Here is a 72,089-nt window from a genome sequence, read left to right on the forward strand (position 1 = left end):
CCTATGTTCAGTAATTTGTGTTAAATTTTTTTTTCTTCCTTGCTTCTATTTCTATTATGAATCCTCTACCCCTATTCCCTTCTATGTGCCGAGTTAAGTTCTTGGCCTGACAGTATCCTAATTACTGTCCAGGCCTTGGCTTGATCCACAATGGATCCTAACTCTCAATGCTTGACCAGCAGGCTGGTTAGGGGTGTGCCAGCATCCCGATTGTTGGGCATGACCACTAGCTTGCCCTGTCTCTCTTTGATTCCTTGCCACCTTGTGCACTTACACCTATTCCTAGAATCTTAAGTTTTGCCCCTCTCTCTTGAGCCTTGCTTTGGGACCTTGAGTTCCCTCTGAACTTGGACATCTGAGAGCTGGCATTTCCACACTGCACTATAATCTAAATCTGCAATATATTTGGGGTGTAAGCACTGCTTGGAGTTCCTGAAACTCCTTGGATCTCTGAAACACCCCAGATATGAGAAGGCTTTGGAAATCTGGATTTCGGAAGTGGTTCAATATCATATTATTAGACACTAAGTCTGAATTAGGCTGCTCGGATGTAGCTGATGATTTCTGATGTACTTTTAATTTCTGTCTTATTTTTCATTGGCCTATAATAATTTGTATAATTTCATGGGGATTTAGTGAAAAGGGGAGGGGACTTACTTTTATGCACAAAGGGTAGAGATCATGCCTATATGATTTAATTTTTTTGATCTATGCGATCTCACAAGTAGAAACCATGCTTATAGGATCTAACTTTCTGATTTCTGCAACTATGCGTATAGATACCATGCCTGTAGGGATTTGCATTTCTGCATTTATAATGACATTAGGCAAACCATTAGGTTTAACGATAAGCCAGCATATAGATATCATGTTTGTAAGGCTGTTAACATTTGAATGGTATTAAAATCAGTAACTTGTAGAGATCATGCCTATAGGAACTTCAAATCTGAATTGTTTCACTCGTCTAAAACAGTACTGGCCCATTTGCTAAAACAAGCGACTTTCTGCATGTTTTCTGAACCCTTAAAACTTTTCTTGCAACCAAACCAGTGCATCTTTTTCCTTCTTAATAAATATTCTCAAAATCAGTGCATATTTTCTGGAAACTTACTGCTTTCCTGATAATTTGACAAACATTTTTCAAATCAATCTGAATTCACTTCTTTATACTTATCTGATAAACCTTTTGAATCAGTCTGCAATTCAGTTCTTTTGTTAAAACTTGTCAATTCTTTTTCTTAAACAAGTATGTTTTTTGAAACTCGTTTTAAACCATTTTCTTTGTATTAAGTCTGCAATCTTTTCTGAAACTTATCTTATTCTGCAACTCCTTTACAATCAGTAGTTCTGTCGCACATTTAAGGTAAAGTTGACTAATTAAAGTGGTTCAGTCTTTGATGATTGCATTAAAGTAAGCCTCATGCGGACTTCCTGTGTAAAAATATGAGTTAAATCAGTTCGTTTATTGCTTTAATTTTAAAGACCAAACTAGTACATGTGAGACATGCTAAACTTTGTGGCTTATCTGATTTAAGGAGGTTTACTTGAGCCTTACTTGCTTATCTGCCTCCACTTTTATTTGTATTATGCGTTTTGATTAACGCCTTAGTATTTTGTCCTTTGAAACTCTCAAAAGGCCCTAAATCCCTTTCCCTTTAGGATTAGTAGTCCTAAATGACTCCGGGACTGATAGGAGTGGGACGGGTACTAGCATGCAATAAGTAACAAAACTTTCCGCGCTTTAATACCTTAACGGGGTGGGAAGGGTAGAATATGGATATGATGATCGGTGCGCCAATATCATGTGCGACCCCTCTTCTGAGGAGTGATTACCGGATATTGCATTGATGTGATCCATATTAATTGTAAACCTAGGACCCCCCTCCCTTTATTTGCTTTCATCTTTTCTTGTAAAACTATTCAAATCTCTTTTTTAAAAATTTTTCTGCCCTCTCTACTTACCTTCGAAAGTTTTCAACCTGATTGCAATGTTATATGCGAATCCTTATTTGAGCCTTGATTGTTTACTTGTAAAGTCACAATTGTAACATGGTCGGGAACCAGACTAGTGGATCTTGAGGGGTGCCTAACACCTTCCCCTCGAGATAATTTCTAGCCCTTACCCGAACTCTGGTTTTCCAACTCAAACTTTTCTAAAAAAAGTGTCATAATGCACTATAATCATTAGGTGACGACTCTTCAAATTCCGAAACCCAAATCTCGAAAGGGAATAGAGTTGTCCTTCCCAATGTCGTATACCCGATTTCTGACCCCACAGTTAGAGAAAAATGGGGCATCGACAGCATCCCCAATATACTTCCTTAGCATAGAAACATGAAATATCGGATGCACACTCGACAAGCTGGGTGGCAATGCAAGCTCATAAGCCACCTCCCCAATCCTCCAAAGCACCTCAAAGGCCTAATGAACCGAGGACTCAATTTACCTTTCTTTCCAAATCTCATAACACCCTTCATGGGCGAAACATTCAATTGAACCTTCTCGCCAACCATGTAGGACACATCTTGAAACTTCCTGTCAGCATAACTCTTTTTCCTCGACTGCGCTGTACGAAGCCTCTCCTGAATCACCTTCACCTTTTCTAAAGCATCCTGCACCAAGTTTGTCCTCAATAGCCTAGCCTCACCTGGCTCAAACCAACCAACTGGAGATCTACACCACCTCCCGTACAAGGCCTTATATGGAGCCATCTAAGTACTCGACTGGTAGTTGTTGTTATAAGTAAACTCTGCAAGCGATAGAAACTGATACCATGACCCTCTGAAGTCAATGACACAAGCACACAATATGTCCTCTAATATCTGAATAGTGCGCTCGGGCTGCCCGTCCGTCTGAGGGTGAAAAGTTGTGCTCAACCCAACCTGAATACCCAACTCTCGCTGCACAGACCTCTAAAACTGTGAAGTAAACTGAGTGCCCCTGTCTGAAATGATGGAAACTGGGACACCATGCAAACAAACAATCTCCCGGGTATAGATCTCTGTCAACCACTCTGAAGAATAGGTAGTACACATAGGAATGAAATGCGCGGACTTGGTCAGTCGATCCACAATCACCCAAATAGCATCAAACTTATTCAAAGTCCGTGGAAGTCCAACAACAAAGTCCATAGTGATCCTCTCCCACTTCCACTCTGGAATATCCATCCGCTGAAGCAAGCTCAGTCTCTGATGCTCATATTTCACCTGCTGACAATTGAGACACCGAGCTACAAATCCCACAATGTATTTCTTCATTCTTCTCCACCAATAGTGCTGCCTCAAATCCTGATACATCTTCGCGGCACCCGGATGAATGGAATACCGCGAGCTATGGGCCTCCTCCAGAATCAACTCCCGAAGCCCATCCACATTAGGCACACAAATCCGGCCCTGCATCCTCAACACCCCATTAGCACCAATGGTCACATCTCTGGCATCATCGTGCTGAACTATGTCCTTAAGGACAAGCAAATGCGGATCATCATATTGGCGCTCTCTGAGCGATCATATAAGGAAGACTGAGAAACCACACAAGCCAATACCAGACTGGGCTCCGAAATATCTAACCTTATGAACCTATTGGCCAAGGCCTGAACATCAACTGCAAGAGGTCTCTCCCCAACTGGAATATATGCCAAACTCCCATACTCACTGCCTTTCGGCTCAAGGCATCGACTACCACATTAGCCTTTTCTGGATGGTACAACAGTGATATCATAATTCTTAAGCAGCTCTAACCACCTCCGCTGCCTCAAATTAAGATCATTCTACTTGAACAAGTCCTGGAGGCTACGATGATCAATGAACACCTCACAAGACACACCGTACAAGTAGTGTCTCCAAATCTTCAACGCATGAACTATGGCAGCCAACTCCAAATCATGAACGGGGTAGTTCTTCTCATGGGGCTTCAACTGACGAGAAGCATAAGCAATAACTCTACCCTCCTGCATCAATACACAACCAATACCAACTCTCGAAGCATCACAATACATGGTATATGAACTTGAAGCTGATGACAAAACTAACACTAGGGATGTGGTCAAAGCTGTCTTGAACTTCTGAAAGCTCTCATCACACTCGTCCGACCATACAAATGAAGCACCCTTCTGAGTCAACTTGGTCAAGGGCGTTGCGATATATGAGAATCCCTGAACAAAACCACGATAATAACTTGCCAAACCAAGAAAGCTGCGAATCTCTGTGGCTGAGGACGGTCTGGGCCAACTCTCAACCGCCTCTATCTTCTTCGGATCAACTTGAATACCCTCATTGGACACCACGTGCCCCAAGAAAGCTACTGAACTAAGTCAAAACACACACTTGGAGAATTTTGCATAAAGCTTCTCCTCCCTCAATCTCTGCAACACAACTCTTAAATGCTCCGCATGCTCCTCCTGGCTACGCGAGTATACCAGAATATCATCAATAAAAACTATGACAAACGAGTCGAGATAAGGTCGGAACACGCTGTTTATCAAATGCATGAATGCTGCTGGGGCATTGGTCAGCCCAAAAGACATTACCAAGAACTCATAATGACCATATCGGGTCCTGAAAGCTGTCTTAAGAATATCCGAGTTCCTGATCTTCAACTGGTGATAACCTGAACGGAGATAAATCTTGGAGAATACTGTCGCTCCCTGAAGTTGGTCGAATAAATCATCAATGCGAGGCAAATGATACTTGTTCTTAATTGTTACCTTGTTCAATTGTCTATAATCAATGCACATCCTCATAGTGTCATCCTTTTTCTTCACAAATAGAACCAGCGCACCCTAAGGTGACACACTAGGCCGAATGAACCTTTTATCAAGGATTTCCTGAAGCTACTCCTTTAATTCCTTCAACTCCGTTTGTGCCATACAATATGGCGGAATAGAAATGGGCTGAGTGCCCGGCACCAGGTCAATACCAAAATCAATATCCCTGTCCGGTGGTATGCCCGACAGGTCTGCGGGAAACATATTGGGAAAATCCCTCACAACTAGAACATAATCAATACTGGGAGTCTCAGCACCAACCTCCCTCACAAAGGCTAGATACGAAAGACAACCCTTCCCAACCATACACTGGGCTTTCAAGAATGATATCACTCTACTAAGGATATAATCAGTCACACCTTGCCACTCAATCTGTGGCACACCCGGTATAGCCAATGTGATTGTCTTAACGTGATAGTACAGAATAGCACGACACGGAGATAGCCAATCCATGCCCAAAATGACATCGAAATCCACCATAAACAATAATAAAAGATTCACACAGGACTCTACACCCCTAATAGTCACCACACACGACTGGTACACACGGTCTACAATAACAGTATCGTCCACTAAGGTAGATACATGAACAGGTAAAGCAAAAAACTCACGAGGCGCACCCAAATAACGAGCAAAGTAGGATGAAACATAAGAAAAAGTGGAACCAGGATCAAATAATACAGAGGCATCTCTGTGGCAGACTGAAACAATACCTGTAATAATAGCATATGAAGAAATAACATCGGGTCTGCTTGGAAGTGCATAGAAACAGGCCTGACCACTACTTGATCGACCTCCCCCTCTAGGGCAACCCCTAGTTGATTGACCTCCACCCCAAGCTGGCTGGGTGAGCGGCGGTGAAGTAACTGGCGCTGAAGCCGATGACTGACCCCTCTACTGAGATGAACTCACAAAACGACGAGGGCACTACCTCCATATATGACCCATCTCACCACACTCATAATAACTCCCAGGTGCTGGAGAAGGGGACTTAAGGGAATCCCTCGCACCAGAGTAACTAGAAGATGCACTTGCCATAGAAGAGCCCTGAACTAATGGAGCACGGGACGAGCTCTGAGCTAGAAGGGAACTAAGTGATGACTGGCCCTAATGAGAACTGTGAGAACCATGACCCGATGACACCCCACGATAACTTGGGCGAGCTGGCTGAGCATGCTTGAATGGACGGCCTCTGCCATGCGGAAACTGACCTCTCAAAGGAGTACTACTATAGCTACCAGATCCTCGAGGTCTCTTGGACTCCCTCTCCTTGCGCTCCTAGCGACAAACAGACTCAATCTCCTGAGCAATGTCTACAACCTCCTCAAAGGTAGCAGCAATCACCCTCTCCCTATTCATGAGAATACGAAGCTGATAAGTGAGGCCATCAACAAACCTCCTAATCCTCTCTCTATCTGTCAGAAACAACCAAATATCATGACGAGCTAACTCGGAAAATCTAATCTCATACTGCATCATAATCATCTCTCCTTGACGCAACACTCAAACTCCTTACGCATCTCCTCTCTACGGGACTGCAGCACATACTTCTCTAGAAAGAGAACGGAGAACTGCTGCCAGGTAAGGGGTGTTGCACCAACAAGCCTATGCCTTTCAAAAGCCTCCCACCAAGTGAAGGCAGCTCCAGAAAATTGATAAGTAGTGAAAGCGACTCCGTTGGTCTCCAAAATACCCGTTGTACGAAGCATCCTCTGACACTTATCCAAGAAGCCTGAGCATCCTCGCCTTCTGCACCACTGAAGGTCGGAGGCTGAAGCCTACCAAACCTCTCCAATCTACGATACTCATCCTCTGGCATGGCAGGAACTACATAGTCCTGAGCAGCTGCAACTGGCTGGGCTGGATGTGCCCCCGGGTTCTGAAGTCCCTGCATGACCTGCTCAGGTGTGCAAGCGGGGGGAGTCTGATTGCCTCCCCTGGCCTGAGAAGTAGCTACGGCTGTAGTGGCTGAAACCACCTGAGCTAGGCCAGTGCAAATTGATAGAATCTAAGCCAAGGGCTCCTAAAGACTCGAAATCACAATGGGCACAACTGGTGCTGGAGTTGGTGTTGTTGGAGCATCCATAACTGGGACTTGATCCTAAATTGGGGCAACTGGTGGATCTGCAGGTGTTGCCCTAGCTGCTGTGCGGGCCACACCTCTGCCCCTACCGCGACCGCGACCACGTCCTCGACCTTTAGTGGCCACAGCTGGTGGTACTAGTGGTTGTCCATCCTGACCGATAGCGCGTGTCCTCACCATCTGTGAGAGAATAGAATAACAGAAGTTTAGTACTCAGATCAACAAATTCGCACGACAAGAATTTCAAGAATATGAAGTTTTTCCTAAAGGTTTTGTAGCCTCTCGAGGATAAATACAGACGTCTCTATACCGATTTATGAGACTGTACTAAACCTACTCATGACTCATGAGACCTATGTAACCTAGGCTCTGATACCAACTTGTCACGACCCTAAATCCGTACACGGTCATGATGGCGTCTCTCGTGAAGAAAAGGCCAACCGACACTTCCCATTTCAGTATTTAACAATTTAACAGTAAGAAACAGTCTAAAGCATAATAATATAGTCCAAGGTTTAAGCAGATGATAGTATAATATGCAGAATACAACCCAATACAGCCTGATACTGGGGTGTCACTAGTCATGAGCATCTAAACAATCCAGAATACTCAGAGGAACTACAAGGTTTAATACAGAACTAAGAACATGAAGAAATAAGATAGGGAAGAGCTCTGGGCTGCGAACGCCAACAGCTACCTAGAGACTCCTCGGATCTGCCTGAGCTGGAACTGATCATTACTTGGGAGCGGGACCAGATGCGCCTGAATCTACACACGGGGTGTAGGAAGTAAAGTGAGTACTCCAACTCAGTGAGTAATAATCATAAATAAAGACTGAAAGCAAGAAATCACGTAAAGCACATTTGCAGACTATAATGAAGCAGTAAAACCAATGAAAGGTATGTGAAAGTCATTTAACTCAAATTAAACTTCACGAAAACCTTTTTCAACAATTTAGGCAGGTAAATGACAGGCAATTAAGGAAAATAAACACATAAAGGTTTGCCCCTCGGGCACAGTATCAACAAATTTGCCCCTTGGGCAATATCTCAAACAATACCAGCCCTCGGGCTATATCTCACATCACAATAGGTACTCGCGCTCACTGGGGGTGTACAGACTCCTGGAGGGGCCCCTTACGGCCCAAGCGCAATATCAAGCCATTTCGTGGCATCATCACTAGGCCCTCGGCCTCATATCAACAAGCCACCTTGTGGTATACATATCTCAGGCCCTCGACCTTATAATCAATATCAATTGTTTTCTCACAACATAGGCCCTCGGCCTTACTTAGTCAAAATCCTCACAAGCCACTTGGGCAATAATAAAACATGATTCTCAACCCAAAATTTCATTTAAAAGATCACTTAAGTGTTAAAATAGAGTAAACATGGCTGAGCACAAAAAAAATAAAATATAACATGACTGAGTTCAAGTATAAAGTTAGAACAGTGAGGAAATATCAATAAAAGTCCCTTAAGGGTTCAAATAGTTGGCACGAATCCCAAATATGACATTCAACCCAAATAATGATGATAGCAAATAGATTTCAGTCAAATACGTGGCAAAATAGTCATTCGAGACGGACTAAGTCACAATCCCCAACAGTGCACGACCCCAAGCTCGTCATCAAGCATATGCGTCACCTCAATATAGCACAACGATGTACAAGTTCGGGGTTTCATACCCTCAGAATATTATTTACAATCATTACTCACCTCAATCCGATCAAATCTCTAGCTCGCGACGCCTTTGCCCCTCGAATCGACCTCCACTCGCGTCGAATCTATCAAAAATCAGAATGAGGACGTCAAAATATGCTAAAGGAACGAAGCCCAAGCAAAAATAATCAATTTATAACACAAATCCCGAAATTACCAAAACCCGACCCCCGGTTCCACGTCTCGAAATTCAATAAAAATCACATTAATGGAATCCTTATCCTCCCACGAGTTCATACATACCAGGAACACTGAAATTGGAGTCCAAAATGGCCCCTCAAATTCTCATTTTAAAGTCTCTTAATCTCAAGCCCTAATTCCTCAATTTTTGGCATAGATTCCATGATTTATTAGATAGATTTCCCAATAGAATCGAGTTTTAAGTCCAAGAATCTTACCTCCAAGTTATTCCCCTTGAATCCTTTTCAAAAAGCTCCAAAAAAGATCAACAATGGAAGAAATAAACCCCAAAATCGCGGACAAGACGAGTATTTAAACATTCTGTCCAGGTCTAAAATCCTTCTTCGCGAACGCGGTCAAACCCTGACGTTCGCGAAGCACAAAAATTCCATTGACCAAAAAACTCTTCTTCGCAAACGCGATGCCTCAGCTTCACCAACCTACACGAACGCGATGCCTACCATTTCGGCCCTTCGCGAATGCGGGACTCCCCATCGCGAATGCGAAGGCCAAACCTGATGCCTCCCTTCCTGACCCTTCGCGAATGCGAAGAGCAAAATACTTGCAATAGCTAAAGCCAAAATATGTAACTTTTCTTTAACTTAAAATGATCTGTTCAACCCTCCGAAACTCACCCAGGCCCCTGGGACCTCAACCAAAGGCACCAACATATCCTAAAACCTTATTCAAACTTGTACCAATCTTCAAAATACCTCAAACAACACAAAATCAACCAAAACACATCGGATTCAAACCTAAGTTTCCAAAATCTTTTGAATTCCGGTTTTGATCAAAAACCCAAACAAACCACGTCCGAATGAGCTGAAATTTTGCACATACATCCCAAATGACACAACGGAACTACTGCAACTCTCGGAATCCCATTCTGACCCCTATATTAAAATCTCACCTACCAATCGAAAATCGCCAAAAATTCACTTTCGCCAATTCGAGCCTAAATCTACTCCAGACCTCCAAAACTCATTACGATCATGCTCCTAAGTCCCAAATCACCTCCCGAAGCTAACCGAACCATCATAACTCCTATCCGAGCCCTCTAACACATAAGTCAACATCTAGTTGTCTTTTCCAACGTATGTCACGACCCAAACCGATGGGCCCCGACTAGCACCCAGTGCCTCTCCTATCATTGCGCACTAACTTGAAACTACGGGACTCTGAACATATGATGTCATACTTTAGCTATGGGCCACATTGCAAGATAACTGCGAGTGCTGACTAAATGTCAATATACAACTGGGTCGACAAGGCCGTCATAACTATTACAGCTGACAAACCAACCAAATATACATACAAGGAATGAAAGCCCAACATACTGCACTAACTGACAAGATATGTCTACAAGCCTCTACTGATAGATATACTATGATCGGAACGGCTCTCTGACCTACTCATGACATATATATACGTATATATACAAGATATACATAGGGCTCTATACCCGGAAACACCGAAAGGCGTGAAGCTTACCAATCAAGCTGAACTCGAGCAACACTTATTGAAGAGGCCTACTCGTCTGTCTGTCTGACCTGCACGCATGAAATGCAGCACCCCCAGAAAAAGGACGTCAGTATGAAATAATGTACTGAGTATGTAAGGAAATATACTGAAAGTTGAAACTGAACTAATAATATAATAACTGCAAGTAGCTGGAAGTCAAAGATAATCTAAAGATTGCTTACTTGCTGATACTGACTCAATTCTCTCAATATAGTAAGTAAAATAGCTATCCGTCCCTATAAGGCTCGGTATTTATATATATAACTGCTCTGCCATAGTAGGCTCGCTCATAAGCATTCGGCCATACTAGGCTCTGTATCTCGGCCAACTAGGCACGCTCATAAGCGCTCGACCACAATAGGCTCAGTATATATATAGCTGCTCTACCGTAGTAGGCTCGCTCATAAGCGCTCGGCCATACTAGGCTCTGTATCTCAACCAACTGGGCTCGCTCATACGCGCTCCGCCACAGTAGGCTCGGTATATAACTTACCATTTGATTAGAGGTTGCCCAATAGGGGCCCGCCCATTGATTATAGCTCGATGGTAATGAAAATACTTTTAATACTGTATTTATACAAATTCTCTGCTCTCTTGACTGGAAGAAGAAAATACTAACTGAATATGCAGTCCCGATAAGGAGAATATTATAACTTACAACACTAGAAAAATATACGCAATTTGCGAGACTAGCAAAATATACGTAAATTCCGGGATATGAATATAATGACGAGATCATGCCAAATGAAAGAAGAGCTTAGCCTTAACATACCTGGAGTAGAAAAAATTCCATATACTATTCTTGACGAGGATTGCACCGTACTCTTCCAGAACCGCAAAATTCCACGTTACTAGTATTCCAACAAATTCCTTTTTTTTTGAACGAAAACTACCTCTGTGTGTAACGTTTTCTTGAATCTTTAAGGAGGAAATGTTTCCAATCTTTCTCATGTATTTGAACTTAAGAATGAATGAAGATAAGAAAGTATTTAACATTTTCGTGAATCATTTTAAGAAGGAAATGTTTCTGATCTCATTTGGAGCTAAGAATGAAATGAAGATAAGAGTGCATTTAACGTTTTCTTCAATCCTTTTAAGAAGGAAACATTTATGATCTTATTTGGACTCAGAAATGAAATAAAGACAAGACTTTTTCAAGTCTTATTGTTACGTAGATTTTAATTTGACTCACATACGTTGCCACATGGCATATATGACTTATGAGTCATTCTTGCCTTGTGGTATTTGTGCCACGTTTTTTTTGGAGTTACTTAATTAAGTTTTGTCCGCTTATTAGTTAATCGGGTAATATCCTGTTACTCGGTAATTAATCAATTACTCGCAAAATCGAGAATTATTCCCACTTACTTAAAATATTACTCACTTTTAACATACTTTGTATACCTTACTATCATGACCATGTAGTACCTTGTATGGCACTAGTCTATAAATACCAGGTATTTTAGCTCGGGCCATATTTTATCCTAAAATGTTAAACTTTGACAAAATTTATTTTCTTAGACTTGCTCCCCCTTTCACCTTCATGAATTTACTAATCACTTGTGAAATTGCAAAATCCTTATAATCCCCAAATAATCTTTTCCTTGGACCGATGTCAATTACCTTACGACAAATTTAATGTAAAATACTGCAGGTTCAACACTGTCGTAATTTATTACTGCGAAGCATAATATCTCCGTAATGTAATAATTCTAGGTAGAACACTGTCGTAACTTAATATTGCAGGATCTAATATTGACGTAATATTGTGGGGTGTAACATCATTCCCCCCTTTGGAATATTCGTCCTCGAATGTTGATTGATGCTCTTATCATTTTTATAACTTATAGCTCTTATGAATACATTAATACTCTACTTGTCATTCAAGCAGTTGCTCTGTGAATAAATTCAAAGTCTAGGGTATTCCCCCCTTTAGTCTTTTTGCTCATATCATGACCTGTGGTCGAAATCTTCCTAATCATGCAACTTTTGTTACCTCTTGTCATGCGGCCTGTATGACCCTGACTTTGTAGGTGCACTTATGCGATTCATCTTTCCTTTTTCTTTTTACCTTTTAGTCAATCTGTAGGCCTTGCTTTGTATATACAAGGCTTAATAGGATGCCTCTCTGGGCCTCTATAGGTATATTGAATTCCTTTGCTCGATACTTTGTTGGATTTACGAATATTGCTATATCTCATCGCATAGGTCCGTTTAACCATCCGTATGAATTTACTATCATAACTCTTACATTAATTTATCGCTGCTGAGGTCTGTTACCAAGTCCCAACTCACTCTCATTGCTCATTCCATATGTATAAATTTATGTCCTTTAATGCTTCCTCATTACTATTCATCTTTAGAATGACGGCCTAATCTTATCTCATACTTTGTAACTTTTGTCCATCCATTGTTGATTCACCTCAATATTGATCTACAATATGCCACTGATAACTTAAACTTTTATGTAATATTGCTGCTAGGATTCACGTTTTATCGGGGAACGTCTGAAATGATTAGATTGATCCACCTGGGGCGATACCCTGCTTTCATAACCGTACCTCATAACATCCCAATGTGATTCACCTTGCGTGGACACTTTAATTCTATCCAATTCATAAGATCCATTTCTTTTCTTCGTTGAATCATTACTCAATCAAAGTCCCAAACATCATTTTTTTTCTATCACAATTACACCCTCATTCTATTACTAGGGTGGATCTAAATGCTATTAGTCTTAGACTCCTTTGAGTACATTCAGGCTATAGTGAGCTTTGTATAATTTAGAGAAACCATCTACTCTTCTTGTTTTCATGGGCTTAATCCTGAGGACTTATCCATTTTCGTTACCTTCTCACTCGCCCTTTCTTATCCTTAATCTTGTCTTCTAGAACCTTGTCGCTTCACCATATAGTGGCTTGCGACCTACACAACTCTATTTATATTACTTGCAACCTTTCAACTTGCTTGCATCATAGATTTCCTTGTGTCATTCTGGGACACTAAGTGAGATATCACATCGTCTCTAACTCTTCTTTACTGTCTTAATTAGCCTCCTCGATACCTAGAAACCATAGGCTATGAGATATGCCACTGATTATGCCGCTATCATTCCTGGATATTGAATCCCAGCACTTCTAGCCTTCTATCCGGAGTATGGACTATTCACAAATTCTGCCTTTGAGTATCTCGTACGTTGTTCACTTTTACCTTACTTACCTTAAAATCTCGTATTGTATCTTCTATCTCTTTCATAACCTCCCTTCTACATAGGTATAATTCACGTCTATAACTTGAAGCTCTATTATAATACTCACACCTCTGTACATATACAATCCGGTGGGAGTTTCATACTGACTTTTTATGAGACTGGTTCCCTTCTAACTAGCTTTATCATAGAGTCGTTATAGAACATAGTCGTTATGCTATCTCTCTTGCACCTTTAATATTAAGAGTGATTCTGAGGTCTATAATTCTCTTGCTCCCTCCTGTTTCGCTTACTCGATGTAACTATTTAGTCTCATTTTCTTTCTGATCAGCCTCTATGTAAGCTTAAGCTATCTTCCGACCTGCAGCTCTCGGTATTAGTTATTACTTTAGCCTTTCATAGGCGCTGAGGGATATTTATGATAAAATCCTTTAACAATTCAATCCTTCGTCTATGACCTGGGCTTAATTTTTTCTTTTAACGTATACCAGAATCTTCTACGGCTGTATATGATGCAGGTATAGAACTCCAAACTCTTAGGTGTGTTAATAACGTGACCCACTCGGGATCATTGATCAAATAATTCTTTTGTTCCATCTTGGCTTTTTTCAACGTACGCTATTACTTTTCCTGGTCTTTCTGTCCCCTCGTTGCGTCCATACTTAGCTCATCTTAGTGACTATACATGTCAGAGTTTTTTTTCTTTTTTTGCAACTCATATGATCTTGAATATTCATTTTGATTTTTACTTCCCGTTTATTAGCCATGGTAGGTGTCACTTTCTTTTTGGAGTGCTTAGGTTGAAGCCTTCTGCCTTATTTCCTCGGCTAGTTTTTCGTTGTAGTACTTAGGGAGAACTCTTGACTCTTGTAAGGCTGTGAGCTTATTACGGACCTTTTGATGTCCTTCCTTGCCTATAATTATCAGTAGTTGCTTACTTCCATGGCTTTGTGCTTATATGATTGCTTCTGGACTGATATTTTTACTGCCTTCCCAGTGGCACTTCTTTTATCCACGTAACACTAATACAGTACATTTAACTACCCCGACTCTTGTTTTAATATATCTCAAGTATTATAATGATATTCTCCGAGGCTGAATTCTCCATGTTGGGTACTACTATGTTTATCTTAAATGATCTGGTGACTCGTCTGTAACCTCCTGTTTAGCCAAAACTGAGATCTTTCTGACCAATTACTAACTACTCGTTGGCTCATTCTCATATCAATATTCCTCGTAATCTTTCTTAGGTTATTTACTTTGTTTTAACTTATGTCTCGTACTGGATCCTTATTTATTAATAACAGTTCGGGCAGGAACCTTTACTTCCTCTCCTTGACATCATGCTTGCACAATATTCTTGAATCGTAGCGTATCTATAAGATTTGGATAAGTGCCATCTCATTCCTATTTTATTTATCACATTCTTCCTTTACCATTCCATAGTCACTAGAACCACTTAATTCTGACTTAATGCCACATTACTCCATATTCCCCCTTTTAGGGGTGTACTAAAAGCTGAAGCCACGAGGATCTACCTATAGATATTTTACCTCTTCATCTTTGGCATCATTTCTCAACATCAATGATCCTAACTCGCCTTGCGGCAATTCTTTTTGTACCAAGGTTAAGAAATTTCCTTACTCATGAGGGAAAACACCTAGTGTAACTGGCATATCCAGTCCCTTAAGATGAACTTTGCTCACATTGCTTGCTGTAGGGAAGCGTCCTCCTGAATGATCATCCTCTGAATTTCTCATGAATCTTCTTTTGTCGTCCATTCTATTATTAGCAGAACAAAATCTGAAGTTCTTATGGTGGCGACTATCACCAGTCCCTCAGTCCCTAATTCATGTTTAGTTTATCTTATTTACCAGCCCATACTGATCTCTATTACTCTGGGGATTAACTCTCTTCTGGTAGTCGCGTTGAAGTCAAGAAATTTATTTCTTGAAATGAGGACATAATTGTATGGCCTATACTCTTTTGTTGTCCTACGGCCCGTCACTTCTCGTTTCTTTCTTCACTTGAATATAGATTTTGTAATATTGTCATCTTTTGATATACCGTTGTTACCCATGTATCACATCTTACTCATAATGCTTTATTAAATCTTTTCTTATTTCCCGCTAACATTTATGCCTATCACTTTATTCTAAAAACTTGAACAAGACATTCTTTTGCTCTTAGCTTCCCTTTGCTCTATCCAATGGCTCTTCAAGTTGCTTAACGTCCTCGCTTTACTAGGGATGCAAGCCACCCTAAGGTAATATTTATCCCTTCAAGGATTACAATGCATGTCTTTGTAGTACTCATATCTGGCTGCACTATTTCAGAGTGCACTATCTGGTGTCTCATAAAGAGATCTATTAGCATATTTGCAATACCCTTCGAAAATGTCAATTGATGCAAACAATTCACCCATCATATCTTTTTATACTACTTCTGTTAATCCCCACAGGCATATTTGAAATAGGTGCAACCAATTGTATATACCTCTATTACTGTTGAATATAACTCGAAAATCATATGTTCCTCTGCCTCATTATAAATGCTATTAACCTCCATTAACTGGGGGCCTCGTATCCTTCTTCATCTTGCTTCTTTTACTTGTTGAAACTTGTATTTATCATTTTAATCTCTCGTTATCTTTCACCATAAAGATGGATAGACATTCCTGCCTTATGACTTCTTATCAAGAAATTTACACCTTTCAGTATACCCATGATCTGCTAAAGATCTCACAATTACATATCATAGGCAGTATACAAAAAATCAAATTCCTCTGACTCAGGTCTTCCACAACTATCTCTCTTTCCAACCTTCTTTCTGGATGTAGGTATCGTCTTATTATGAATAAAATAGAATTTCGGAATTTGAATTCTTATAAGTGAGCTCTACCACACGATCTAGAGTATGAAGAAAGAGTGACAATCCCAAATGCCCTGTAGTCTCCTGCTTATAAGTGTGGTGCACGACACACCCATAAACAAGACTCTACTAGACACGGCTTGTAGACTCCATAGGACAGAACTGCTCTGATACCACTTTTGTCACGACCCAAACTGATGGGCCCCAACTGGCACCCAGTGCCTCTCCTATCATTGCGTACTAACTTGAAACTAAGGGACTCTGAACATATGATGTCATACTTTGGCTATGGGCCACATTGCAAGATAACTGCGAGTGCTGACTAAATGTCAATATACAACTGGGTCGACAAGGTCATCATAACTATTACAACTGACAAACCAACCAAATATACATACAAGGCCTGAAAGCCCAACATACTGCACTAACTGACAAGATATGTCTACAAGCCTCTACTAATAGATATACTGTGATCGGAACGACTCTCCGACCTACTCATGACATATATATACGTATATATACAAGATATACATAGGGCTCTAGACCCGAAAACTCCGAAAGGCATGGAGTTTACCGATCAAACTGAACTCGGGCAATACTTATTGAAGAGGCCTACTCGTCTGTCTGTCTGACCTGCACGCATGAAATGCAACGCCCCCAGAAAAAGGACGTTAGTACGAAAAAATGTACTGAGTATGTAAGGCAATATACTGAAAGCTGAAACTGAACTGATAATATAATAACTGCAAGTAGCTGGAAGTCAAAGATAATCTGAAGATATGCTTACCTGCTGATACTGACTCAATTCTCTCAATATAGTAAGTAAAATAGTTGTCCGGCCCCTATAAGACTCGGTATTTATATATATATAACTGCTCTACCGTAGTAGGCTCGCTCATAAGTGCTCGGCCATACTAGGCTTTGTATCTCGGCCAACTGGGCTCGCTCATAAGCGCTCGGCCACAGTAGGCTCGGTATATATATAACTGCTCTGCCGTAGTAGGCTCGCTCGTAAGCGCTCGGCCATACTAGGCTCTGTATCTCAACCAACTGGGCTCGCTCATACGCGCTCCGCCACAGTAGGCTCGGTATATAACTTACCATCTAATTAGAGGTTGCCCAATAGGGTCCCTCCCATTGATTATAGCTCAATGGTAATGAAAATACATTTAATACTGTATTTATACAAATTCTCTGCTCTCTTAACTGGAAGAAGGAAATACTCAACTGAATATACAGTCCCGATAAGGAGAATATTATCACTTACAATACTAGAAAAATATACACAATTTGCGAGACTAGCAAAATATACGTAAATTCAGGGATATGAATGTAATGACGAGATCATGCCAAATGAAAGAAGAGCTTAGCTTTAACATACTTGGAGTAGGAAAAATTCTGTATACTATTCTTGACGAGGATTGCACCGCACTCTTACAGAACCGCAAAATTCCACGTTACTAGTATTCCAACAAATTCCTTTTTTTTTTGGAACGAAAACTACCTTCTGTGTGTAACGTTTTCTTGAATCTTTAAGAAGGAAATGTTTCCAATCTTTCTCATGTATTTGGACTTAAGAATGAATAAAGATAAGAAAGTATTTAACATTTTCGTGAATCATTTTAAGAAGAAAATGTTTCTGATCTCATTTGGAGCTAAAAATGAAATGAAGATAAGAGTGCATTTAACGTTTTCTTCAATCCTTTTAAGAAGGAAACGTTTATGATCTTATTTGGACTAAGAAATGAAATAAAGACAAGACTTATTCAAGTCTTATCGTTACCTAGATTTTAATTTGACTCATAAGTTGCCACATGGCATATATGACTTATGAGTCATTCTTGCCTTGTGGTATTTGTGCCACATTTTTTTTGGAGTTACTTAATTAAGTTTTGTCCGCTTATTAGTTAATCAGGTAATATCCCGTTACCCGGTAATTAATCAATTACGCGCAAAATCAAAAATTATTCCCACTTACTTAAAATATTACTCACTTTTAACATACTTTGTATACCTTACTATCATGGTCATGTAATACCTTGTATGACACTAGTCCATAAATACCTGGTATTTTAGCTCGGGCCGTATTTTATCCCAAAATGCTAAACTTTGACAAAATTTATTTTCTTAGACTTGCTCCCCCTTTCCCCTTCATGAATTTACTAATCACTTGTGAAATTGCAAAATCCTTATAATCCCCAAATAATCTTTTCCTTGGACCGATGTCAATTACCTTACGACAAATTCAATGTAAAGTACTGCAGGTTCAATACTGTCGTAATTTATTACTGCGAAGCGTAACATCTCCGTAATGTAATAATGCTGGGTAGAACACTGTCGTAACTTAATATTGCAGGGTGTAATATTAACGTAATATTGTGGGGTGTAACAACTTAACCTTCCTCAAAAGAGACTAAGTGTCTCAAACCTTACCAATTCCTTTCCGAACCCTAACCAATCAACCTGATCACATATAGAGCCATTATACAAAGCAATAAGAAGCAAAAATGGAGGAAATAGAGCTGTAACTCATGAGACGACTAATCGGGTCGTCACACTAAATAACTAAGCGACAATCCACCTTTTTGGTGGAAAACCTGAGTAGATAAAACTATCACTACGAAATTTGTGTTTAATCACTACATGTATGTGACGTGTGCATTTAAGTATTTTTCTTCCAAAAGTCAACATTTAGTGATGAGCTTTTTATGGTACCTAATAATTTTATAGGTTAAATAGAGATGATACAATGATCGTCGCTAATTTATTTATGCTATTAGTGACAAAAACTAAGGTTGAAAAAATATAAAACTTTTAGTGACGAAACTATTTTGTAGCCAAACTATAACTAATTTTAAGACGAATAATTATTTGTCACCAATTGTGTGCAACATTAGTGACGAAAGTAGTTTGTCACCAATAATATTAATTTTGTGGCTAATGTTAATCAATAATTGGTGCCAATTAATTTTTTGATGGGAAACTTTAGTAGACAAAAATTTGCTATGAAATTTATGTTTTGTTACTAAAAGTATGTACCTCATGCAGTTAAGTACGAAATATAATTTTTGTCACAGAAATGAACAATTAGTGACGAATTTTCTATTGTAGCTAATATTTTCGTAGTTAAAAATCACATTTGTTGTAGTGCACCTTTGGATCGTTAGAAATAAGTTCTACTTTGAGAATCCACACCATACACCCTCCATTAATACAATTCTACAACTCACCCAGGAATATCAATACCTTGTTAATCACTCTACCAAACCCTACACCCAAATATCTATGTATGTAAAATGGAACCCACCCCCAACCAAAGTTTTTTGTCTAAATACGGATGGAGCTGTTACACAGGGCAATTCACGCGCAGGCTTTGGCGGGGTATTCAGGGATTACAAGGGCAATTGGGTTATGGGATATGCGAGTCATTCTCCATCTACCATTGTTATGAATATTGAACTCATGACATTATTACGTGGTTTACAAATGGCATTTACGCACCATTTAACACCACTTCAAAACCAGATGGATGCACAAGAGGTAATTAATATGATCAATAACAACAACTCACTACACTCATCTATTTTACTTGATTGCAGGACCTGATCCAACACCTGAATAGTCCACCACTCAACCACACTTACAGGGAGCAAAATATAGTAGCCGACAAACTAGCATATTTTGGTATGGAACTGAAAGGCACTACTATCACCTTTTTTGCAGATCCTCCTCACTTCTCCTCACTTCATATAGCAGGACCTTTTGAATAACAAATATGGAAATGGACAGCTTAAAAGGGTACCAAGAAGCAATATTTTTTGCATGGACTCAACACACCCCTTGGTACCCAAAATGCAGCATCTTCTACAAGCTCTACTCCTATAACAACAGCTGTCTTGCACGATGCTGACCAAAAGAGCAGTATTAGTTCTATTTCTAAATATAGTAATAGTAGTAGTTTTAATTATCCTTGTAATGTACAACGACACAACATTACCTCTAATATACTCCTAGGCTCCTTGTATCATTACCTGCGGGCAGCAGCTCCCTGTAACGTTTTTTTGGAATAGTTAATATAAAGTAATCTTCAAAATCCAAAAAAAGAAGAAGACAATTTTAACTCCATGTAATAAAAAAACATATAGAGATAGAAAGGAGGATAAATAAGTAACATTAAAGGGAGGTTATAAATATATAGTTGTACAAAAAGTTAATCTGTTAGCAATTCAATTAGATATTTTAAAAATAAATTTATGATTTTTTTTTTTTACTTACAAAAGTTTAAAACTATTGAGGGGGAACTTAAAGATGAAAATTTTCATCATAGAAAACCTAAGATAAAAGGAATTCCTTTAAACCTATTCAGTAGTTGTATATAAAATGGTATTTTCAATATATCAATGCTTGATAACACTTTTATGTGGCAATTTCTTTTCTTATTGAATTAGATATATAGAAGTAATATATTTTATTTTCAAAAACTTACACTTTTATTTATAATTAACACTACGACAAACATAAAGTGCGAACGTTCGGATTTTATTATTTGTAAAAAGAACTTTTATAGATAAAGTATAGTTATAATTAAATATTTATATATGGTATGAGTTAATATTAATAATTATAATCCCAAAAATATAAATTATTTTTTATTAATTAAAAATATAATTAAAATTTTGAATTAAAATAAACCAGAATATAAAACAAAATCAATTTATAATATTAAAAATTAAATTGGCTAACATATAAACTTAAGAAATAAGGATGAAATATTAGAAGACAAAATGTATTCATAAAGAGATTTCATGTGAGAGAGACACAATTTAACATATCTGTATAACATATTATAAGATATGTATAATTACAAAATAATGTACAACTAATTTAACTAAATTCATCATCTATGCATACTTAGAAGATATTGAATATAATTACTATGTTAGTGTAAGAAAAATTATTTTATCATTTAAACAACTATTATTTTAACGTCACTATATATATTTTTAATTGATAGACACTATACATACGTGCAACCCGCGTATACTAAAACTAGTTGAATAATAAGGATACCCTTACAATTTATATATTCTTCTCCTATAAAACAAACTTTTATTTTATTTAAAATATAAATATTAAATTATACACGTTATATTTCACAACAAATTAGACATCCATTAAAAATAACTTATATATTACAATCTCTATACTACTAATTTAAATATTGTCAATCCGCATTACTAATTTTTACATTGTCAACCCAGATTTTACTAATACCACATTTTAAGCAAATACATGTTATAAGGTCATTTGTCATGTTAGAGATTCGTATTCAATAGAAATAAAGAGAGCCTCTTGTATTAATTTGAGATGAACTTTAGGAGTGACAAGGTCAGTTAAAATTCACAAAGAAAGCTAACCTCAATTTACTTAGCCTTGAATCGTAGCAGTTCTTATTCTTATTCTTATTATTATTATATTATTATTATTAATTTTTTTTTGCAAAATAGTATTTCCAATTAAGGGAGAAAAGATCAGCTTGTTAAAGGAAAAAAGGAAAAGAAAAAGAAAAAAAAAAACGCCCGCGGCTAAATCCAATTAACAACAATCCTCTGCGCCCCTTTGGCTGGAAAAAAAGAAGAAAGAAAATCAGAGAAACCCCCTTGACTGAAAATCTGGTTTAGACAATAGTATTTAAAACCTGAAGAAACCAAAACGGTACATTCTCGTGAAATCAAATCACTAATTCCCTCAAATTGAATTTTTTCTCAATGTCGCCTGAGAAGCCCCCAATCGATGTCGTCGAACTCGACAGTAGCGACGACGAAGGCGCCGGCGTCATCGGAAAGAGAAAACCAGACTTACCTCACGGAGGAAATTCTCTGAGTAAATCACCGGTAATAGAAAATCCCAACGCGATTGTTCCATCCAATTACAGGCCATTGGAGTCTCGAAGTTTCTGGAAAGCTGGCAATTTTGAAGTTGGTCGTATCAAATCAACTGCTATACATGGTTCATTCTCATCTTTTAATTTTTTAGTTTATTTTTTCGCAGTTCAGAGTTTACTTTTGCTGCCAACATGATTGAAATTTATTTTACTTGTAGGTGAATTGGAACATGCGCGTGTTCATCCCAAATTTCTGCATTCCAATGCTACTTCTCATAAATGGGCGTTTGGAGGTATACTTTTGTTACTGTGTGCTTTTCATTTTCATGGGGCACTGTGATCTAGTTTTAGAAATAAATGAACTTTGGATTGTTTTGGGTTTGATAGAAGTGCAAAGTCTAATCTTATAAATCATAGTCTTATGGTGGTAGAAGATAGTTAATTAATAAGTACGTTTTGCAACTTTCACTGTGGATCCATTTTGCTCTTGTTATTGTACGACCACTGATACTTTGAATGTCATTGCAGCAATAGCCGAGCTTTTGGATAATGCTGTTGACGAGGTATTTACTGTAATGTTGATTGCTTTTGTTGTATTGTGTTCTATGCGGTGAAAATAGAAGTTCAGGCTTTATACTTATAATTTATTGATTCTGCTTGAAGTCTGGTTTCTGTTGAAACTACAGCATTGTCGCCCCATATGTCTTTAAGAGTTCTGCTATATTTTGTTGCTTTGGTTAACTTACCTCACACCCTTGCTTTCTCCCACCAGAAGCCATCACCTTTTCCTCTTTGTCGTCCGACGGACTTTCCTCCAATTAGAAACCTATTGTCACGGAATCATGTCATTTCCTCCATGTTGAGCACAATTTAACCAAAATTTTACCAAGTTGTTTCATTTTAAGCTTTCTTTCCCATGTCTGCCAATAATATCCTCATAGAAAAAGTTAGTCGTGGGACTACAGAGGATTTAGGCATTTTTGAATTGGTTTCTGGCGAGAAGAATACCTTTGAATTGTTCTTATGGAACATTGCCTTTTTGAATTAATTGTTGTTAAAGTTGAGACGTTCATCGTTGGATTGGCAGACATCACCATTCGCAAGAGAACCATTGTCTTTTTTTACTCCTATTAATTTCATTTGACTTCTTGTTGTCTAAGGTGGCCCTCAGACGTAATTGTGGTATTCAAAGGTTAAATATCCTAGGAGGTTTTGCAACTAAAATGTGGTTCTTTTGTCTAAGTTTCTTTGCAGAGGTAGACATGATGCCTCACAAGATCATCTTCTTAGCCAAGAGCTTGTTGGTCTCCTTGTGGAAGTTTGATTGGGTCTTGTAGTGAATCTTGTTTCTAACAACTTTCTAATTTAACATAGCATCAAGCAATCAGAACCAAAAGGCCGCAAGTTTACCCTTCTTTCTCTCCCCATTGTTCTGTGCTGAGTAGGTAACAGAAGCTCCATTTTTGTAAGAACTTTAGGTTAGACACCTGTTGGTTTGGATACCTCACAACTTTATTAACTTTCTTACCTTCGTGTTTTTCATTTCCTCCTTTTTCATTTTGGATGAAAATTCAATTATTTTGAGACTTGAACGTCTTAACAATAATTCTCACCAACCTTTGGTTTCTTCAGTTAGACTTTCTAATACTGAAGGTCATCGCATTTGGCTCCTAACGTTTTGTGATTTTTAGTTGTAAATATTTATTTTTCACATTTGTTGTTTGTTCTAGCAAATGTGCCAGAGAGTACTAAGGCACATTTTCTTGATGAGGAAGAGCAGCGGGACACATTCTCATTTCTCTATATTATTATTTTGCAAAAAATTAGAGGCTGCAATTGTTTAATTAATCTAAGTAATTATTTGTTATTCCCTCTTCATTTTATATCTTTTACTCATGAAAGAGTGGTTCTTCAATTTATGGTGTCCTGGAGTAAATAAAAGGGGTGATGCCAGGCAGTGTGAAGGAGTTAATTTTCAGCTGGAGTGGTGGAAAACGAAAGAGAAGGCGTAGGGCATGGGATGTGGTCTTCTCGCACTAATGTGGGTCTTTTGGAGAGAAAAATAGGAGAGCTTATGGGGGTGTAGGTAGAAATGAATTTTGTACAGTTTTGGAGTAGTTCTTATCCCTTATACCATTTTGGTGCACTCATTAGATTCCTTTGTGTATTGAAGATCGGGTTTTGTTTGTAGAAAAACCATATGTTTTTGTAGGTTTTCTACTTCTTGATATACTACTCGTATACGGGCTTCTTTTTGCCCCTTCATTAAATTTTATTACCTTATAAAAAAAGAACATTCTTATGTTGATTTTTTAAATAAATTATGTGATTAACTATCCTCCGTTGTTCAAGACTAAAGATTCTTCGGATTTTTTGCTCACAGCTTCTCCCTTTTTTTTGGACCTACAATAGAAATTGTTCTGTTAGTTCTACCTAAGTTGTTGTGTCAGTGGCATTAGGGCAAAAAGGCCTAGATCTTTTGATGAGTTTTCTTCTTCATTATGGGCATGCAGACAACATTGCTGACAATTTTAGCTCTTTCAACCTGAACCGATCACCACTTTTGATCTTTAGTCCTGTGAGAAGTTTCCTTCTACAGAAGCTTATACGCTGGCAAACTCATATCATTTAACTGAGAGCCACCATTTCCCAGCCTTCAACATCGAAAGTCGTATAATTTATCTGGACGAAAATCATGCCGACTTAAAAAAAAAATCTCTGGCTATGCTGCTTGCACTGGTAGATTCTATACTTTCACTTTCATGTGTCTTCTTGTCAAGCAATTTAGATAATGTGGTGAAGGGAAAATCAAGATTGTATGTTGAAACCTGTCTCTCTTGCACTTGTATATATTCTTTTGTCTAATGGCCATTTTTCTTCTTTGTCTTAATCTGCATGCTTTTTTTGATAAGGTTTTTATCTGCATACTAGATAAGCAGTGGGGCAACTTTCGTGAAAGTTGACAGAATTTATAACCCAAGGGACAACTCTCCTGCATTGCTCTTCCAGGGTGTGGTATTGCTGTTATTTTCATCACTATCATACTACACTTTTTACCTTGTTACAATTGCCATAACATATACTATATCATCTGTGCAGACGATGGGGGTGGTATGGATCCAGAACGTCTTCGCAAGTGCATGAGCCTGGGTTATTCTTCAAAAACATCAAACTCAACAATTGGACAATGTAAGCATCTAGAGTTTCAAATAATTGGATTAGGTGTATTAATTTGTATTACTGGCATAATCTGTTTTTGCGCTCCGTTGGTGCTTGGGAATCACTTATACTTCTGTGAGGTTTTGAGGCATTTTATGCTGCTTGACTTTTTCTTTTTGATGAATATGCTACTTGATATTTTGAAAGCTAATTTTTTTTTCTTTGGTCTTTTCCTGGAGTTTAGATGGTAATGGATTTAAGACGAGTACCATGAGGTTAGGCGCTGATGTGATTGTTTTCAGCCGTTCATCGCAGTCAGGGTATCACTCTCTCTCTCCCTCTCTCTCTCTCTCTCTCTCTCTCTAGTAGTTATGGAACCTGAGGGTCCTTATCACATTGATTTCAATAAAGAAATTTTAGGAGTTGTTTTATGAATCGCCAACTCTCAAGGTTTATATTATGTCCCTCTAAGAAAACATAGCTTATTATATAATCTATCTATATCTATATCTATCTATATTATTATAAAAGTGGGAAGCCCCTAAACTGAAAAGTTAAATTACCATAATATCCTTCTTACTGATTTAAATATCCCATTTGTTAAAATATAAATAAATAATCAAGTTTTTTTTGAAGGGGTGTAACCCTTTAGATTAGTAACTAACTATTCCTATTTTCTATTTGGTTTTCAAGCGTTGCTACTGTTGGTTGGTTTTTGTTAAATGGGAAAAGAATATAAAAGGCTAGCTTAACCCTTGCAAACAAAATATTGATCCCTTAATTGAGAAAAGGAAGAACAAAATTGACACGAGTCCAGCGGCTGTGATTTTACCAAAAGTCAAAGCACTTTACTGAATACTTATTTTTACATAATGATTCAACAATATCACCCGACGTTTTATGCTGCAATTACCACATCTTGTTGTGGCTTCAAAACCAATTCAGAAACGTTTCCTTGCAGTGTTTTATTTCAACGAGAAATCGCTGCGAGACTCCATCTTTAGCTTGTAATTTTATTAGACTTTCAATCTAATGAACTTTTGGATTCAGATTTCAAAGTTTGCATGGACTACTTGTATGGTCTGAATAATGCATCTCTTCATGAGGTGACACATGAATTCGGAAAGTTTATGATTGACATATTTGTTAATGTTATGATTAACTTTTGTATTTCATCGCTAACTTGAATTCCACTAATTGACATATAGTATAGTTACATGTATATTATATGAAAGTTTACTTTTATGTTAAGGGATGATATGAAGTATTTTATTTGACAGGATCATATATGTACTCAAAAGTTGTACCATCTTGAGATCATGAGAATAAATAATATTTACATTTAGATATTGTATAAAGAGTTGATGATTTTAATGAATTTTATGTCTTTTGAGATAAGCATAATAGATTAATATATTATGCTTAATTATATTATATGATTTTGAGTTTTCATATGTTTTATGGAAAAGGCTATTCCTCTGATGACAGGGTGCCTTTTGTAGAGAACTATTTTTAGCGGAGATGGCAAACTAAGTGTCCCAAGCATTGAAAGTAATGGCGGGGGATTTGGGGGGGGGGGGGTTCCTAATTCCTACAACATCAATACTCTACATTTTGAAGTGCTGGAACAAGCTTATTATTATCGTTTTGTTTTTGGATAATAGTGGTGATCGATCAAGCTTGCAGACACACCTAAGTGCTACTTTCACCAGTACACCTATAGGGTAACTCTGCCTATTTAGACTTAGGCAAATAAGAAGAGTTCACCTAGTGCTGCTTCCGTTGGGACTCGAACCTTGATTTCCAAGGTGGTTACTCCAATTTTTTTATCGCTAGGCTGCCCCCAGGATCGAACAAGCTTATATTTGAACAGATATTAATTCTTGTCTAGAATGAATCCCAGTGAGTTCTACAACAACAATAACAACAACCTAGTAAAATCCCAGTGAGTTCTAGAAATATAAAAAAGAAAGGGACTCAGAAGGTGATGGATGGGCATTTGTTTGCATTATGCTGCTTGATACATAGCAGCATACTATTTCTGAAACTTACTGCTCACTAGTATTACCAAACTGTTAGTTATGTTGCTAGAATTGATATTGTGCCTGATAATCTAATTTGATATTTTCTGCCCTTTTATGGTCTAGCCGAGCAACTCAAAGTATTGGTCTTCTGTCCTATACATTTCTTCGGAGAACAGGGCAAGATGATGTGATTGTTCCAATGGTAAATATTCTTTAAAATCTGTTCGAGTTTTGTAATATTTGGCGCTTGAAGCTTGTGATTTGTTATTGAACATGAACATCTATTCTTATTCTTTCTCCTTTTAATTGAAAATTGATGCAGATCGATTTTGATATCTCCGACCATTGGGCTGAACCAATACTATGTGGCTCTCAAGATGATTGGTCAACTAACTTGAAAACAATCCTTGAGTGGTCCCCTTTTGCAACAAAGATGGATCTTATGCAACAGGTTGGTTGGATAATTGGTGCAGATAATATAAAGCTACACTTCTATTTTATAAATTTGTTTTGTGTGAAAAACGTATTAGAAAGTTGCTTTATAGATTCAATTCTTTGTTGCAGACTCAGAGCTTCGATGTGTTATCTGAAGTTCTTTTTTATGAGAAGATGCCATGATCACAAAACAATCAAATATTAAAATATGCATTTATGCTAACTCATTAAGCATATCAAGACAAACCCACGGAACTTTGAGCAAATATGTACTTCCTTTTTCTCAAATTTACATAGACGGTGTTTTCCGGGGGGTTTTGGGTGTGTGTGCCTCTCTGCCCCTCGGGGTAGGGGTAAGGTCTGCGTACATATTACTCTCCCCAGACCCCACTTGTGGGATTATACTAGGTCGGTTGTTATTGTTGTTGTTGTTGTTGTTGTTGTTGTTTTGTTGTTGTTGTTGTTGTTGTTGTGGGGGGGAGGGGGACATTTTCTCTTTCCCATTTTTTGATCTGTTCGATTGTTGCTCCTTGCTTTTGTCTATTTGTAAAATCATAGATCTGTCAGGAAATTATTCAGGGTGTGTTTGGACGCTGTGTAATTGCTAGGCTGTGCAATTACGTAGACTAGTAATTTACAAAGACATGTTTGTTTGCCATAGTGTAATGTAATTACAGTGTAAGTTTCACCATCATGTTTGGTTATATTGTGTAATTACGTAGCTAAATATTCTGAATTCTTAAAATAGAAGTGATTATCAAAAATTAAATCAACTTTGTTTCAGATGGACAAATAAATTAACTTTAATGTGTGACTACTATATATTTGCATATAAGAAATATTAAATATTACTCCCTTCGTCCCAATTTATGTAGCATTCTTTCCTTTTTAGTCAGTCTAAAAAAGAATGTCACATTTCATTATTTAGAAATAATTTATTTTTAGAATTCCGACTTTACCCTTAATGAATTGATTTACAACCACACAAATATCTATGGTTTGTTTTAGACCACAAGTTTCAAATTTTTTTCTTTCTTTCTTAAACTCCATGCACAGTCAAAGACCGCCATATAAATTGAGACAGAGGAAGTACTTTATTAATGGGTATTTAAAATACATTCTCTATAAAATTATATTATCAACTATGAATTTAAATTTAATCATGTGAAGAGGATATGAAATTCAATATTTGTTGCATCTTTTAAATAACAAAAAATAGACATGAGTTTAGAAAGTTCTTTTTTTTAGTAATAAATTATTTATGCTAATGAATTGAAAACAAAGCTAGTAAAGTAAGAAATTATTTTTAACATGTGTTCCTCATAAAAGAATTCTCATAACAGAACTTTATAAGCAATTTTATCTAATTGCTCTAGCATTCATATCTGTTGAAGAAAAGAAATGGAAGAAAAGAGTGTAAAAAGAGTAATATATTTGGAAAAGAAAATAATAGAGAATTGAAAAGTCATCTTCTACACCCAATTCCATGTTGACCAAGTAATTTGCTTGGCGAGACAAACACACCAAAACTGTGTAATTGCATCGAGTTATACTCAAATCCAATTCCAAGGTGGCTTTCCAAACATGCCCTTAGTGAAATTACTGCAAAGAATTGGGGTGATTTGACACCACGTCCACTCTTGTTTGAGTACATAGCATATAACTATATATGCAACTATAGCAACTGCATGTACATGATTCTGCTAACCACCTGCAATTATTGTTACAATAATTACTTTTATTTGTTATTACTGAATGTTCTGTCTTTCTCTTGTATGTTCTCCAGTTTGAGGATATAAAATCACATGGAACTAAGATTATAGTCTACAACCTATGGCTGAATGATGAAGGAATTTATGAGCTGAACTTTGATGACGATGATGAGGTATGTCTATTTCCTGAAAACATTTGGCTCAGCTCTCTCCAGTCTGAGCTTGGATATCTTGGCATGCTAGCTAATAAAGGTCAAAGGATTCTATTGCGCCTTTCACCTAAGACTGAATTGTCAACCACAACAAATTAGTACTTAGAACTTTTGGTTTGCTGTGAAGGTCAGAGCTTTTGGATTTACTCTTTGTAAACATGTTAAAAAGAATAAGGCCAGAAAGTTTATACATGGCTATAACCATTTTTGTAATGTCCAGCAGTGTTAACGAGTGCTACGCCTGTCAGGAGTTTATAATAGTTCTGGACTACTCCACCTGTTGTCTTAAGATTTTCTGTTGGGGTGCTTAGATTCTTTCACATGGTATCAGATCCAAACTTCGGTAAATTCATAATTCTCACAACAGTCTTTTCTTTTCATGCTCTATCTCTTTGAGCTTCTCTCTTTCAACTCAACCCATGGAGCTGCTCTGGGCTTCGCTTTCTCACTCTATATTCAACTGATCGAGCAAACTAACATTGCTCCAGGCCGACTCATTAATCTGTTGAGCCTAATATGTCTCCCTTTACTCCAAGATCGAGCCTCCTCTCTCTCTATTTCTTAAAAAAGCTTCAAATCCACATGTAAACCCCAGAATTGGGTTACACATTCGGAGGGAGTTAGAGAATGTTACACTTGCACAGCCTTGTGATTGCACTCTCTAAACCTGCAAAAACTGCGTATTTTTAGAGTTGATTTTCATAGACTATTTTGGCTTTCATTTCCATATAGGTGTCCACGACCTTGAACTTTCCATTGTCCCAATAAAAAGTTTGTTCTGTAGTAGAGAGACAACTTGGTCCTTATTCATTAAAAAAGAAGAAGGAAACGAGAACCCAAAAAAACTCTATTGGTCGTTTGGAGATATGAGTGTCAAAGAAAACCTTCTAAAGATAATTATATTTGAACATTTAAAATTTTATTTGAACCTTGTAAAGATGGAGTTCTTTTAGAGCTTTTTTCTGCTGCAGTCAAGCTTCATGTGATTGGCAACCCACAAATTCCTTTTTCTCCAGAAACTTTTAAATTTATGGAAGCTTCTTTACTTGGGGTTGATCTTCCAGCAATCCATAAATGTCCTGTCTTTCGATTGACGACCATGTGAAAATTATGTTATTAGAAACATCCCCCTAAGCATTTTTGGACCATCTGGGAAGAAAGGAACAATGCTTGCTTTGTGGACAAGAGGATTCACATTGCTAGAATAAAAAATACTCGTCTTCAAAATTTATTTCTTTGGTGTAAGAAATGTTTAGTTGAAAGCTTAGATCAGTATATGGAGTTTCTGGATGTGCTAACTACTTTGTAACTGGAAGTATGTTGTTGTAGGTGTTGGCTGATCTTGGTGTAGTCTTATGTACCATCTTGGTACTTTTATTGATAAAATCTTTACCTTATAAAAAAATGTTATTAGACTCTGAAATCAACATGTTCACCATTTCCAAAAACCAATCGCTGACAATATTTGATAGCCTTGGTGAATAATTGGTTCCCCACCTTTGATGTTGTATGTCTATCCATACATCTCAAATCCTTGCCGAACTGCTGGAGCCATGTTAGCCAAAAGCTTTTTGTGCTTGTTTAAATCCCAATTCCCTAATATTAACTGATCATTGTTTAGATCTAAGAGTTATATCCCAATACATGATGGTTGAATTTATTTTTGAAGCAATCCATGAGAAATTGTGTTTGATTTTGTTCGTTTTGATCAAGTAATAATTCTATTAGTAATAAATATGGCTAGAAAATGCCTATATAGAAGAAGAACAACAACATACCCAGTAAAATCCCACTAGTGGGGTCTGGGGAGGGTAGGATGTACGCAAACCTTACCCCTACCCCGGAAGGGTAGAGAGGCTATTTCCGGGAGACCCTCGGCTCCTTATACAGAAGAAGTATACCAAAAAGTAAAAAAAACTAAAAAAAATAATATGATTTTCTACGAACGACACCCAATCTTCCATACATAAAGGAACCTCATGGGTATACCATGAGGAAATAGGGGACAAGAGGCTTTCTTCAGATGTACAAAACAATGTTATTAAAAGCGAGCGCTTCTCGCTTAAAGCGCAGAAGCGAGGTGAGGCGAGGGGTCTACGCTTTTCTGCCTTGAAGCGCAGCATCTGTAAATAAGTGCACGCTTCAGTCAAAAAGCGAGAAACGAGGCGATGGAAAAAAGCGAGAAAAGCTCGCTTAAGCGAGATCCAGCGACTGTCTAGGGTTTTTTTTTAAAAAAAATTGCAAATACACTTACGATATTTCTTCCATACACATCTGCTTCTCTGCTGCGACGACTCTCTTATTCTCTCAACTGCTGCAAGCCTTGAGTTCTTGTCTTCTCTCAGGGAAGTTTCTCTTCTTCTCCTTCTCTTTCTTCTCTTCCCTTCCTCTTCTGATTTTCTCTGCTACTATTCGACTCCTCTCATCTTTTCTCTTCTTCCTTTCTATTTTTTTCAGTTCTTCTTTTCTATCCTGCCTTTTTTTTTAGGGTTCTGCTGTCTTTTTTTTTTTTTTAAATTTTTGCTGTTCACTGTTTGACTCCTCTCCTCTTTTTTCTTCTTCTCTTTCTCTTGTTCTTTTCTAATTTTTTCAGTTCTTTGTTCTGCCGTATTTTCTATTAAAAGCGAGTGCTGTTTTTTTTTTTTTTTTAATTTCTGCTGTTCACTATGCTTCTGCTCTGTTTTTCTGTTGTTCACTGTTCTGCCCTGTTTTAACAATTCTGTTTTTTTTTGGTTGTTGAAGAATAGTATGTTGCTCCTTTTGTGATTTGGTTTTGCATTTACTTAATATGTTATGACTTTTGAGGATTATTGACTATCTATTATTTACTTCTTAATTTAAGAATTGAAACATTTGCTTAATATGTTATTTTTATTGGTTCTTGGTCATTTATTTTTGCCTATTTAATATTTTTGTATTTATGTATTAAATTGCACCTTCACATGAAAAAAGCGTGCGCTTCGCTTCACGCTTCGGTGAAGCGAGGCCTCCTCGCTTTTTTCCGCTTCTCGCTCTCAAAAGCAGGGGTACAAAATGTATCTCAATACTTTCAAAAGCTCTCCTACTTTCTTTATCTCCAGACGATCCGCATAAGTGCTAAAGGAGGAACACCCCTACTCCCTAGCCCGGCGTCTTCTCTTCCACCTTATGCCACCCCAATTGAACATAAGCTCTTTCACTGTCATGCTATTTTGTTTAACTTGTAATATTAAGTTTTTAGACTAGGTCCTATTGGTTGTTATGGGTAGAGCTTTTCTACTCTTTCAAAATCTTTTAAACCTGTGTCCTTTTCAAATGGTAGAGCCTCATTCAGGCCACGGTGGGAGTGGCCCCGGTGCATGACAAGATGCACGAAACGACACTTAGATGGTTTGGCATGTGAAGAGGAGAATCACTGATGCCCTAGTAAGGAGGCGAGAGAGGTTGGCCTTGGCGGGTCTGAGACGAGGTAAAGGTAGGCCTAAGAAGTATTGGGAGAGGTGATTAGCAGGATATGGTATTGCTTCAGCTTACCGAGGGTATGACCCTCGACAAGAAGGTGTGGAGGTCGAGAATTAAGGTAGAAGGTTAGTAGGTAGTCGAGAATGTTTCCTTCCCATACTAGTAGTATTAGTGTTAGTCTTGTAGTCTATTATTACTAGATTTCTATTACTACACTCTGTTCCTTTCGCTTCGTTCTCTTATTATCTTATTGTTGTTACTGATTGTTACTATTGCTTTCTTCTCATCTTTCCTTGAGTAGAAGGTCTATCGGAAACAATCTCTCTACCTTCCAAGTAGGGGTAAGGTCACTACCCTCCCCAGACCTCACTTGTGGGACTATACTGAGTTTGTTGTTGTTGTTGTTGTAAAGTGTAGAGCCTGGCTTTCATGTAAGGCATCCTCATTGAGTTTCTTATGAGGATGTTTTACACAACCTTTAGGCGTGGCAATGTATTGCACATTTTGGATTTCGTACATGACCAGTAAATTTTAAGCACATTGTAATGTTGAGCACACTAATAGTGGATTTAGTTTGGTATAAGCCTCAATGAGAGGCCGGTTTCATGGGGTGTCTCTTGTTAACAACTACGTCTCAACCTGAAACTAGGTTGGGCCAGTTTCATGAATCTTCTAAATACATTGCGATCCAGTTGGGCCCGTTTCATTCCAGTACTTAGTAATTTGTCTTTTAGGACAAACCAAGGATTCTCTAAAACTAGGAATTCTCCAAATTTCTCACCTATCCTTACAATATTGTAGAATCTCTTGGCGGGCTCTAGAGATTCCAGTGAAGCATGAACGTCCTTATGTAAGTGTGTCTATGACTTGCCTTAATCCCAACATAGGAAGAAAAAGGAGAAAGAAGGTCTTGATAAACAAATGGTTTTGACAGTTCCGTCTATATCTAATGCTCTTGTTATGGAGGAAACTCATAATTCTCTTCATATAAGCAGCTAAACACAGTTTTATCAAAGGCGAAAAGCGCAAAAAAGCTCTAAGGTCCGTTGGGGCTTTAAGTGCAAAGCGCAAATAAAGCGTGGGCTTTAATGAAAAAAGGCGCAACTGGAGAAAAAGTAAAAATATGTATATGTAGTCCAAGACTAATAATTATAAGTATAAATAATAAATATATGGACAAAGAAATTGAAAATAAATTATGATAAAGTGAAATATCAATTGTTTAATGTCGTCCTTTCATAATTACACTCATTGGCAAGGAATAGTATGCCTTAGAGCCTTGATGCGATACTAAAGCGCCCATAAAGCGAGGCGAAGCGCTCAACATGTTTTGAGCCTCGCTTCAGGGCTTATGCGCTCTTTAAGCGCGCCTTTGAACACTGCCTAAACGTCATCTCCATTAAGCTAGAATTTTATTTCATTCATCTAACCGTAATGATTATAACTCCTCTGATTACTCTTAGTATGTGTCTTATCACAATGATTGTTGCTGTATTATATTTTTGGACTCACGGGTCATGCCACTGCTGTTCTTTGAAGATTTTCTGCTTTTTGCCCTCATCCTCCTCTTGCTATTTAAAGGATGTCGTATTCTTTCTTTTGTTGGTCACGCAGGATATAATGTTGAGAGATGAAGCTAATTGTGGAAATACATCAAAAACAAACAAGAGAGTGCTTGAACAGCAATCCCATATTTCCTATCGCTTACGCTACTCACTAAGAGTAACCACTTAAATTTGCTTAATTCCTGCAAACATCCCTGCTGAATATTTTGCTAATGTATCTTAATGCCTCTGTGTATATCTTGTCAGGCATACACATCCATATTATACCTCAAAAAATTTACAAATTTCAGTATCATACTAAGAGGGAAGCCCATTGAGCAGTTTAATATTCTTGAGGAGTTAAAGCACTCAAAAGTAATCACCTACAAGCCACAGCTTGCTGGGACATCAAAGGAGGTACGGTATGATAAGGGTTCTTGATTTTCCTGCTTAGGGGGCTGCATGTTCAAATTAGATTAGAGAAGTCCAACTTTAGATTGTAAACTGTTCTATTGTGTTAAATATTCACAATGAGAATAAAATAGCAGTTGTAATATTATGAGTTTCTCCTCACATGATTTTCTGAGTGTGGGTATTCTGTATTCACTAATTGCAAGTCCGTTGCGGAACTTGTGGTAATATTTGACCATCATCTAAATATGTGGATTCAAACATCTTTTCTGCTGCAGATCTTGGTTGAAACAACTTTAGGCTTCGTCAAGGATGCTCCATCACCAGTTTGTGGATTCAACATTTACCACAAAAATCGCCTCATCAGGGTATGCGATGCTGTGGTTGGAGAAATCTGTCATCTTCTAGAGCAGTTTTTTTGTTGCAGTATTTTTTTTTTTTTGCAATCGCCTCACCAGTGTATTTTCAAAGCATTTTTATTACCATTATATGCAAAATCTCTTTTTTTTTCTTAGCTGAAGAGTTTAACAAAACAAGATTTTCTTTTTCTTAGCTGAAGCTGTTAACAAAAACTTTATCTGCTTTGGCCTCTGTTTAACCCCTTCCCCCCTCCCAACGGGAAAAGAGAGAAAAAGAAAGAGGGCAAACATTTGAGTAGACCTTGAAATTCATGAATAAATGTTGGGATGTCTGCGGGCATGTAGGGGCATCTAAACTTTGCAGTTGGTCTGAAATGAATTTTGCTGGATTTAGATTACTTTAATAGATAACTTTTCTAAGTTAAACTTGAAATTGCCTATTGCTGATTATGTTCTTCTGGGTTTTCTTAGCCATTCTGGAAAGTTACTGCAGATGGTTCTTCCAAAGGAAATGGTGTTGTTGGTATGTATTTTAAGTTCTATTCAGACTCATTCTACCCATTACGACGATGATGTACTCAATTGCCCTTGACTCAGGTGTTCTGGAAGCAAATTTCATAGAACCTGCACATGACAAGCAAGATTTTGAAAGATCATCTCTGTTTTTCAAGCTGGAGACTAGGCTAAAGCAAATGGTGATGGACTACTGGTATGTTCTATACCGTAATTTCAGATATTTAACAGGAGTCAATTATCTTTTTGTATGTTCAGTTATATAAATTTGTTGGTCATATTTTCAATTCCTTGTTGGTTTAATCTTCTCTCAGAACCCTTAAGGGTTTTTTCCTCCTTTTTTCTGGATGAAATGGGGGCTGTGGAAAGAGAGGTTCTGCTTGTACTTTGTTGTGTGCATTTGCAAGTCTGAGTACTACATAAATCAACTAAGCTTTAGCAGTTCAAATGTAATTTCAATGTAGTACATAAATATACTTTTTGATTGAAAGGGGAAATAGATGTAGTTCAGTGGTAATTATGCCTTCAATTCGCGAGTTGGCTGTCAAAGGATGGCTTGTTTTGAAGAACTTATACTGCAAAATGTGAAATAGCAAATAGTGAAACATGTAATTTTGACCTCGCATCTAACTTCAGATGGTTCTGATTCATTTTGTTGGCTAATCTGTGTAATAATCAAATGGGCTCATGCTGAGAGATTTAGAGCCCGTTTGGACATAATATTTTTTTCACTTTTTTTTCCGATTTTTTCACTTTTTTTTCGAAATAAGTGTTTGGCCATAAAATTTTCAATTTTCAGTTGAAGATGAATTTTGGAATTTTTCGAAAATTTGAAAAACTCCAAAAAGCTATTTTTCAAAATTTCCACTTAGATTACTCACAAAATTAAAAAACAACCCAAAATTATATTCATGTTCAAACACAACTCTAATTTTCAAATAGCATTTTCACTTGAAATCTTTTTTCACTTTTTTTTTGGAATTTTACAATTCTTATGCCCAAACGCCCACTTAAAATGTTAAACTAATAGAGAGATCTAGTAATTCTCACTTTTTCTTCAAAACTCTCTCGTAGTCAGACCCTGCTTCAAGTCATGAGCTAGCTATAGCACATGTAGCCAGTCTTGATTGTCAGTGCTCCCGCCCAAGATTATACCCTCTTGATCTTGCTTACTGAGAAATACAATCAAACCTTACCTTCAGATAAAAAGGGGGTGGGGTAGAGGTTATACTTTATTTTTCCAGCTTAAGGTATCCTTGGCTGTAGTTTTGTCCTCGCCAACTTTAAGAAAAAGTTGGATAGGAGTACATCTAAAAGATAACTTTACAGAGAGGGTAAAGAACTAAGAAACTCAGCCAACGCCTCCGACTCTAAAACATTTGTCGAGGTTATGTTGTACCAAAAATTAAGCAAAAATATACATTTTTTTTTATAAAGAGCAAAAAATACATTTGTGCTTTAGATTAACTACATTGTCCTTTTTGTTATAAAAAACTCTAGCATTTCTCTCTCTCCATACGACCAGTGGCGGAGCCAGAATTTTCGTTAAGGGGTGTCAAAATATATAAAAGTAAACATATCGGGAAATTAAGGGGAGTCAATACATAGTATATATACATTTAATTTATTTTTTTACCTACTTCCACAGTGTATTTTTTCCGCGAATGACACCCCTTCTTATAAGGTGGCTCCGCCATCGTACGACCCACCAAACTACTGCTGGGATAGACTTCCAGATGTAATCCGACACTTTATGCATATCCCGTTTGTGCCATGAGAGGAGAAAATCAACCGTGGTCCTAGGCATGCACCATTTGATACCAACATGACACAAAATAAAATGCCAAATCTGACTAGTGAAGCTGCAATGCAGAAATAAGTGGTTCACATCTTCCCAATCCCTTCCACATAGCGAGCAACAATTACAAAGTATTTTTTCTTTCTTTTGCAAGTTGTCCAGAATAAGGCATTTTCCTTGAGCTACCAACCAAGCAAAACATTTGACTTTGTGAGGTGCCTTACTTTTCCAAATAGCCATCCAAGGCCAAAGGGATTGTGAAGGTGTATCTATAAGGTGTTGTTTGGTTGGAATACGATTTATACCGGTATAAGTTGTGCCGGTATTAGTTATATTGGGATAAATTATGCTGGGATTAGTTACGCTGGGATTGTTGTTTATTCATTGTTTGGTATGTTGTATTAAGAATGACAATTGCATAATTTCTAAGGAGGTATAAGTTATACCTGTGCTAATTACCCCACCTTCTATAAGGTATAAGTTATCCCGGTGTTGAAATTAACACCGGGATAACTTATACCTTGTTTGTTAACCAAACAGAGTATTAAAGTGGTATTAAATTTTTATATCACCCTTATACCTTCTTATGCCTCATACCAAACGACCCCTAAGAGTGCGATTGCAGCTTCGAACGGAGAAGAGATCCTTAGAGTTGGAATTCCAGAGAAGAGAGTCTGAATTTGAGCCCAGAGGAGGAGAAGTGTTGAGTAGCTCCAAAAGCCGGGAGATTTCTTCAACTTCCCAGTCATTAAAGTTCCTTCTGAAGGGGATGAACCACCCTTGGTTCTTCCATGAATCTGCTATGGGCAAGAGAGGGCTAGAAGCTAGTTTGAAAAGAACAGGGAACAAATCCTTCAGAGGAGAATGACCAAGCCATGCATCATGCCAAAACCATTACCCACCCTGAATGAAGAGTGATCCCCCAGCAAATCCCATAGAGCTCTAATATGTTTCCAGACTCCAAGGCTGAGAGGTGGAGAAGGGATGTTAGTAGTCCACGCTGAAGGTAAACCATATTTAGAGCAAATAACAGATTTGCAGAGGGGTTCTTCTTTTGAATTGAAACGCCAAAGCCACTTGCACAATAAACTTTTATTGTGAAGTCTCAAATTTTTAACGCCCAAACCTCCCATTTCCTTATCTTGAATAACAATATTCCATTTGACGAGGTTGTAAGCCTTCTTTTCCTTGTTCCCTCGCCATAAGAAATCCCTTCGAATCTTGTCAAGCTTATCGGAAACGGATGCGGGAAGGGGAAATAATGACATTGTCTATGTGGGTAAAGCATCTATAACACTGTTGATAAGGGTTACTCTTCCACCCAAAGAAAGATACGGCCTTTTCCAAATGGACAATCTCTTTTCGCCTTTTTCCAGAACCCCATCCCAGATGGAAACTGAGGTAGATTTTGCCCGTAGTAGGAGACTTAAATAAGTTGTAGGAAAGGAGCAAATGGAGCCTCCTAGAATATCAGCAAGGAACTGGATATTCTGAACCTCATTTACTGGAAAAGCTTACTCTACGAAAAATTTATGTGAAGACCGAAGATTGCCTCAAAGGCCAGTAGAATAACCCTCAGATAAAGTATTTGAGAACTTTCAGCATCACATAATATGAGGGTATCATCCGCAAAAAAGGATATGAGATATGCACAAAGAATTAGAAATCTTAACAGATGGAGAAAAACCTCTAATCCATTGTTGAAGAACAACAATCCTAATCATATAGTTCAACCTTTCCATGACCAATATGAAAAGGAAAGGAGATAAAGAGTCGTCTTGCCTGAGTCCTCTATGGGAGGGGAAGAAACCGTGAGGTGAACCATTAATGAGGATGGAAAACTTGACAGTGGAGATGCAAAAAGAAATCCAATTGATCCATTTTTGCCCAAAGCCCATATTAGCTAAAAGAGATTAGGGAAAAATTCCAGTTCACGTGATCAAAGGCTTTCTTAATGTCAAGTTTGCAGAGAATGCCTGGGGTACCTTGTCTAGATCTAGAGTCTAAACACTCATTGGCTATAAGGGCCGCATCAATGATCTGTCTCCCCTTAATGAATGCCAATTGGTGAGGAGAGATGAGTTTCCCTATAATCTTCTTTAGCCTACCTGCCAAGACTTTGGAGAGAATCTTATAGAAGCCACCCACAAGACTTAGCATTGAGACTCCTAAGGAAATGTTCTTTTTCATGAAAATAATGCAAGGCATAAGGAAATAATTTCTTATGACTGCTCCAGCACTTCTTATAAAAACCCATTGTGAAACCATCTGGCCCTGGTGCTTTATCTCCTTCACATTCTTTCAAGACCGCAAGAATCTCTTCTTCAAGAAAAGGTTGTTGGAGTTCCAAGTTATCTTCCATAGAGATGCGTGGGCAGTCTGGATAAGACCAGGGGAGCTTCGAAGGTTCATCTTCACTGTACAAGGATTTGAAAAAAGCCAGAATTTTATTGTTAATAGATTCTTCATCCGTGACGGACCTACCGTTAATAACCAGGTTATCAATGTGGCTATATCTATGATGAGCATTTGCCATTTTATGAAAGAAACTCGTATTGTTGTCTCCCTGTTTTAACCAGATACTTCTAGACTTTTGTCTCCAAAAGATTTCTTCTTGTTTAGAAATCATCTCCAGCTCCATTTGGTACCCATCTCTTATAGCAAGTTCATCATCAGTGAGACTTCTAATACCACCAACATTGTCAAGTTTCAAAATCTCTTCAAGGATAGAGTTTTCTTGCCCCCAAATAGCCGAAAGAATTAGAATTCCACTCCTTAAGCTTGAATTTGAGGGACTTCAATTTTGAGGCAAAAATGAAATCCGGTGACCCTTGAGCGGTGAACGAGTTCCACCAATCCTTGATTCTGTCAACAAAACCTTCTGTTTCCAACCACATATGTTTAAACTTGAAAGAAGATTTAGCATTGTTATTCCACTGGTTACATTGAAGAAGCAGAGGGGAATGGTTTGAGAAGACCTTGGGGAGTAAAGATTGTTTGATGAAACCAAACGATTCATCCCACGCCGAGCAAAATAAAAATCTCAATTCTAGATACATTGGAAGAAATGAAACTTCTAGCCCACGTGAATTGACCACCCACCAGGGGAGGGTCATGAAGTTCCATTTCTTCAACAAAATCTGAAAAACCAGACATACTAGGAGAGCTACTATGATTGTGCCTACGTTCCGACGGGAATCTAGTGACATTGAAGTCTCCACAAATAACCCAAGGACCCTCCTGTAAACCTCTGGCAGCAGCTAATTCCAGCCAAAGATCTTGCCTTTCTGCTCTACTGAGCGGGCATAAACGCCCGAGTAACACCGGAAAAACTAGTTAGAACACTGGAGAAAGAGATGGAAAATGAAAAGTAGCCTTTAAGCAGGAAGGTGGCTGACCAAAGTCAATTGTCCCAAAGAAAAATAATACCCCCTTTAGTGCCCTCTGCTTCCAGCGCCAAAAATTGCACCCAACGACCAGCCCACAATTTGCCCGCCATTTCGATGTTCCACTGCTCAATTTTTGTTTCTTGAAGGAAAATAATATTAGGCTTCTATTTTCTGAATAGGGAATTCAAGTGACCACATTTATCCATGGAGTTAAGTCCACGAACATTCCAGGATAGGATATTGATCTTCATTCGATACAAATCCTGGGGACCGACCTTCCTTTACCACTGCCAACACAACCATCATAATTGATGTGACAAACCAAAATTTTAACCTCATAGCTTCCTTGTTTTCTATTAGAATGTGGAGAAGGAGATGGAGAGAATTTCTTGGGGACGGTCCTGTCCTTCTCAATTTTTGTCAGTGTTCGCAAGATTTCCTCCTTTGCTACATCACTTTTGATTCCCAAAATTTTCATAATTCTGGGAGCATTCCTTTTAACCCACACCGTCTGTCTCCATCTACCTACTATTCCTTCTACAAAACTACTGCCAAAATTGTAATTTCTCATCATCCTTGTATTTTATCAGTGTTAGTCACTAGACTAGTAGTACTTCACAACTTGTATAGTCATGTCTCTTGTGATCATAATACAGGAAAGGTCATTGTCACCTGATAGGACTGAAGCCTCTTGAACCACATTTGCAAAATCTTCAGAGAGAGCAAGCGGCTAATGCTCAAATACAGTCGCCAACTACTGACTGTCAGCCAGTTACCGGCCTTGCAGCTCATCCCAGGCCAGATTTCTGTTCTGTGCAGAGTGACAAAGTGGGAAGAACCAATTCCAGTAGGGAATTGCCAGCTGTACAACCTATCACAGGGAATGCAACTGTAGGACCTGGTTCTTTCTTTTCTCGGCATTTATTTGAGTTACTTTATCGTGTATGCTGGTTTTGCATGGATGAGAAGTTAACGTGACTGCATTCATGTTCCTAAATTTATCAAATGTCTAGTTGAATAATGTCAATTTATTATAATAGTACAAAAACAGGGTTGACTGTTTCATTTTTTTGTTTAATGGAACATTTCAGGGATCTGTTCAAAAAGATACACAAATAGCCAGTTCAAGTTGCATGTCAATTGATCAGATTTGTGAAGAGAATATCCAACTCTTTAGGAGGTACATGCTTCTTTAAAAATATGCTCTCTTTAAGATACAGCCTACTGGCATATAGTTAACCTTGCATAATTTATTAATCGATGATGGATTTATACACTTAAAAGAGTCATTTGGTACCTCATATAGAATAAGGTGGGTGTATCCCTTCAGATTGGATTGTTGATAACAGGATTCTTGGCCATGTTGGATAAGGTGGGATTATATCCACCTAGATTGTATTTCTGTTAGGGAATTGTAGGCCAAATTGAAATCTTTGTCCTATGAATGCTATGCTGGAGTAGTCAGATAAACTCTTAGTACAAAAATGACCTTAGATAGTGTTTAGCAATATCATATATTAGTTATCAAAGAGTTAAAGGAAGAGAACAAATTTTAAGCCTTTTGCTACTGTAGAACTCTTCTACATATGCATTAGTGTGATTTTCGTTTGTGTCCTTCTTCTTTGGCTTGCAATTGCTTTTTTTTTTTCTTCTTTCTGTTACTAATCTCTCTTCTTTTTCTTTTCAATAATTATTTCCTTCTTTTGGTGTGTCTCTTCTTCATTTGTTGGTTATGCTTTCGGGCTTATCTTCTGGTTCTCTTGTTGCTCATTCTTGTTGTCAAAGTGTCACGACCCAAAAAAATGAAGGGTCATGGCCTGGGTTGGCTTACCAGGCAAACCCTGTACCTTGTGCTAAGACAAACTAAACAATCATAACCACGAAATATAACAAAACAGCAGAATATGAACGATCTTTGGCCCGCTCTGCCAGTATTATCAAACCTGGTCAGAAAACACATTGTTGGAGCTGCACATGATTAATCGTTGACAAGTTCTGATGGAAATTAAAGGATCATGATGTGATGTAAAAAGTCATCTCCTTCATTGGAACAGAATAAAAGCCTTCAACATGGTGGGTGGCAGGAAAATCAAGGGGTGTAGTGGCATGCAAAGTGTCTTGTCTAGCAATAAATGAAGCTTGGAATGGACCATGAAAGAATTGAATTGAAATCCCAATAGAGACAGAAAATGCTAGGTGATTCTTCCCATATATCTATCCTTGATAGACAGAATTATCTGGCACTTGGGGCTGGTGCAAGGCAACAAGTACCCTGTGGGTTAGTTCAGGTGCGCGTAAGCTGGCATGGACACCACCATTATTTAAAAAAAAAAGATCAAGGGTTGCAGTGTAAAGCAATTGGATTTGAGGGGAAGAAGATTCTGCAGAATTCATGCTACTGGTTCCTCTCGAGTTTGTTGATCAATGGATGAGTGACAACCGCATGTTGCTTCTTGTGGCATGAGCCGTCCAATATGAGTACATGATTAATGTTTTGAACCTTTGGATTTGGTTTTGCACTTAAATTTGCCTTGGAGATTTAAAGATATAAGCTTCTCGTCCTTTATGTCTCTTACATCTCTGATTTAGGAAGCCTCAATGTAGTTTCTGGACTAATCCTTATTTCCTGTTTCCTTCTCTAGTTTGTATCAGCTTTTGGCCTCCTCGTGTGATCACAAAATGTTTAGCAACTAAACTGATTGGCTCTACCAGTTTAACACTTTGAATCTTTGTTCGACAGGTGTGAGTCATACATCCAAAGGGAAACCGAGTTGAAACGTACAGTATGTAGCACTTCCATGCGGAGCATGTGTTTGATACTTAGTTTTCTTTTAAGTTATGTTATTGAACTTAGTCTAGTAACGCCACCTTTTTTATCTAACATATTTGTCTCAATTTTATTCTGTCCGCTTGGATTGACACAGATAGAGGAGCTTGAGAAAGAGTTAGAGGACACTAAAAAGAAATCTGCCGATCTTTCTTCACGCCTGGAAAGTCAGAAAAAGCTTAAACTTCTGAAACAATGTGGGTAGAAGGCATACAGAGGGTCTATCCTCTCATGAATTGTATGCATTCGGTTTGATCATGTTGAATTGATAACCGTAGACTTCTCGGTGCCTCTTCCAGGGAATCTTCAACCTTCCATCTCTTTGCCCCCTACCTCCCCCCCTCCCCCCATCCCCTTATGGGCTCTTCCTTAATCCCCATCTCTTTTGTATTTTATACAGCAAATGCTGGGCGCACAAGTCCCCTGAACTATTCTACTAGTATTTAGGGGCGTTTGTATGATGCTCTGTTTATGCTGCCCCAACCAAGCGTTCTCTCCCATCCCCCATCCCCCCCCCCCCCTTCCCCACCAAAAAAAGAAAAAGAAAAATTAATTAATAGTCATTAAAAAACTCAAGCACATTAGATGAGTACAACAACAAACCCAACTTAATCCCATAGTTGTAGTTGGTAAGCGCATTAGATGAGTAAATTATTAAATTGGTTTTGTGTTTGTCCTCAAATCAATTAAATATTTTTTCCATTTAAAAGAAAATAGGATAAAAAACATTTCTCCTCTATGTTTGGATTCATTTAAGTAACATGTTAAAAGATATGCATAAATCGTTTTCTAATATAATTTTACTTTTGGAGAAAATGAAATAAGGGTTAAACAGAATCCTTCTCATGTTAGCAGTTCTCTCATGTTGGTGACTTGAACATTTTCATAGTATCAAAACCTTGTACGGAATCATTCTGATCAAATAACCTTTGTTAGTTGACAATCTGCTAGCCTAGGAGCATGTTTGTAAGGTGCAGTGTTTGATAGCCAATTGTGCTTCCAAATTTCAGTGAACTTAATATCCCCTACCTTCGATTTCACGGCATTTACTATGTAACAAGCTTTCTAAAGCCACGTTTTTCATCTGCTTAAACTTCTTATAACGTACTCAAGTTCAGTGGAAACTTTCCCCATCTTGTCATCCCATCTCTACCAAATTAATGCTATCAGTTTGTTGATGATCCTGCACACCTTCAGTTATTTAAACATAAACAGGGTAGCTTTTCATAGCATCGGGACAGATTTTGCAAGGCCTCTCTCTAGATTATTGAAAAATCCCTCTTTTTATTACGTTATCTTGTAATTTGTCGTCCTTTGCAGATGTAGTTGCTTGAAAATTGGTATTTTATCCCCTTCCTTGAACCAATGATAAGAAACGGAAAGATGATAAAAACAAGTGAGCCGGATCGATTGCATGTTTTGTACTAACAAGCCTGAGGAAATGTGTTCTAACAATTGAGACATGGTAAATTAGACGCTATACGGGTTATTTCCTTCAAGATTGGTTCAGCAGTGATGTCTCTGTCTTGATTGCAACTATTCCAAGTACCATTCAAGAATCAAGTATCCTTCTTCTCGTACTGATCCATGATTATCCTTGTTATTCTGTGTGTATTTCAGACATGTAATGTAAAGTAAGTTTTCAACGTGATAGGCTCTCTGCATCCTAATTGGATTGGGTTGACGACATGCTATGCAATAAAAGAGAAGATAAGTGAAATTGTTATAAATCCACTTGCACAGAAGGTGGATGTCCAACTTGAGATTTGAAAATCTTGCCATATCTAGATTTGTCTTCATGTCTAGATTTGTATTGATTTTGAGACTCATAACTAGATTTAGAAAGTTATGTAATAATGCAATAGTATCTATAAATTGGTTCATTTATGAAAGGAGACACTTTGAAACGAAGAAAGAAGCGTTCCTTTATGATATTATTTTCTTTTATTATTAATCTTAATTACATAGTTCTTGCTATATTGCTTTTATTTCATAACACGTTATCAACACGAATTGCTCATTTCATAATCTTTTCTGTCAAGATTATATAGTAGGTGCTACTTAACTTCCACGACTCAGCCATACCATTTCAGCGGTAAGAAAACTTCTTTCTAATTTTTCTTCACAATGGTAAGAGTTTATACATTGATACTGGTGTGAGCACGTAATTTTTTCCCCACACCTAAATTACTCCTAAAAATACTTAAAAAATAGTTTTAATTGTCTTTACGGAATTTTAGGAATTTTCTTTATTTTTTATTTTTATTTGTTTTGGCATTTATATGAATTTTTAGCATATTTAGTGACATTTTAAAGTATAAAATCTGACAAAAAAAAAATTCTATGTTTTACTCTTTACGTTTTTAGATTTTAATCACATGTTAGTTGCATTTCTAAAAAATACATAAAATTAAAATATATTAGTCAATTTACATGCACTTTTAGTTAAATAATTAGTTAATTGTTAGAAAACAGTTAATAGGTTAATTTTGCAAAAAACAGGATTAATTTGGAGTAATGAATAAATTGGCTACAATTTGAAAATCAATTGTCAATAACTGAAAAGAAAGAGAAAAGGGTTGTTAGAGTTTTTTCAAAACGAATCTGGGCCAGATTTTTAGCACCCCAGTCCACAACCTTACGCCCCAATCCCTTCCATGCTCGGTCCATATCCTTCTGACCCGCAAGACCACTCAAACGACCCTGTTTTTGCCCAAAACATTCCCAACCGTTGATTACCCCCAGATCTAACGGACCCGAACTCACCTGCCCATTACACAAAATTGTTTGAAGAGACCCCCTCACAGACACCTCTTTCTCACCTCTCTCACCCCTCGTCATTTCCGCCGCCAAAAATTGCCTCACGGTGGCGGGTAATCACCAAAAGACCCCATTTCTTCACCCTACAGTCCCCAGCCCGTCCTCGTTCCATCTATCATTCATTTTCTCAAAAATCCAACGGAATTCCACTATTAGTAGATCTAAGATTGGCCAAAGTACCAAAATCCTTTCTCTTCGTCTGTTGCTTAAATCCCAGGCCTGTTTGGTGTTGAAATCGATCCCAATCAGTAGCCATTGGCTTGAATCTTCAATTGGAGGGGTGGTTCCAGTCCTTTCACGACTGCTAGAAGATGGCCAAATCGCCCCGAACCGGCCCAAAGCACCTCGAGTCATCTGATATCTATTCCTTCGACTGGCAAGATGTATTTTAACATGAAGCATTGGCCCCTGAAGAGATTCCGGCTAGTGCTCGTGTAACAATCCCTCCGTCTCGCCGGAATTCATTTGGCCGCATTATTTTGAACCCCGGATAGGTGTGTATCTCCTTATTTTGCTGTCGATTTGTTTTCATGCTTATTTTTCTATGTTGGTTTTCAGATAGGTTTAGTCATCTCAGTTTCATTTCATAACTAATCGGTCTAGGATTTCATATTGGAACCATTTGTTCTAGTAGTTAATATTGCTATAGGTTGATTGATTACTGTGAATTGTTTGTTTTCTAGTTGCTCATATAATAGTCATTTGTGATTTCAAGTTAAATCTCCGTGTTATTGTTCCATTTGCATTGACTATGAGACATTCATTGATTTAAGACTTGCTAACTGAAACTATTCGGTTTAAACTCAATTGAGCTGTGAGTTACAGGGGTAAAAGAGGAGTTTAAAAGAGTTTGAAGGACTGGTTAGAGTAAAAATTGAACTTCTGGGGGCATTTGGGAGATAAAACTTAGAGGAATCTTTTCTGTTGCTGCTGGGAAAGCTTCTAGAATAGAGAAGAGGGGTCACTTTGCAATAGGAAAATACAGGATTTAGGGTGAAGCAGGTAAATACAGAAAGCAAAAGGATTAAGAAGAAAGGAAAGAATAATTGGAAAGGGACAACTATCCAAATCAGTTAAAAAGATGCATTTTTCCTATTTTTTAGGGCTGGCACATTCCTAGATTATTCCCTCAGATTTTTCTCTCATATAACACACCCTCACATTCTATATAAGGACACACATTCCTTCACTCACACAGTTCTGATCCTCTGCAGAATTCTCACACATTCCTTCACCTTTACTGATTTTCACTAGTCACACACAGAGAAACACCTGAAAGCAGATTTTGAAGAGGATTCTATATTATCTTCTGCATTGGAAGCTGGTTTTCTACTTTTTTTTTCTTGGGGTTTGCTAAGCTTCGTTCTTCAATTCTTTGACTTTATTTGGCTTATTCAGCTTGTGTCAAGTCTAGGTACACATCTCAAATTTTTGTTTTCTCCTGGATCTATAATGAAATGCTGGTTGTTTCTTCTAAAGTTCGTTTGCTGTGTTTGATAGAATCTGTTGTTTATAAACTTAGTTGAAATGTTTGATATAGTTAATACCTAAAATATGTTGTAGATCTAATTAATAATAACCGGTTGCTTTGAAATTAAATTTGTGACTAGAGTGTTAACAGAACTCATATATTTAGCTTGATGTAACAAATGTTAAGCTCACTAAGCTCAACAATGGTGAAAGATTCGGGAAAGAACAGAGTATTGGAAAGGAAAGAGAAGAAAATAGAGTGCAAGAGAGAGAGAAGCAGAGAAAAGAGGAAAAGAGAATATTCATTTAGCATAATCTCCCACTCTGTTACAGCTTGTACAAATACAGCTAAGAATGCAAATACTGCTAACACGTGTCCTAGACTATAGAGAACATACAGAAACTTGGATGGACCTAATGGACATAAAATACTGGAAAAAGTGTAAAACCTCTAATCTCTAATTAAACAACTCAATAACTAACATTTCTAATATCATCTTCACTCGTTACATGCCATCCTCCCTTGAGAACCTTGTCCTCAAGGTTCAAATTGGGGAAACTGGAATTTGATGAAGTTTTAGTCCTCCCATTATAATAGATTTGGCCATTGCACAAGAACCTGAGTGGTAGCTGCGTTTCGTTTCTTCACCATACGCCTGTCCAGAATTGCAATTGGTTCCACTAGAGGCTGTCCATCACGAGAACATATAGGGGGCTCAATGGAAGGAATCTAATCTATGCCCCACCCTTTTCTTCAACTGAGAAATGTGAAAACTGAGTGTATCTTGGATGAAGGAAGTAATTGTAACTTATAAGCTACTAGACTGATCTTCTTAATGATTTGATAAGGACCATAAAATTTGGCCACTAGCTTCAGACTCTTCCTTATAACAATTGAGGTTTGCCTATAAGGTTGTAATTTGATGAACACCCAATCTCCAACCATAAACTCCCTTTCTGTTCTGTTCTTGTCTGCATAAAACTTCATTCTGCTTTGAGCTCTTTTTAGGTTCTCTTTCAGTAACCTTGCCATCAATTGTCTTTCTTTAATTATTTGATCTACAACAGCTATTTTGGATTGTAAAATCAATTCAAAAGACAACTGAGGAGGATCATATACATATACAACTTTGAAAGGGGTCATTTGAGTAGCTGAGTGGTAATTAGAATTATACCAAAACTCAGCTAAAGATATCCATTTGCTCCATTCCACTGGTTTATGGCTGGTCATACACCTTAAATAATTTTCCAAGCACCTGTTTACTCTCTCAGTCTGCCCATCTGTTTGTGGGTGATAGGTTGAGCTGTAAACTAACTTAGTTTGCAACAAATTGAAGAGCTCCTTCCAGAAGATACTGAGAAAGACTTTGTCTTTATCAGAAACTATGCTACTAGGTAAGCCATGCAACTTATAGACTCGATCTAGAAATAATGAAGCTAACTTTACTGCAGTAAAATGATGAGCTAAAGTTAAGAAATGGGCATATTTGCTATACCTATCAACCACAACCATAATTGTATCTTTCCCTCTTGACTTGGCTAAACCTTCAATGAAATCCATCGATATGTATTCCCAAGGTCAGGAGGGTATAGGTAGAGGTTGAAATAGACCCAGATATGCTACCTGTTCATTCTTACACCTTTGACATATTGCACCGTTCTTGACCACCTTTTTAACATCTTCCAGTATTGAGGGCCAATAAAACACAAATTTAACTCTATGGAGGGTAGCAGTGATGCCAGAGTGACCTCCCAAATTGGAAGAATGCACATGTTGTACCAATTGCTATCTCAAATTTCCTTGCTTACCGACCCAGACCTTCCCTTTCAATCTAAAGATGCCTTGCTGCAGTGTTACTTCAGTTGAAGCTGTAGGATCAACTGTAGGAGCACAGACTATCTTCGTTACTTCCTCATCCCCTTCATAACTATTCTTGATCTCCTCCATCCATTTTGGTTGCAATTGTATTAACATTTGACAAGCAACAACAACTTCTGTTAACATTTGCCTCCTCGAGAGGGCATCTGCTACTGAATTACCAATTCCTTTCTTGTAATGGATCTCAAAACTTAACCCCATCAACTTGGTCAAGCCTTTATGCTGCAAGACAGTGGTGATTTTTTGTTCTTGGAGAAACTTAAGGCTAAAATGATCGGTCATTATAATGAAATGACTAGGGATCAAGCAATGTCTCCATTTGTTGACAGCATGTAATATGGCAATCAACTCATTCTCGTATGTTGAGAGACCTTGATGCTTTAGGCTTAGTTCCTGACTAAGAAAGGCAATGGGCCTTCTATCTTGCATAAGAACAGCTCCCACACTTGTTCCACAAGCATCCACTTCCACTACAAATGGTTTGCTAAAATTAGGTAGGGCTAAAACTGGGACATTAGTCATTGCCTTCGAGTGCCTTAAAAGCTTCAGTAGCTTCATTGTTCTAGTGGAAACCCCTTTTCTTCAACAATGTAGTCAAAGGTTTACTAAGTGTAGCATAATCCTTAATAAACCTTCTATAATAACTAGTGAGGCTGAGGAATCCTCTTAACTCTTTGATATTTGTAGGTAGGGGACAAGTAACCATTGCTGAAATTTTGCTTGGATCTGTACTGACACCTTCACCATTGATAATGTGACCAAGGTGCTCTACTTTTGGCTGGGCAAAGTCACATTTAGATCTCTTAGCAAACAATTCATGTTGCCCCAATAAGTCTAAGACAATCTGCAAGTGTTCATCCAATGATAAACTGTAGTCCAGTATATCATCAAAAAAGATTAAGATAAACCTCCTTAGATAGGCCCAAAAAACTTGATGCATCAAGGATTGAAAGGTGGCTGGTGCATTTGTTAAGCCAAATGGCATAACCCTGAATTGCCATAGTCCATGATGTGTTCGAAAAGCAGTCTTGTGCTCATCTCTAGACTTCATTCTCACTTGATGATAGCCAGACCTATGGTCTATCTTAGAGAAAACTTTGGCTCCTTTCAACTCGTCTAACAAGTCCTTTACCAAAGGAATATGGTACTTATTCTTGATTGTTAAAGAGTTTAATCTTCTGAAATCCACACATAGTCTCCAAGAGGAATCCTACTTCTTTACTAGCAATGCAGGTGATGCAAAAGTAGACTGACTAGGTACCACTATCTGAGCTTGTAGCATATCCCCAACCATTTGTTCAATAGCATTCTTCTGATCATAGGAATATCTATAGGGCCTCAAGCTGAAGGATTGTGCTTCTGGAATTAAAGAGATGGCATGATCACAGTCCCTAGGTGGGGGCAGTCCTTTAGGTTCTTCAAAAACATCAACATATTTGTCTAACAATGCTGAAATGGAAACGGGAGAGAAGAAGGAGCCATGATGGCTTCCAGCTCGAGGGTGACCCACATGTCATTCAGCCTATCATATATGCTTCCTGAGGTCCCTCAACATTATTATCCCTTTCAAGATGTTGCTTATGCCGTGGCACCACCTCCTTATGCGGTAATGAATGCACAACCTTACACGCGGCCACAACATCATACTTAAAACCGAGCTCCACCTCCCATAAATACCCATCCTTACCAAGCTACATATAATCCCAACCAAATGTTCCCTAGTACAATCCTCGCCCAAGAGAGCCTTTTAGAAAGAATCAGTTCACCCCTATTGGTGAATCGTATTCAAGCTTGTTCGAAAGGCTAATCAGGCTAAATCTATTGCAGCCAGTGGCCCCGTACCGGCCGAACCCCGAGTCCCAGTCGCACCGAGCTGATGCTAGATGTGAATACCACTATGGAGCAGTGGGACATGGTACAGATGACCGTTGACCCTCAAAAAGGCAGTTGAAGATTTGATTGAAGCTGAAAGAATTGTTTTTTGGGATGAAGAAGCTCCTGATGTGATGAACAATCTGTTGCCTGCTCACAACACTAGGCCAATAGTCGGAATGATTTGTGAAGATGAGGAATTTGATCTGGCACTGAAGGCTATTACAGCCATTGCCGAAATAGAAGAAAAGTCAAAAGATGGTCGCCAAGCCTGAAAGTTCCCCATTAGACGGGAGTCTTGGTAGCCAATCTTATTATCCTTTATGCGTTCGGATTATCTTAGGGTGTGATCCGGATGTTCTACTTTAATGTATTACTTTCTGATGTAAACCCATCTATCTTTGAATTAAAAAAAATCATCATAAAAAAAAAATCAAAAAATCAAATGATATTAATATTTCATTGTCCAGGAATATCTCTTTTCTTAATCTTGTCATTTTTTCTTATTCTCTTTTTAGTTCTTTTAAATGCAGATTTCAATAACATGACATGCTTGCGGACTTCATGCTCAGATCCTAAAATGTTGTCTGACTTTGAAATAATGAATCAAGAATTAGATTGCAATGAAGATAAGTTTAAGGAAATAAAACAAAGAGTTGGAACAACTAAGAAAAATTGGCTCCAGATTGGAAAGATCCATACATGGTAACAAGGGTACTGCCAAAGAGAGCGTTGCACCTGGAAAATATCGAAGGAAATATCCTGAAACAATTGTCAATGCAAATGCAGCCAAAAGGTACTATGTTTGATCCTCCATACATTATTAATATTCTCCGGTTGGGATGACGAAGACTTTCATTCTCGCTACCCAAATACCATTAACCCTTTTGTAAACCATTTGAGCCGGTTACTCTTCTTCGATTACCCTTTTTGGAACTTGAAAGTGTTACAAACAAAAAAAAACTAAAAAAAAAGAATGAAATGAAAAATGAAAAAAGAGAAGAAAAAGGGGGTGGGGGGTGGGGGGAAGAAAAGACAAAGAAAATGAAATAAAAAAAAGATGAACAAGAGAGGAAAAAGGAAAGGAAAAAGAAAGAGAAAACAAAGCAAAAAGAAAAACAAAACAAAATCAAAAAATAAAGTTCTCTGAACTACGTTCGACTTGATTCCGAAATGATACGTAGGCAACCTCTCATTGGAGGTTCAGTCACACCAAAAGACAAAGAAAAGACAAAGAAAATGAAATAAAAAAAAGATGAACAAGAGAGGAAAAAGGAAAGGAAAAAGAAAGAGAAAACAAAGCAAAAAGAAAAACAAAACAAAATCAAAAAATAAAGTTCTCTGAACTACGTTCGACTTGATTCCGAAATGATACGTAGGCAGCCTCTCATTGGAGGTTCAGTCACACCAAAACAAAAATCCAAATTCCCCCCAAAAGTGAAACTGGGGCAAATGTTATAATAGTTCGGCGATGATCCCTCCTGAATGGTTCCAAAGTTGTAATTCAGTCCAAATCATTTTTACCCAAGTCCTTTCAAGTCCTTCCGATCAATCGGTGAGAATGTTCAATGATCGGAGAACGCATCTACTTAGAAAATAAGAGTCTTGTTAGTGAAAACTCACAAAGAGTGCTACAAGGTGATGGTGAGAAGAGACATGAGAGAGGTCAGCCGGTGAAAACCCGCAAGGGGCACCCCTGATCGAAAAAGGATCCTAACAACCACTGACATCGACAGAGTCTTGGCAAGGTTTAACGATTTTAAGGCAAAAGTTGTGATGAATTTTTGAGAATCGGACGGTTTACACAGATCAGACATCCAGTCCAAATGCTATGAAATTGAAGTTGGAAGAAAGAATCCAGAAATGAAAGGCCTATGAAGGCGAAACAAAGTTGGAAAAGGTTAAGTCCCACGCGACTAGCCGTTGTAGCAAAGTTTGAGGAGCCAAAAGTTCCCCAATGCCCCGAAGCTAAAAAAAAGAAAAAAAAAGAAAAAAAGAAAGAAAAAGAAGTCAGAAGGGAAAGGCCTACGAAGGGAAAATAAGTTGAAAAGGTTGAGTTCCACCGACCAACCGTCATGGCAAAGTCTGGAAAAGCCAGAGGTTCTCTAGGGCTTGAAATAAAATCGGTCCTCAGGGAACAAACAGTTGCAGTTGAGATCTTCATCAAAGAAGCCGGGCTGAGATTAAGTGATTGAAACAATCAAGGCCACGAAAACAACCATCATTTCAAACTAACAACTGTTCTTTGTTTGAGAACAAGAAACATGTGCAATCCAAAGCACCTTGCAAGAAGTAGGTGCAATCAAAAAGAAACTGTGCAAGGGCTAGAAACAGCTCTACAGCAATAATCAATCCAAAAGGGAAGTCTTATCCAAATTCTTTCTTGCATTTTATTCATTTTCTTAAATTAAAAAAAATGAAATGAAAAGAAAGAAGAAGAAAAATTCAAAATCATGGTAGCATAGGGTCTCTAATCTCTCGTTACGTCTTTTCCAACATAGGGTCCCACTCCCTAGCTGATGCCAACATAACCTGATAATCTTTTCCAACATAGGGTCCCACTCTCTAGCTGATGCCAGCATAACATGGGAATCTTTTCCAACATAGGGTCCCACTCCCTAGTTGATTCCGGCATAATCCGATGACTTCCCCGGCATAACCCGAGGACCTTTCCGGCATAACCCGATGACCTTCCCCGACATAACCCGAGGACCTTTCCGGCACAACCCGATGACTTCCCCGGCATAACCCGAGGACCTTTCCGGCACAACCCGATGACTTCCCCGGCATAACCCGATGACTTCCCTGGCATAACCCAATGACCTTTCTAGCATAACCCGCTGACTTCCCCGGCATAACCCGAAGACCTTTCCGGCATAACCCGATGACTTCCCCGACATAACCCGAGGACCTTTCTGGCATAACCCGATGACTTTCCCAGCATAACCCGAGACTTTTCCGGCATAACCCGATGATTTTTCCAGCATAACCTGGTAATTTTTTCCAACATAGGGTTCTATTCCCTAGCTGATGCCAGCATAACCTGGTAATCTTTTCCAACATAGGGTCCCACTCCCTAGCTTTGCCAACATAACCTGGTAATCTTTTCCGGCACAAGGTCCCATTCCTTAGTTTATGCCAGCATAACCTGGTAATCTTTCCAACTTAGGGCCTCTGATCCCCATTTGATTTTATTTTAGATAAATGGCTCCACTCCCTAATCTCTTTTCTCCCAAGGATACACAATCCTGATTTTATTGCTTTCAATAAAGAAGTAGTTTAGATTTTTTGTTACAATAACTCACGAAATTTTCCTAGTGAAAACTGGGGCAGAAAATTTCATTCGTTTGTTTATTTTGATCCCTGAACAGGTTTTTACCATAAGGCACGAGGTTTGAGATGACCAAAAGAAGAAGTCTCAATCCAAATAAAAGAAAAGAAAAGAAAAACCAGAAAAGAAGTTGAGCTCTAAGTGCAGAAGCGGATAAAAATGTGGACTGCTCAAGACATAATTGAAGTCACAAGCTTTGCATGTCCCGCTTTGATCCGAGAATTTGAAAAAGGAATGAACCAACACCTGTAGCTAACGAGCATCAATATTCAGATCAGAGTTTGCAGGAAGAACCAGCCAAGACTCAAGATCAATCTTTAGAAGGTTTATAGATAAGAATTTTGTAACTCATGGTTGATAGGCGTAGCTAGTTTAGTTTTTCATCTTTCATTTTGGTGTAATAAGGAGCTCAACAAGAAGAAACAACATCAACAACAGTGAAATCACAGTTTCTCGGTAGTCCTAACTACCAAAACTTTCAGAACTACACCGACCTGATTCCTTTATAGCCAAGGATATGTAGGCAATCTCCTAAGCAAGGTTTGGTCAAACTTTTTCAAAATGCTTCCAAATGGAGTTTCAAACGGGCAAAAATTGCTCGTAGGTGCTCACTTTATCTTTGCCCGAAAATTCTTCATGTTTCAAAGCAAAGAGGGGTAGCTGTAAGCACCTAATTTTTGCCCTGAATGGAAATAACTCCTAAAAATAGACCAAAATAATTTTAATTGATTTTTAAGAGTTTTTCTTTATTTAGTATTGTCACGTTTTAATTTCATGCCATTTTAGGTTCAATTTGCATGTAGAAATTAATTTTATTAAGCAAAAATCATAAAAATGGTCATTCTTACATATTTAGATTTTAGCCTTTAAAATTAGCATAAGTTAATTAGTTGTTTTAATGTTAAAAATAAATAAAGAATTTTAATTTCTACAAAATAGATTAATTTAGGAATTAATTAATTTAATTAGGATTTTTAAAATTAAAGAAAAGAAAAAAAAGAAAACAAAGAAAGAAAAGGGGGAATTAAGCTATTTTTAGGTCTAATTTCGGATAAAAACCATCAGATCTACCCTTTAATAAAAACCTAGACCTAAGACAAATAGAGATCAGATCTTAGACCTAGAACAAACCATCAGATCCTTAGACCCCAACCTAGCGCCGTTTATTCCCCCCAAAAAAAAAACAAAGATCAGAGACCTTCCCTAATTCCCTTCAGCAACGGCGCTACCACCACTACTTTCATCAGAAATCCTCGCCGTAGCTCCTCTTTAGATGCTCACCTAGTAGCTTATTTTCCCTCTTCTCCTTCTCCATAGCTTTCAAAATCGAATCCCCCCCTTAGAGACAAGAACGAGCAGCTAAAACCAAAAGAAGGATGAGACCTTCTCCTTGAACAAAAGAAGAGAGCTGCTGCTCAATGACCCCTCTTTTTGATTTCAAAAACAAAAGAACCACCATTAAAAGCTGTTGAATAATCTCCAAACCAACTGAAAAATACAGAAACAGAGCCTCTTCTTCGCTCAAAAACAACCGTTCCAAAGTTGAGCTCAAGAGCTCGTTGAGGTTCACGGCTACGTCTCTAGTTCAGGTTTTGTTGATAAGGTTTGATAATTTCTGGATTTTCAAGTTGATTTTTCGTTGGGATTATTGCTATTTTCTGCCGATTCTATGGCTGACTTCGCTGAGCCTTAGGCTTTGAAGTTTTTTTGTGATTTCATCTTTATTTGAGAGCTTTTCTTTGCTGTTGCTGGTTTTGCTGCTGAGGCCACTAGAATTAAGCCTTGACTTGGTCTTTTGGATTTAGGTCCAAGGTATGATTTCTAATTTCAAATGATGTAATGGTTGTTTGGATGGTGATATCTTATGAAATTCGTGATGATTATGCACCTAAACACTTGAAAATGCCTTGTTATAGCTATGTGGAAAATGTTTTCATATTTTAGTTTAGGAAATATTTTCTATGTTATTTTTAATGTTTGGTTGGTTAAAAATTAGGTGACACGTGATAATTGTATATGGTGGAGGATAGGATATGATGATAATGTTTTGGTTATATGTTGTAATGAATAGATTGTCTATGGGATTCTGATACTGTATAATACGTTGTTTTGGCACTAAATGTGGTCATTAGATTTTCCTTATGGGAATATCTTTTTATGACCTAGGATAATTAGTCAAAGATATATAAATCATAATAGAAATTAACAAATTGGCAACGAACAGTGAAGCATTTCTTTGCAGCGAGAGCCTTTCCTATGAAAAAAAGGAGCAGACAACTTTCTATGGTACTAAATTTTTTTAATCACCAACAGAATTACAAAACTTCAACTAGGCCACAACCATGAAACAATTCTAATTTCCGTAAATCATAAGCCTTTCACAAATAATCTTAAAGTAGTTTAGGAAAATAACTCATACATCCGTAGTTTGCTTTAGTTGAGTAAAATCTTTTGAAATATATTGAGGCGTGCCATACACAAATAAAATTCATAACCCATGACCCTCACATTAATAATAACTAGTGTAGAAAACACTTTGAACATCGTAGTTTGCTTTAGGTGCGTTTATAATAAAATCATTATAGCTACGAGTACAGTTCCCGTGACGTAGTTGTGATACCTAAATTTCAAATATGTAGGGAACATTTATGTGACCCGGCCACAACTTCTAATAACGTTAATAAATTATACATGTTGTAGATCGTGGGTACGGTTCCCGTGACATGATTCGCAATGTGTAAAACAAACAAGTGTATGACAATCGTAACTTGTTCCAGAATAATTCCATAAAATAATTAAAAGCGGTTTTAAAAGTTTAAAAATGCAGACTAGGTTTATAACATGTAGTAAATCAGATAATTAAGCCAATTTTAATAGTTTAAGCGGTCGTGCTCGAACCACGGAACCCGAGAATGCCTGACACCTTCTCCCGGGTTAACAGAATTCCTTATCTAGAATTTCTGGTTTCGCAGACTTTTAAATAAAGTCGATTTTCCTCGATTTGGGATTTAAAATAAATCGGTGACTTGGGACACCATAATATATTATCCCAAGTGGCAACTCTAAAATTAAATAAAATAATCCCATGTCGAATAATATCATTTTAATTGGAAAAACTCCCTTTAATATCCTTTCGGGTGGTAAAAATGAGGTGTGACAACAGGTTTATTGCTTAACTCACAACAACTTGTGAGCCCATCTTTAAGTTTCTGAAGAAGGATGCCGCGGTCAAATGGATTGATGACTGACAGAAGGCATTTGATAAGATTAAGGGGTACTTGTCAAACCCACATGTGTTGGTCCCGCCGGATCCCGGGAGACCTTTAATTCTCTACTTGACAGTCCTGGATAATTCATTCGATTGTGTGTTGGGTCAACACGACATCACTGGCAAGAAGGAGAAAGCCATTTATTATCTCAGCAAGAAGTTCACATCCTACGAGGTCAAGTATACTCTCCTTGAAAGGACATGTTGCGCCCTGATTTGGGTGGCACAAAAGTTAAAGCATTATCTGTCGTCCTACACTACTTATCTCATTTCTTGCATGGATGCTCTAAAGTATATCTTTCAAAAGCCTATGCCCACAGGAAAACTTGCAAAGTGGTAGATTTTGCTCATAGAGTTTGACATCATCTATGTGACTCGGATCGCGATGAAAGCCCAAGCCTGGCCAATCACTTGACAGAGAACCCGGTGGACGAAGAGTATGAGCCATTGAGGACTTAATTTCCTGATGAAGAGGTGATGCATATCGACAAGGTTGAGCAGGATGAAAAGCCAGGTTGGAAACTTTTCTTTGATGGAGCCGCTAACATAAAAGGTGTCGGAATAAGGGCTGTGCTCATTTCTGAAACAGGGCATCACTACCCTGTTACAGCCCAACTTCGTTTCTATTGCACCAACAACATGGCTGGGTACGAGGCATGCATTCTGGGTTTGAGGTTAGCTGTAGACATGGGAGTTTAGGAAGTATTGGTTTTGGGAGATTCAGATCTAATAGTGCACCAGATTCAGGGAGAATGGGAGACTCGAGATTTAAAGCTCATACCGTATCGACAATGTCTGCATGATCTTTGTCTACGATTCAGATTAGTAGAGTTCAGGCGTATTTCTAGGATCCATAATGAGGTTTCCGACGCCTTGGCTACTCTGCGTCAATGTTACACCACCCGGATAAGGGTTATGTCGACCCTTTGCATATTTAAGTTCGTGATCAACATGCTTATTGTAATATGGTTGAGGAGGAACTTGATGGTGAACCTTGGCTCCACGATATCAGGGAGTACATCAAATCGGGGGTATATCCGGTACAGGCCACATGTGATCAAAAGAGAACGATTCGACGCTTGGTTAGTGGATTTTTCTTGAGCAGGGGAGTCTTGTACAAAAGAACTCCAGATCTTGGACTGCTGAGGTGCATAAATGCTAAATAAGCTTCGACCATCATGGTCGAAGTGCATTCCGGAGTTTGCGGGCCGCATATGAGCGGATATGTTTTGGCAAAGAAAATTCTTCGATCAGCTTATTATTGGCTCACCATGGAACGAGATTGCATCAGCTTTGTACGCAAATGTCATCAATTCCAGGTGCACGATGATCTAATTCATTCTCCGCCATCTGAGTTGCACACAATGTCTGCACCTTGGCCCTTTGTTGCTTGGGGCATGGATGTCATTGGACCAATTGAGTCAGCAACATCGAACGGGCACAGTTTTATTCTGGTGGCCATCGATTATTTCACCAAGTGGGTCGAAGCTGTAACTTCCAAATATGTGACCAAGAAGGCAGTGGTGGATTTTATCCATTCAAATCTCATTTGTCGGTTCAGAATCCCCAAGGTAATCATTACAAATAGTGCTGCTAATCTCAACAGCCATTTGATGAAAGGGGTATGCCAACAGTTCAAGATTATGCATTGAAATTCCACTCCGTATCGCCCCAAGGCAAATAGAGCTGTTGAGGCAGCTAACAAGAACATAAAGAAGATACTTCGCAAGATGATGCAAGGTTCTAGGCAATGACATGAAAAGTTGCCTTTTGCTTTATTAGGTTATCGCACTACTGTTCGCACTTGATAACTAGGGACTATTTGGTACACATTTTCAATCAGAACTCAAGCGGTATTCTATGCATACCCTCCACCCGGATGCCTTTTGGGTTGTGTAATGCACCGGCTATATTTCAGCGGTGTATGATAGCCATTTTCACCGATATAGTGGAAGATATTTTGGAGGTATTCATAGAAAAATCTTGATAGAGTGTTGGCCCGTTGTGAAGAAACCAATCTTGTTCTTAATTGGGAGAAATGCCACTTCATGGTTGAGGGGGGCATAGTTCTTGGGCATAAAATTTCAAAACATGGTATAGAAGTGGACAAAACAAAAATCGATGTGATTTCAAGGCTTCCTCCCCTACCTTTGTCAAGGGAGTTAGAAGTTTTCTTGGGCATGTGGGTTTCTACCGGAGATTTATCAAAGACTTTTCGAAGGTAGTGAATCCCTTATGCAAGTTATTAAAAAAAGATGTCAAGTTTGTGTCCGATGAGAGATGTATGCAAGCCTTTGAACTTCTCAAGCACAAGTTGACCACCACTCCTATTATTACCGCACCTAATTGGAGCTTGCGTTTTGAGCTCATGTGTGATGCGAGCGATGTTGCGTTGGGGCGGTTTTGGGTCAACGAGTGAACAAAATGTTTCATCCGGTGTACTATGCGAGCAAGACAATGAATGATGCTTAAGTGAACTACACGGTGATCGAGAAAGAGCTTTTGGCTATTGTGTTCGCGATGGAGAAATTTTGACCGTATCTCATGGTGCCAAGGTCATAGTCCATACTGATCATGCCGCACTCCGGTACTTGAGGACGAATAAGGATTCCAAAACTAGACTGATGCGATGGGTCTTGTTACTTCAAGAGTTTGATTTGGAGATTGTGGACCGGAAGGGTAGTGAAAACCAAGTGGCGGACCACTTGTCCCGCTTGGAGGAGGAGGGAGGCCTCTTGATGGCCTAAAGATCAATGATTCATTTATGAGCAACTCCTTTCTGTGTCGGTGAATGGTATGTCATGGTTTGCGGACGTTGCTAATTTCCTTGTGACTGGTATAATCCCATGTGAGCTCTCTTCTAACCAAAGGAAGAAGCTCAAACGAGATAGTTTGGACTTCTATTGGGATAAGTCATACTTGTTCAAGATCTACATGATGGTGTGATCCGAAGGTGTGTCCCGGAGGAGGAGCAATTGAGTATCTTAGAGGCTTGCCATTCCTCTCCCTGTGGTGGCCATCATGGTGGGGTGAGGACGACTTCCAAAGTTCTTAGTTGTGGGTTTTATTGGCCAACTTTGTACAAGATGCAAGTGAACTTGTGAAGAGGTGTGACGAATATCAAAGAGCGGGTGGAATTTCGAAGAAAGATAAGATGCCTCTCAATACCATTCTTGAAGTTGATATTTTTTATGTATGGGACATTGATTTAATGGTCCCGTTTGTTAGCTCGTGTGGGAACACATACATCATTGTGGCGGTTGACTATGCTTCAAAGTGGGTTGAAACCATGGCTTTACCCAACAATGAGGCCCAAAGTGTTGTTGCGTTTCTCAAGAAGAACATTTTTACAAGGTTTGGCAGTCCTTGTGCAATCATAAGTGATGGGGGGTCTCATTTTTGTAATAGAGCCTTTGACACTTTACTTAAAAATTATGGTGTCAATCACAAAATTTCTACTCCTTATCATCCTCAAGTGAGTGACCAAGTTGAAGTCTCAAACATGGAAATCAAGAGTATATTGTCAAAGACGGTCAATGCAAATAGGACCGATTGGTCAGAGAAGTTGGATGATGCTCTATGGGTTTATAGGACTGCTTACAAGACTTCGATTGATATGTCTCCGTGTCGGTTGGTGTTTGGGTAAGCTTGCCATCTACCGGTTGAGTTAGAGCACAAGGCCATGTGGGCTTTGAGGAAGCTGAATCTTGAATGGGATGTGGCAGCAAATCTTTATGTGGAGCAGCTTAATGAACTTGATGAATTTCGATTCCATGCCTACTCCAGTTCGTCCTTGTACAAGGACAAAATGAAGTACCTTCATGATAAATATGCTCGTGGCAAGGAGTTCAAAGTGGGTGATTTGGTTCTCTTGTTCAACTCTCGGTTATGTCTGTTTCCGGGAAAGCTTAAGTCGAAATGGAGTGGACATTTTGAATTGGTATTTGTGACTCCGTTTGGTGCACTTGACTTGAAGAACAAAAATGGGGAGGTTTTCAGAGTTAATGGGCACATGGTCAGGCACTACCTGGGCAAGATTGATGACAACCATGTGATGGCACTGCTCCATCTGAAGTGATTTGATGGTAACCTGCGTCGTGCCGCGACGTTAAATCAGGCGCTTCTTTGGAGGCCACTCATGTGCCTTTTTTTTCTTCTTTGATTCTCTTAGTGTCGGATTTATTTAAAAGCTGACAATTAAGGACCGTGGTCGCAATGGATTTTGTGTGGTCCGCGGTGCCTCAACGCGGACCACAGTGCATTTTCTGCGGTCCGCAGTGCCTTTGATCAGAGAGTGGGTAGTCTGAACCCCACCTCAGTGCGGACCGCAGTGCATTTTGTGGGGTCCGTAGTAGCTTCTTTGCAGCCGCACTTCATTTTGTACGGTCCGCAGTCTGCAACTTTTTCTACAATTATTCACTGACTCTACTGATACTAACAAAGTTCAACTGTATTCTCTTTGTAGATCATGGTGAAATCACGAGGCAGAGGTGATAAATAGAAAGGGAAAGGAGAGTCCTCCCGGGGTAGGGGACAAGGAATGATTAGATTGACCCTGCAAGCCCTGCAAAACATCGAAAACACCAAAAGGCTCATAAAGGCTGCTGACAGAGCTATTGACCAATCAAGAAATGAGTATGAGCCTTCCCGAGAGGCATCTGACTCAGACTCCGTGCCAGAGTATGTTCCTGACTGGCCGGAGAGGAACATATTGAGGGATACACCTCCGGTCTCTCCCACTGCCCAAGCATCAGTGCGCATATCTTTTGAGTCGTTTGAGGGCTCAGCTGCAGGCAATGCCAATGAATATTCCACCTCACTTACAACTTCACTATCCGAGGAGGGGCCCGTAGAAGAAGAAGGAGAAGAAGTCGGAGGGGGTGATCCCCAAGTAGGAGGGGTAGAGAGAACCAGAAACCCGGAGGCCTGGCAGAACATGTTCGTGAGTGAAGTGGCCTACCACAAGTTCAGACAGTGGTGGCCTGAGGGGAAGCTAATACTGGAGCGAAAATTCATTACAAAGGACCTCATGCCTCACAACCCCAACGTGTTGAGGCAATTCAGGGAGAGAACAGGCTGGAACTATTTCATAGGCCATGTAGAGGATGCAAATGAGCACTTGGTGAAGGAGTTTTACATGAATGTTGCCCACATAAAAAAGGGCACAATAGTGACCAAAGTGCGGAACTTAAAAGTGAAATTTGATGGCAAAACAATAAATGATTATTTGGGCTTCTCGGAGGAAGATGAAACCTTGTACTAAGACAAGGTAGCTTTGGGGAGGATGCCCGGCCGTGGCTAGCTGAGTACTTGGCAATCCTAGGTACCACCCCGGCATGGTTGACAACAGGGGTAAATATTCTGAGGCGGATCCTTAACTTTGAAGCAAAGGGGTGAGAGACATTTGTTTGTAGCTGGCTAGACCCCACCACTCACGACAACTCCCTTCCTATCCACCGGGCTGTATTGGTGGCATCGATCATGGCGGGGTACCCGATCAACATCGGAAATGTGATGTCAAGGGTTATTACATAGGTTGTGAACGAAGGTGACAGATCCTACCCTTCCCCAATTTCCTGACCATGTATTTCGAGGACCTTGATGTGGAGAAGCGGAGATTTGATGTGAAAGTGAAAGCAAAGGCACCGTTCTCCTAGTACAGAACCAAGGGTCCCGACAACCTCAAGGACCCTAAGGGCAAAGCCACTACTTCAACTGGCCAGTCTGAAGAGCTAGTAGCAGTAATGGCTCCTACTCAGCCTCCTTCCGCCACAACAGACATGGCCCAAGGACCCTCCACTTCTACAGCTCTAGAGATTCCTTCATCCACTGTATATCCTTTGACTGCCCACCGCCTAAACCAGACCCTTTCCAACATCAACAACTGGATGCAGACAACCACTTCTAAGCTGTCTGTACTAGCTACTTCGGTGGCAACCCAGTCAATACCTCCTCCGCCACAGGTCCCACAGTCAGTGGAGGACACTCTGAAGGAGCTTCTAGACAATCAGAAGAAGCTAATAGATGCTATTGATTCTCATGGCAAGGAATTGAAGGAGCTTGCTAGGGAGGCGAAGAAAATGAGAAAGTCTCGGGCTTCAAAAGAGTCGGTGAAGGAGCTAAGGGTGGAGGTAGAGAGGTTGAAGGCGGATCACTTGCCTCTGGATCTGTTATTGCATGACCCGGCTCCAGCAGCTCAGCCCCAGCCAGAGCAAGAGACAGAGAGGCCACCCAAGAGGAAGAGGGTGATTCCCCATAATGATGATGCTGTCATAGAGTTGGAGGACCTGCAAGGAGATTCCTCTAGCTAGCCCCAAATTCCAGTACAGGCCCAGGACTCAGTCCAGACGCAGGTCCCGGTGGAGACACAGATCACGGGGAGCCAGTCATAGGCTCCCGAGCAGACCGAGGACCCCGAGACCCAGACTCAGGACCCTATGCAGACTGAGGGCCAATAGGGAGTTTCTTTTTTCTCTCTTCCTTATTTTGTGCTTATTTTGGTTAGTTAGCATTGAGGACAATGCTAACTTTCATTTGAGGGGGTAGCCCTATTTGGATGACTGTATGTATGACAATATGTTTTCTTTATGCTTTCTTTTTACCTTTGGTGTGTATATAACTTTATCATTTTATTGTGCTTTTCGTACTTTTTACTTTTGGTCTGTATATAAAGTTATGTTCTTATGTATATATTCATTCTCCCTATTGTATATTCGACTAATTCCCCTCTTGTATATATTCATTTTATTTTTCGTATTTTTCCTTTCATAGTTTCTTATTTTATTTTTGTAGCTTCTTGTTTTGAGTTTTTGCGTGCAATAAGCTTTTGGTTTTCTTAATGCCACGGTTCTTTTCAAAGGTGAAAATTGTGTGAACCGGGTAGCTTTTCCCGATGATGGATGGCATGACAACCTTCTTAAGGGTTTGAGTCTGTTTTCTTTTTGCTTTTTTTAGTAGCTAGTTGGTAAGGGTGCCTCAAGCAAAGTTTCACTTGGGCCTAATATATTTTCCTTTGATCCTATGGTCAAAAACAAATTGTTGTGTATAGGATGGTGAAAGTTGTGACCTTGAGACTCTTGTGTTGGCCGATAATCATCAATTGGTTTTTTGGGACCATTGTGTTGCTCAAATCTTAGCTAAGGTTATTGTGCCCCCCTGACTCTGTTTCTTTAGCAATCCCATAGCTCGTATGGTGAGAATTTGAATTGCAAGTCTAAGTCCCGAGCCATTAGTCTAGAACTTGTCCTGAATGTTTATCTAGGCAAAATCCTAAGTGTAATTTGACTTGAGATGTGATTATAGGTTCTCTTTGATCCGAATGATGTCTTGAACAGTTCCATAGCCTACCAATGATAATATCCCTAGTCAACCCTTTTGAGCGTTAGACCTTTTTCTTTCAAAAAAATCACGATACAAGCCTTTACCCGTTCCCTCTATTGGCACCCAATCTTTCCTTAGCACAAAGCAAAAACATAAGTTTGGGGGGAGAGACGAGGAATGTAACAAAGTGGTAAAAGGTACAAAATGAAGAAAAGGAACGACAATGAAAAAGAAAGAAAAACAAAAAGACAAAAAGAATGATCAATGTAGAAAAGAATGAAGGGATTCAATAAAAATAAAAAGATGAAATATGTGGAAAGTTGAGAAACGAGAAAAAGTTTGAAATGAACAAGAAAGAGTGACAGTGTGTCTCTCTAACCCCTAAGAAAGAAACAAATGACTTAAAAAGTCAAGTGAATGTATGCCAAAATGAAGCAAATGAAGTGCTAAAGGGAAGATAGAACTTACTTAGACCAAACATTTCCTACCTGAACCAAAAGCCTTCACTATATCTCCACAAAAGTCCTATATGATCTTGAGTTGAATGAAGCTTACATTAGTGGTGACTCACATAAGGGGTAAGCTTATGATACTTAGAGCCGGACTTGTGACCTTTCTTTGAGAGAGATGAGCGTGTTTTCACTGTCCTCGTTCTGAGTGCTACAATCTTAAAGGTGAGGTTTGCTTAGGGAGAGTTGAAGATGTATGAGTTTGGGGTTCCACAATGACCAAAGTAACAGAAAGAGTTTCTTTGATGTGTTGAGTCAACTCTTGATGCTCTTGTGTCGCACTAAATACATGGTGCTTAAAAGAGTGAATGTTGTTAATAATTCATTTGAATTAAGGGCAGTTGTTAGTCCCAATTGATGCTAGATGAGGTCACTTTAGTTCAGCCGAATTTTCTTGGATTTACTCTTAAGGGGTGAGTCTTATTTTGTTTTTTTAAGGACAAGCAAAAGCTTAAGTTTGGGGGTGTTGATAACTAGGGATTATGGTGCATTTTATACTCCCTCTTACTTGAGTTCTGATTGAAAATGTGTACAAAATAGTCCCAAAGGCTTACATGTTGTACTTGTTTACATGGTTTGGTCAACAAGGTGACAATTAGTCAAAATCAGCTTAAAAAGGAGTGGAACATGCACAAGTACCAAGAACAAGTCCAAGCACAGTACAACAGGTCCAATGCGGCTGCACTCCATTCTGTGCGATCAGAAGTGAAGAAGTTCAGAGAGGTTCTCATTTCAGACGTCAAGCATTGCAGCCGCAAAGCATTTCATGCGGACCGCAATAGACTCACCGCGGTCGCACTCGATATTGAGCGGTCCGCAATGATTGAGTTCAGAGAGTTGAAAATTTGGAGCTTGATTCCAATGCGATCCGCGATCCTTTTTGTGCGGATCGTAATAGAAGCCACCGCAGTCGCGGTGCATTTTGTTGCGGTCCACACAAAAAGGACCTCGGACCACATTGACATTAAGCTCCAAATCTTCAACTCTCTGAACTCAATCATTGCAGGATTGGCGATTTTGAGAGAGATTTTCACCTGGGTGTTTTGGGTAACTAATTTTTACTCGATTTTGATTAATTTCCACGAATTTATGCTTAAATTCATCCCTTAAATTCGAATTTGGGGTGAAAAATTGGAGAAAAGTTGGAAAAGTTCCTAGACCTAACTATTGAGTTTGGATCGATATTTTGATGTCATATTGGAGTAATATCTATATATATGAACTCGTGAGAGTATAAGGTTTCCGAATTTATAAATTTTACCCGATTCCAAGACGTGGGCCCGAGGGTCATCCTGGTCATTTTTTTAATGTTACGTATTAGCTTAGAATTAATTATTGGAATCATCTACTTGAAGTTATTTACATTATGCAATTGAATTGAATAGATTTGAGTCATTTGAAGTCGAGTACTCGTGGCAAAAGCGTGATTTCGAGTTGATTTTGAGCCGGTTCGAGGTAAGTGGCTAGTTTAACCTTGTGTGGGGGAAGCTCCCCTTAGGATTTGGTATTGTTGACATTTGAAATGCTTTGTACGTGAGGTGACAAGTGCGTACTTGTGCTAATTGTTGAAAATTCATTTTCATTAAGTAACTATAACTGTGTTTCTTTTCCTGTTTATAGTACTTGCAATTTAAGCCTACTATTAGCTTTGGAAAACGTGTCTACTTGACTTAATTATTTTACTTGCTCAAACTGATTTATTCGAATTATGTGCAGCATGCTAGGTTAGAAATACTTGTTTTACTTTGTTATGAAATTGGATTGCACTGAATATTCTTCGTGTTGTTGTTGTGTGTTTACTTTGGGACTACGGGACGGTATCCCGGTAGATCCCCCTGCATGTTTACTTTGGGACTACGGATTTGTATTCTGGTAGATCCCCCTGCACATTTACATTAGAACTACAAGACTGCACCCGATAGATTCCCCCAGTACTAGATATTTACATTTGGGACTACGGATCGAATTTTCGATAGATCCCCGCGCATTATGAGTTAGACTACGGGACTGCACCCGGGAGATCCACTGAATATTTATATTTGGGGACTACATGACGGTATCCTGGGAGATCTCTGGTGGTTATCTCTGTGTTGAGCTGTATTCCTTTCCGTGATTATTTTGTCTCTATTATAGTTGTTGTCGTTCTTTTTATCATGTGTTACTTTTCACTGTTGCACTTAATTATACTGTCTTATTCTATACTGTTATACCTTGTATTTCATTAATCTCAGTAGGGCCCTGACTTTCATCGTCACTACCCGATCGAGGTTAGGCTTGACACTTGCTGAGTACTGCTGTAGTGTACTCATGCCCTTTCTGCATATGTTTTTCATGTGCAGATCAGGTACTTCCACTCAATCTTATCATTCTTGAGTCGAGACGCTTTTGTAAAGACTTTGAGGTATATCTGCCGCGTCCGCAGATTGAGGAGTCCCATTCTATTTTCTCTTCTAGTATAGCCCTTTTTTATTTTTCCTTTTGATAGACATGGGGTTTCGGATTTTGGTAGTGTTAGGTTGAAATTCTTGTACTGTTATATGCTAGGCGGCATCTTAAATACTATTTCATTTTGTTATCTCGGTTTTTAATTATTTTCTTTCCGTAATTGTTCTTTTTTTCCGCATTTGTTAGGCTTACCTAGTCGTAGAGACTAGGTGTCATCACGATAGTTCACGGAGGGCAAAATGAGGTCATAACAAGTTGGTATCAGAACTCTAGGTTCATAGGAGTCATAAATCACAAGCCGATTTATTAGAGTCTCGCGGATCGGTACAGAGACGTTTGTACTTATCTACGAGAGGCTGTGTAACTGTTAGGAAAATTCCACTTCTTTTGACTTTCTTGTCGTGCGAGATTCTTGACATCACCAATTCTAAACCTCTTTCTTCCATTCTCTCACAGATGGTGAGGACACGTGCCACTAGAGATGACTAGGCACCCGTGCCCCCTGCTAGAACCGTTAGAGGTCGGGGCCGGGGTAGAGGTCGAGGATGCGCCTATGGTGCAGCCAGAGCACCCACATTATCTGCCATAGAGGAGCCACCAACAGTTCCAGTCAGTGTCTAGGCACCTGATACACCTACTGCTACTACTACTCCAGCACTTCAGGAGACATTAGCACAGTTCCTGAGCATGTTTGGTACATTAGTTCAGGCGGGGTTGATTCAGGTTGTACCAACTACTTCACAAATCGGGGGAGGGACCCAGACTCCCACCGCCCCCACTCCAGAGCAGCGAGTTCTCATTGGTTAGGGTCCAGGTGTCATGGCGACACAGCCTATGGTCTCAGTTCAGCGGGTGTTGAGCACCTCTCGCCGAGTAAAGGACATGTGGGTCTAAGAGAGAGAGGACATATAAAGTAAGGAGAAAGAGTATAGGGAAGCAAGGAGGCCTCGTAGACTGGAGAGACCCACTGGTGGTTACTTTGGAGGAAGAGTAAGGAATGGTTGAGGTTTTGTGGGTCAGCTAGCTCAGTTTATGTCTCAGATTTCACACAATATTTCAGGTGTTCAGGGGTCTCAGAGTACCCGTACCGCACGGTTCCCACTGCCACGTCCTCCCAGAGCTTGTTTTGAGTGTGGTAACACACACCATGTGGTGAGGGATTGCCCTAGACTTGGGAGGAATGCACCTCCACAGACTTCTCAGCCACATCGTGCCCCGTAGAGTTTTCAGGCTATGGTTACAACTCCAGTTGCTACCCCACCTGCTCAGCCAGCTAGAGGTAGAGGTCGGGGAGTTAGAGGTCGCCCTAGAGGGGAAGGCCAGACCAGATATTATGCCCTTTCTGCCCGTACCGAGGCTGTCATCGCCAATTATGTCATCATAGGTATTGTCTTGGTTTGTCATAGAGATGCATCGATTTATTCAATCCAGGCTCCACTTATTCTTATTTTGCCTCGCATTTGGGTGTATCTCGAGATTCTTTGAGTTTCCCTGTTTATGTTTCGTTTATCGGTCGTGTATGGTTGCTCTTAGTGGTTTTGAGACCAGAGTCGATTTGTTATTGCTCAGCATGGTAGATTTTGATGTTATCTTAGGCATGGACTGATTGTCGCCCATTATGCTATTTTTGATTGTCACGGCAAAACTGTGACGCTGGCTATGCCAGGTGTATTGTGAGTAGAGTGGAGAGGTACCTTAGGTCATACTTCCAGTAGAGTTATTTCTTTCCTTAAAGCTCAACGTATGGTTGAGAAGGGGTGTAAAACGTATCTAGCTTTTGAGAGAGATGTCAGTATTGATACCCCTACAGTTGATTCAGTCCCAGTAGTACGAGATTTTTCTAATGTGTTTCTAGCTGATCTTCCGGGCATGCCGCCCGATAGAGATATCGATTTTGGCATTGATCTGTTGCCGGACACTTAGCCCATTTCTATTCTTCTGTATCATATGGCCCCTTCTAAGTTGAAGGAGTTGAAGGATCAGTTACAGGAATCGCTTGATAAGGGTTTTATTCGGCCCAGTGTATCACATTAGGGTGCTCCTACCATATTTGTGAAGAAAAAGGATGGTTCCATGCGTATGTGCATTGATTATTGCTAGTTGAACAAAGTTACAGTGAAGAACCGGTATCCTTTGCCTCGCATTGATGATTTGTTTGACCAGCTTCAGGGTGCACGAGTGTTTTCTAAGATTGACTTGCGTTCAGGTTACCATCAATTGAAGATTCGAGAGCCAAATATCCCGAAGATTTCCTTCAGGACTCGGTATGGTCATTACGAGTTCCTTGTTATGTTGTCATTTGGGCTGACCAATGCCCTAGAAACCTTCATGCATTTGATGCACAGTGTGTTCCTGCCGTATCTTGACTCGTTCATCATTGTCTTCATTGATGATATTCTGGTGTATCTCGGAATCGGGAAGATCATGAGCAACACCTGAGGATAGTGCTTCAGACTTTGAGGGGAAAGAAGTTATATGCAAAGTTCTCGAAATGTGAGTTTTGGCTAGATTCCGTGGCATTCTTAGGCCATGTGGTATCGAGTGAGGGTATTCAGGTGGATCTGAAGAAAGTGGAAGCAGTGCAGAGTTGGCCCAGACCATCTTCAACTATAGAGATCCACAGTTTTCTTGTCTTGGCGGGTTATTACCGTCGATTTGTTGAAGGGTGCTCTCTTCTAGTGGACAGAAGAGTGTGAAGCGAGCTTTTAGAAGCTCAAGACAGAGCCCCGGTCTTGATATTGCCTACAGGTTCGGGGTTTTATATTGTCTATTGTGATGTCTCGAGGATTGGCCTTGGAGCGGTATTGATGCTTGACATTAGGGAGATTGCCTACGCGTCTAGACAATTGAAGGTACATGAGAAGAATTATCCTATGCATGATCTCGAGTTAGCTACTATTGTTCACGCCTTGAAGATCTGGCGTCATTATTTGTACGATGTGCATTGTGAGATTTATACTAATCACCGGAGTTTGCAGCATCTGTTCAAGCAGAAGGATCTTAATTTGCGCCAGAGGAGGTGGTTAGAGCTGCTGAAAGAATATGATATCACTATCTTGTATCACCCGGGCAAGGCCAATGTGGTGGCTGATGCTTTGAGTCACTGGACAAAGTGTTT

General features: G+C 38.9%; 2 protein-coding genes and 1 long non-coding RNA gene across 11 annotated transcripts in view; 2 read left to right on the forward strand and 1 right to left on the reverse strand.

Moving 5' to 3' along the window:
* Positions 1-7,371: 7,371 nt before the first annotated feature.
* LOC142175098 (uncharacterized) lies at positions 7,372-11,385 on the reverse strand. The gene is made up of 4 exons (XR_012704291.1): positions 11,043-11,385; positions 10,241-10,299; positions 8,567-8,634; positions 7,372-7,616 (listed from the first exon to the last, which is right to left on the reverse strand). It is a non-coding gene; the product is annotated as an uncharacterized LOC142175098 (long non-coding RNA).
* A 10,580-nt stretch (positions 11,386-21,965) lies between these two features.
* On the forward strand, positions 21,966-44,540 carry LOC107770346 (protein MICRORCHIDIA 2). Of its 2 annotated transcripts, XM_016589650.2 has the most exons (18): positions 21,966-22,358; positions 22,452-22,526; positions 22,762-22,796; positions 25,165-25,243; positions 25,333-25,422; positions 25,637-25,712; positions 27,540-27,618; positions 27,739-27,867; positions 29,638-29,736; positions 34,831-34,938; positions 35,028-35,177; positions 35,450-35,539; positions 36,002-36,053; positions 36,128-36,239; positions 41,887-42,121; positions 42,322-42,410; positions 43,971-44,013; positions 44,155-44,540. In XM_016589650.2, the coding sequence occupies exons 1-18, from the start codon at positions 22,118-22,120 to the stop codon at positions 44,260-44,262; spliced, it is 1,890 nt and encodes a 629-aa protein (XP_016445136.1). In that variant the 5' UTR covers positions 21,966-22,117; the 3' UTR covers positions 44,263-44,540. The 2 variants fall into 2 exon arrangements, 1 of the variants encoding a protein (XP_016445136.1); XR_012707854.1 differs by lacking the exon at positions 41,887-42,121 and having other exon boundaries at positions 21,974-22,358.
* A 2,286-nt stretch (positions 44,541-46,826) lies between these two features.
* LOC107770334 (uncharacterized) overlaps positions 46,827-72,089 on the forward strand; it is a 30,545-nt gene continuing 5,282 nt past the window's right edge. The window contains exons 1-5 of one of the 8 annotated variants that reach the window (XR_001644589.2): positions 46,827-47,371; positions 52,617-52,894; positions 55,470-67,573; positions 67,912-67,981; positions 68,866-68,927. Coding sequence is in view for 1 of the 8 variants with exons in the window: in XM_075249959.1 (XP_075106060.1) it covers positions 64,442-65,008 (567 nt within the window). In the remaining 7 variants the exon portion in view is untranslated. Of the gene's footprint in view, positions 47,372-48,015; positions 48,292-52,616; positions 52,895-55,469; positions 67,574-67,911; positions 67,982-68,865; positions 68,928-72,089 lie in introns of those variants that run through there. The other 7 variants (XR_001644588.2, XR_001644587.2, XR_012707857.1 and 4 more) reach the window with 7 other exon arrangements.

The sequence above is a fragment of the Nicotiana tabacum genome, chromosome 3 (assembly GCF_000715075.1).
Source record: "Nicotiana tabacum cultivar K326 chromosome 3, ASM71507v2, whole genome shotgun sequence".
In the NCBI taxonomy this organism is placed as follows: domain Eukaryota; kingdom Viridiplantae; phylum Streptophyta; class Magnoliopsida; order Solanales; family Solanaceae; genus Nicotiana; species Nicotiana tabacum.

Coding starts and splice junctions, on each gene's coding strand:
- LOC107770346 (XM_016589650.2), top strand. CDS start 22,118: ATGTCGCCTGAGAAGCCCCCAATCGATGTCGTCGAACTCGACAGTAGC. Junction 22,527..22,761: donor TCATAAATGGGCGTTTGGAG/GTATACTTTTGT, acceptor ATGTCATTGCAG/CAATAGCCGAGCTTTTGGAT. Junction 42,122..42,321: donor CTATCACAGGGAATGCAACT/GTAGGACCTGGT, acceptor GGAACATTTCAG/GGATCTGTTCAAAAAGATAC.